This window comes from Schistocerca gregaria, chromosome 2, assembly GCF_023897955.1.
Source record: "Schistocerca gregaria isolate iqSchGreg1 chromosome 2, iqSchGreg1.2, whole genome shotgun sequence".
In the NCBI taxonomy this organism is placed as follows: Eukaryota; Metazoa; Arthropoda; class Insecta; order Orthoptera; family Acrididae; genus Schistocerca; species Schistocerca gregaria.
The window spans coordinates 865,772,670-865,844,758 of record NC_064921.1 but is presented as its reverse complement, the minus strand read 5'-3'; the positions used below and the strand labels follow the sequence as shown (position 1 = coordinate 865,844,758).

The following is a 72,089-nucleotide window of genomic DNA, read 5'->3' as shown; positions in this document are numbered from 1 at the left end:
CTCGGCTGGGACTGCACACCACGCGAGCCCGTGTCTACACTACGCTTAGTATCCGCGAGTCTACGCAGCATGTCCACGAGATCACGCTACGCCAGCCGTCTTCGACTCTGCCTTACACGTCCAGAAGTCTACGCTGTGCGTCCACGAGTCTGCGATTTGCCTCGGCCGAGTTAAGCTCTGGCTTGGCCCGTCACTGGTCCTCCTAGGACAGGCCGCGCCACGCGTCGGCCTGACGGGCCCTGTATCCTGCTGAGGCCTGCCGACCTTTTAAGGTTTTGCTGCCGGCCTTTTCAGGCCGTGCGCAGGTCACGTTGCAGGTTCAGAGCTTCGGGAAGTCGAGGCCGCAGACGAGTGGGTGTACGGCGTCGACGAGAGGGGGCGTACAGTGTTTACGAGCGGACATGCAGCGTCGAGTGGACGAAGAGCTTGGATGAGTGGCTGCCACGCATCTGCAACTCTACGCATCCGTGACTCTGCTTCGCATCTGCGACTCTATGCATCGGTGACCCCGTGCTACACATCGGCGACTCTACGCTATGCGTCGGCCATACTACGCAGAAGCGAACTCTACCAACTCTACGCGGCTGCTACGCACGTATGACCAAGAGGACGACGTCTCTACATGTCACCTGCTTATTACTGTACTCCGCTGCAGTGCTTCGAGCTACGGACCCTTGGCCCCTCAGTTCCGACCAGGGTTTTCGGGAGGTTTCCCTTGGTTGTAAGGCGAATGCCGGAACTGTTTACCCCCTCCCATCGATACAGATATTGTTCATGTAAAGAAGAAACTGAGAAATAAACGCAATAAGCTTACTTTTGTCTTTGTCTTTTCAATGAATTTGGATACGAAGAAATTGAGTAACACATCACGTTGGCAGTTTACTACGCCTGGGGCAGGAAGCTACATCTGACGCTGTACGCGGGGAGAGAGAAAAAGAGAGAGAGAGGGAGAGAGAGAGAGGGAGAGGGGGAGGGACGTCTCGCATACAGAAAAAGAAACACCTTTAGCTGATGTGCAAAATTCTAGCAGACATACAACGCTGCTTCATACCCCCCCCCCCCTCAGCTTTTTACGCTTCCGCCAAATCATTTACAAGTTGTTTAGCTATTCAGATTTCATTGAACAGTCAGTAGTCTGCGGCAGGAAGTCTATGTACCTGAAAAAACGTTTACAGCCTACAGAGCCCGCTGTGTTTCTTAACGTGCAGACTACAGCAAACGTTCTCTTAAATTCTACTGCTATTAAACGTATAGATTCTTACAGAAACCAGAAACCAAAAAGAACATCTGAGCCCGTTATGTTTCTTAATGTGTAGACTACAGCAAACATTCTCTTAAATTCTACTGCTATTGAACATACAGCTTCTTACAGAAACCAAAAAAAAAAATAATAATAATAATAATAATAATAATAATAATAATAATAATCTGAGCTACTGATGAGACTGACAGCGTTCTGCCTTCATAAACAAATTTTTCGGGGCTGTTAAAAGAAATTTGGACTCCCGTTAAAAGAAATTTGGACTCTGTTCGATTAGCTTCTTCAATGGAATATCAGCTTAACACCTCTTCATTCGTTACATTTGACCGAAGCATATTTTGCATGGTTATGTCAACGATTTCTGCTTAGACTGCGTCTTCACCTACATTCACTTACGATAGAGACATACCGCGGCATGTGAAATAGATTCAGCATTAACGTGGCCAAATTTGTTCGCTGTCCTGAACTAATACTGAAGTGTTCTCTGCTTTAAATTACAGAATTCATTTCTCGTATAGTGAATAGTGCAAGCGTCATATTAACGACCAGTGCTCCTGTATTCTAACATGCCGCACACCAGTTAAGAAAAATGTGGGGCTGACTTGCAATTACCTCCGCAGATAGCTAATACAGATGGTGTCACTCTAAATACAGAGATTATACTCAAACAGGACACGCTGTTCTCATCAACATACCAATATTCTTTTATTTTTGTTTCAAGTGAATTAATCACCCGCAAATTTCTAGAGTCCGCCTTGCTTATCGGTCGGATCCATTCAGTACGTTAATGAGTCCTGAGCCACTCAACCGCCGCTCGAGCTCACCTCTAATGTTTAATTGCAGTTTTGCTGTGGGCAAATAACCAAAAAACCTGGAGAACAAGATGATACATGCAGCTATCTACCTAATGGAGCGCTCTTAAAGACGAGAACAACTTAACCTTTCTCACGTCGCAAAACTTTAATGGAACACTTGCGGTTACAAATACACATGATTAAAAACAAATGAGTTAATGAAATTTTATGAGGTAACATATACAGTTACGCAACAACTGTACATCAAGCACCAATACGTGGGACACCTCCCTACTTGAGTGGTCAGCGCGACAGACTGCCAAGCGAGGGGTCTGAGTTCGATTCCGGTTCGGGTTGGCGAGTTTTTTCCGTTGTGGGTCTGGCTGCTCATCCTTACCGACGGATGAGTCGCTAAATTGTCGCCATCTCAAAAGAATCGCACCAGGCGACGGGTATACGCGACGGGGTGCTGTAGCGACAGGCACATTTCGTTTCATTACATTTCCTTCATCTCAAGCAGGAAGAAAGAATTAGACATATCATCGGATCTTCTTTCCATTAGCAGGAGTGTAGCCTCGAAGATTCGGTTTTTTTTTCTTTCGTATTATGTGCTAAGTTCGCGTCCAATAGGACAGGACAATAGGTTACACCAGCTTCAGTACACCGCTTGCGGTTTGTCGTACTTCGTTCGAAGTTCATTAATACGATCTTCATTTATACAGATGGCTCTAAGACCAATGACGGTGTCGGGTGTTCTTTTATTGTCGGGGCACACAGTTTGAAATACCGGCTCCATGGCCATTGTTAGGTCTTCACAGCTGAGCTATTTGCCGTCTATCAGGCTGTTCTTTACATCCACCGCCACCGACATTCTGCTTATGTCATCTGCTCTGATTCCCTGAGCGCCATCCAGAGCCTCAGTGATCTGTATTCGGTTCACCGTTTCATGCACCGGATCCAGCGTTCTCTTCAGGAGCTTGCGGACGACGGTTCTCCTGTTACCTTTGTGTGGGTTCCTGGCCATGCCGGTAGGTTACGGTACGCTTGTTCGCCCACTGCTTGAATATTGCTCAGCAGTGTGGGATCCGCACCAGGTAGGGTTGATAGAAGAGATAGAGAAGATCCAACGGAGAGCAGCGCGCTTCGTTACAGGATCATTTAGTAATCGCGAAAGCGTTACGGAGATGATAGATAAACTTCAGTGGAAGACTGTGCAGGAGAGACGCTCAGTACCTCGGTACGGGCTTTTGTTAAAGTTTCTAGAACATACCTTCACCGAAGAGTCAAGCAGTATATTGCTCCCTCCTACGTATATCTCGCGAAGAGACCATGAGGATAAAATCAGAGAGATTAGAGCCCACACAGAAGCATACCGACAATCCTTCTTTCCACGAACAATACGAGACTGGAATAGAAGGTAGAACCGATAGAGGTACTCAGGGTACCCTCCGCTACACACCGTCAGGTGGCTTGCGGAGAATGGATGTAGATGTAGATGTAGATCCCTGGGAACGAAGTTGCAGATGCCGCGGCCAAGACTGCGGTCCTCCAGCCTCGGACAGCTTCTTGTTGTGTGCCTTCATCTGATTTTAGCAGGGTCATTTGTCAGCGCATTTTATCGCTGTGGAATGCCGATTGGTCTACGCTTACTGAAAACAAGCTTCGGGCCTTGAAACCTCACCCCACGGCTTGGACGACCTCTTCACGCCCTTCTCGGCGGGAGGAGGTCGTTTTGTCCCAGTTACGGATTGGCCACTGCCGGTTCAGCCACCGCCATCTGCTGACGGCTGCGCCGGCGCCGTTCTGCCCGTGTGGGCAAGTGCTGACGGTACGCCACATTTTAACGTCCTGTCCAAATTTTAATCCACCACGCATTGATCTTGGCCTGCCATGTACTCTGGATGAAATTTTAGTGGATGATCCAGGACCAGCTGCTCGCGTTCTTAGTTTTATAGTGTTGTCCTTTTTAGTTGCTGTTTTAACCTTGTACCTCGCAGTGCATTCATAACTTAGTCTGGGCGCTAATGACCACTGTAGTTGTGCGCCCTAAAACTACAAAAAGAAGACACTAAGATAATCTTGACTTCCTAGTTAAAAACGCGAAATTCGTACTAATTTATCTGTTACGCTGTAATACGCAAATTATTTAATTTCGTTTCTAGAAATGCTATGAGCATAATTCGCTCGTATCCCACAACACAAACGCAGTTTTATTTATTCTATAAAACATATTCTACAGTGCGTGTTAGCGTCTTTCCTCTCCATCCCAGAGAGAGGGGGAAAATGTCTATATGGCCTTGCACGCATCCTAATCTCTGTCACTTAATCAGTATTACCACTCTGTGCGATATGTTGGAGGTAATAAAATAGCTGAACAATGTATTTCTAATATTGATTCGCAAAATTCACCTAACAAGTTTACGGAATATGATGGAGGCAATAGAATTGTTGAACAGTGTTTTTCGAATATTGGTTCGCAAAGTTCACCTAAAAAGTTTTCGGTATAGAAACGTACTTAACGCATCCAAAGACTCCCACTTAGTTCCCAGGGCAAATCTGTTGCGGCTCGTTTTGGCTGTTCTGGCATATCTGCTGACAAGTCTCCTTGATAAGGGCTCGAGACACAGCGGCAGTACTCCTGAATTGGTAGCATCAACCTTCCGTATGTGCTTCAGCTAAGGACGCAAAGCTCCTCCCAAATTCCTTCCAATAAAAGGAAGTCTTTTAGTTGCCCTTCTGCCATTGATTCCACGTACATCTAAACACTATGTGATGATACGTTCTTCTATAGGGTTTCCCAGCAGGAATGATCGTATTCAGGGATGTGACAGGCACGATCATTCGAAGCAAAAGAAGTCTAGCAAATATGGGCTCCAAAATGCATAACTTAAGACCTATGTACACTTTTTCATCTTCGATACTGTGAAATAATTCTTTTCGGCTCTGATACCTCTAGTACCTTTGATACCTCTGATAGTGGAATAAATGTACAGGTACTGTTGTTACGGAGACTGTAGGGTAGACAGCTTTCGAAAGTGGTAAAATAGACAAAAACAAGAAAAAATTCTCTACTAAACATATCCCTGAATATTGGCGGTTCCCCGAGGGACACCTTATATGCTACTCTACTGTCAGCGAACAATTTGAGCGTCCTGTGGATGCTATCTGATAAATCGATTTGTATATTCACAACACTGACGCTTCTACTGAGGGCCATTTATGATAGGCGAGAGCGTTAAGAGTTCGCTTCCGGAACATGGGGAGGCAAGTCAGCTCCATATCGAATCCATTGTAACGTCTCCTGGCAAAACACATATTACATGTGGAAAAAAAGATAAGAGAATAAATGATATAGATGACTGTAATTGCATGGACAACGACTGTGTGAACTTTATGTAATAAAGAGAAACCATTGTGTGTCATATTTATACTCGTATAGAATTATGTACCGATTATTCTCAAAGATAATATCTTTGTCAGTGAGTACTGAAACCGCCACAGACGATACTTATTAAATATCAAACAAAGCTGAGAATATGTCACACTGAGTATAAATAGTAGAGACCGAGCATTAATTCTCTGTCGTCTTTTTGGAGTTACGTGAGTAGGAAGAGCCTGTGACGCTACACTGTATGCTTGTGTAGCATTCTTTTGTCAATATTGAGAGAAGGACGCCATTAGGTATTGATTTGTAAAGGTGTGTAAGAATTTAATCTGTCTAATTGTTTTGAATAGAGTTACTAAGTAAAAACTTGCATTATGATTTGTAATAAGCTTGCCTGGTATTTTAACCCATCCTTTTAAGACATTTTCAGCTATTTAAATATTATTCGTGGCGCAGAGCTGCGCTACGAGCTAACAAGCCGCTACCGCGGCGTATTCAAACTGCATTAAATGAAACCAATCATACCACAAAGAAGCGGACAGGTAATAGTGAGCTAAAATTATTTCTTTCATATTTCGGGATTGCAGGGCAGTGCAGCAGATTTTATTATGTGTTTTACAGATGGATGCGGGCTGCGGATGATATATTATTAACAGTGCAAAAAGATAATTTACCTTCATAACATAAAAGAAATATTGCTGTGCGTATGTCTGGTCTGGCAAACAGTATAGTAAAAACATCTTTTTCTCTGATAATAGTCTCATGTTCTCGTGTTAGTCGTGGTACTTATTGGCGTTTTACTGATAACAAAAACCCACTGCAAAATTTTGATGTTGAACAAAAATTGCGTACTGTAACATGAGTATTGATAACGAAGTAATTTTCAGTAACTTGTTCAAGTAAGGAAGATATGTTGAACTTATAGCGAAATAATGTTCCTTTAATAGAAAGCCAGATCCAGAATAATAAGAACATAATAAATTTTGTTTTGATGAAAGTTAATGATCCAAAGAAAGTCACAGCGCAGCATCCCTAAAAAGTATTTCAGAGCTCTTTTCGTAGCAACACATTTTATCTCATATATTAGTTGTTACGCGAGCAATAACAAGCAGAGAGGGCGAAACCATCTAGTGTGACTTATAAGGCGGTTTCCTACATCCCGCTGGTACCAACGTCCTGCCTCACATATGCGCTGTGCAAACACTAGTGGCAGAGAGGTGGGATACACAGAGCCCCTAACACTGCAAACGTTATCCAACGACGCTACAAGGTGTCGAACATATAGGTGTGGGCGTCTGCCACTTGTCCACCACTTCGGCAACAAACGTGACTCTGTACGCTGACGGACTGTGTGCCAAACGTCTCGCAATGTTGTTTGTTACTCTGTGATCGCGACAGATAGCCACGATCGGCGTTGGAGAAGATGGAGCTAGCCGCTGCGTACAAAGGCCTTGTTGTTACATTTCTTTCGATGGGGTTACATTTTTTCCATGTCCATTTTACATTTCCTTTTGTCACAATTATAAAAATTTTCTGACAGCAAACAATTACATTTCGTTACACTTCATAAGGTTCTCTTAGTCGATCGTCTACGGTGTGATCTTGCTCTTTTCGACTCCTTTCATAGATCGCTACTTCCTCTACTGTTAGGACATCATTCTATAGTGTTTCCTGGGCCTTAATTTACAATGGCACTTCGCATGCAACATTTACTTTCTCTACACTAACAGGTTAAAATAACTGTTATAATCAGTGTTACGTGATGGAATAGTTTGTTGGATACCTAAAGTGTGTCATATTTCCCTTTTGTTCATCTAGCATTGCTTTTATGTCGTTTAAACTCTTTTCTGAGATGTTCAAATTATCTGGTTGCGTGACCACGTGACCTAACGGTAACACTCAAGTTTAGCAATGAAATGTTAGTAATCTACTGTTTTACTGAACAAAAATCAACTTCTAACTCTATTAAGTGAGGGATTGCATTCTTCTTAATTGTATTTGTATGTATTACTCGGTCTGTCGGTATGAAAACTCTTTTTTCTTACCCTTTGCATTTACTGTAGAAGCTTATTTTTCCGACTTCCTTTAGTACCATATCCTTTAGTGCTTGCTTCTCACATACTACTGTAAGACCTTCCCTTTTAGGAATTACGTATAGCCACTCATTATTATTTATAGGTACTTTGATTTAAAGACCCAGTTCTCTTCACTCAGTTACCTGGCATAGCACTGGTTCAAGAAACTTTGCTACACACTCTTACTTATCAAGCGTTGACAATAGATCAAATGGTTTTGTGAAAAGTCTATTGACTTTATTCAATTTTTTACAGTCGAATTGTTCTGTTGAGAGTTTTTCGTGCTGTCTCTTTGCATCACCAATAAGGAAAATCTCTTTTTCTGGTTTGATAAAAAAATACTACGTTTTGCCTTAGGGATGTCTTTTGGTTTCCATAAATGGTAAACGTTTATTATCTACTAAGGGAGCATTTATTCCGTATTCTAATATGCTTTCCGCTATAAATACATCTACATTATTGATTAACTTTAACAAGAGGTATCCTGATCACTTCACGTCTTAAAGTTCATCTCTTATTAAACTGAGGAGTTTCAATATTTGTATAGAATTTACTATGTGAGGCTGCAGAATGCCCTTCGGTTGGTTGGTTTTGGAGGAAGAGACCAAACAGCGAGGTCATCGGTCTCATCGGATTAGGGAAGGACGGGGAAGGAAGTCGGCCGTGCCCTTTCAGAGGAACCATCCCGGCATTTGCCTGGAGCGATTTAGGGAAATCACGGAAAACCTAAATCAGGATGGACGGACGCGGGATTGAACCGTCGTCCTCCCGAATGCGAGCATGCCCTTCTGTGCATTAACTGTAGAACTTATCTTTTGTTCATATTATGATTCTATACCCCATAAACTTCTCCTAATTGCAGCACTTGTTCACATATTTTTACAAACGTTGCAACTCTTTTAAATCCCAAATCTATCTCCTTAACATATTATTTAGTAAATCTAACCCTTCCATTCCATACTGTAACGTGTTTTCGTTTTCCTTTATCGCACTTATTGTTCTACACTCCTGGAAATTGAAAAAAGAACACATTGACACCGGTGTGTCAGACCCACATACTTGCTCCGGACACTGCGAGAGGGCTGTACAAGCAATGATCACACGCACGGCACAGCGGACACACCAGGAACCGCGGTGTTGGCCGTCGAATGGCGCTAGCTGCGCAGCATTTGTGCACCGCCGCCGTCAGTGTCAGCCAGTTTGACGTGGCATACGGAGCTCCATCGCAATCTTTAACACTGGTAGCATGCCGCGAAAGCGTGGACGTGAACCGTATGTGCAGTTGACGGACTTTGAGCGAGGGCGTATAGTGGGCATGCAGGAGGCCGGGTGGACGTACCGCCGAATTGCTCAACACATGGGGCGTGAGGTCTCCACAGTACATCGATGTTGTCGCCAGGGGTCGGCGGAAGGTGCACGTGCCCGTCGACCTGGGACCGGACCGCAGCGACGCACGGATGCACGCCAAGACCGGAGGATCCTACGCAGTGCCGTAGGGGACCGCACCGCCACTTCCCAGCAAATTAGGGACACTGTTGCTCCTGGGGTATCGGCGAGGACCTTTCGCAACCGTCTCCATGAAGCTGGGCTACGGTCCCGCACACCGTTAGGCCGTCTTCCGCTCACGCCCCAACATCATGCAGCCCGCCTCCAGTGGTGTCGCGACAGGCGTGAATGGAGGGACGAATGGAGACGTGTCGTCTTCAGCGATGAGAGTCGCTTCTGCCTTGGTGCCAATGATGGTCGTATGCGTGTTTGGCGCCGTGCAGGTGAGCGCCACAATCAGGACTGCATACGACCGAGGCACACAGGGCCAACACCTGGCATCATTGTGTGGAGAGCGATCTCCTTCACTGGCCGTACACCTCTGGTGATCGTCAAGGGGACACTGAATAGTGCACGGTACATCCAAACCGTCATCGAACCCATCGTTCTACCATTCCTAGACCGGCAAGGGAACTTGCTGTTCCAACAGGACAATGCACGTCCGCATGTATCCCGTGCCACCCAACGTGCGCTAGAAGGTGTAAGTCAACTACCCTGGCCAGCAAGATCTCCGGATCTGTCCCCCATTGAGCATGTTTGGGACTGGATGAAGCGTCGTCTCACGCGGTCTGCACGTCCAGCACGAACGCTGGTCCAACTGAGGCGCCAGGTGGAAATGGCATGGCAAGCCGTTCCACAGGACTACATCCAGCATCTCTACGATCGCCTCCATGGGAGAATAGCAGCCTGCATTGCTGCGAAAGGTGGATATACACTGTACTAGTGCCGACATTGTGCATGCTCTGTTGCCTGTGTCTATGTGCCTGTGGTTCTGTCAGTGTCATCATGTGATGTATCTGACCCCAGGAATGTGTCAATAAAGTTTCCCCTTCCTGGGACAATGAATTCACGGTGTTCTTATTTCAATTTCCAGGAGTGTATTTACCCCCCGATAACATGGCTCTTATCACTGCAATTTGTTCTGTAGTTAATGTCAAAAGGTCTTTTTCATTTTTCTTCAGCTCCTCCTATATGTGCTTTATAATATGTAACGTCATCTTCACCTAGTGTGCGTAATGATATCTTATTTACCTGGCCGATGAAGCTAAACAGGTCTCTCTTCTTTCTTGTCTCGTGCCTTGTTAGTTGGTGTACCACCTTCCGTAAGTCTCTCATTCTTCCTGTACGCCTTGTCACTCGTTGGTCTGACAAGCGACAGTCTATTAACCTGCTTTAAATTCTTTCAGAGTGACTCCTTTGACCGCCAGATGGGGCGCGTCCATCTTCTCTGTTATTTTCTGGATTTCGCTTTCGGATCTTGCTCCAGCAGCCTAACCTCACGCTACATGCCAAAGTACACTACTCGAGACTCTATAGCCGTACGTTTCTCGACCTTCGCACGAAACTTTGTGTACACTGATGGATCTCGAACCGTCGTTTCGGGTGTGCCTTTGTCATTGACACAAGTGATTTCCAGTGTCGGCTTCCTGAACACTGCGCTGTATCAGTCAACGCAGTACATACGGCGACACGGAATTTTCAATTGTGTCATTTTCTCCGACACTTCTCAGTGTCCTTCAGAGCGTCTGTGTGCTGTACACAGTCCATCCCTTAGTGCAACGGGTCCAGGAAAGCTTCCACCTGCTCACTCTTGATGGAGCCACTGCGATGTTTATGAGGGTAAAAAAAATGGTTCAAATGGCTCTGAGCACTATGGGACTTAACATCTATGGTCATCAGTCCCCTAGAACTTAGAACTACTTAAACCTAACTAACCTAAGGACAACACACAACACCCAACCATCACGAGGCAGAGAAAATCCCTAACCCCGCTGGAAATCTAACTCGGGAACCCGGGCGCGGGGAGCGAGAACGCTACCGCACGATTATTTGGGTCCCTGGTGACGTCGGTCTGAAGGGAACCGAGGCCGCTGACGCTGCTGCCAAGGCCCGCTAGTTCTTCCATTCCCTCCGATGATCTCTGTGTTGCCGTCTGTCAGCAGGTGGTGATCCTTTGGCATCACCACTGGTCTTCCCTTCATGGGAACAAGCTCCGGGGAATTAAACCTTTCTCAGTGAAATGATAATTAAATGGACACCCTAGCTGCAAACAGGCGTTGATGTACTTCATTGGAGACATGTTGAAACTATGTGCCCCGACCTGGACTCGAACCCGGGATCTTCTGCTTACATGGCAGACGCTCTATCTCAGTGGTTTGGCCGACCTCCTCTCGGCCCACTCGCCACGAGGAGATCATTTTAGCTAGATTGCGTGTTGGGCACTGTCTTCTCAACCATCACCATTTGTTAAGTGGTGATCTCCCACCAGTTTCTGCTCATTATCATCTACCTTTGACGCTTTGCCATTTACTGACCCAATGCCCTTTTTTGAACGACTTAAGTGCAAATTTATGTTTGCCGTCTGAGTTATTGCTCGTTTTAGCTAACGACACGTGGGCTGTCGACCGCGTTTTACTTTTTCTCCGTCGCAGCAATATCGCGAAGGACATTTAATCTTTACTTAAGGACCCGCGTTGTATCTAAGGCGTGGAAGTCCCTGTTTTTAGCTGTCTTTTCTGTCAGTGGGACTTAACGTGTAGTCGCTTTTAACTCCTTTTTCGTCTTTGAGTTTTTCGGTTGTGATATGGGGGCATAACATATGACATTAGTTGTTTTTGAGCCCTAAAACAAAACAAACAAAACGGAGTGTCTCTGTACTACTAATGTAACGCATCTTTTAGCCCTCTGAAAACGTTCAGCTACAGCATCTAAACTTACGGGTGTTACAATTCTCCATGTGGTTCTGTACGTTTCCAATTCTCCTAGATTGTTGTTGTTGTTTTCGTCTTCATTCCCGAGACTGGTTTGATGCAGTTCTCCATGCTACTATATCCTGTGCAATCTTCTTCATCTGCCAGTACCTATTGCAGCCTACATCCTTCTGAATCTGCTTAGTGTATTCATCTCCTGGTCTCCCTCTACGATTTTTACCCTCCACGCTGCCCTCCAATACTAAATTGGTGATCCCCCGATGTCTCAGAACATGTCCTACCAACCGATCCTTCCTTCTAGTCAAGTTGTGCCACAAGCTCCCCTTCTCCCCAATTCTATTCAATACCTCCTCATTAGTTATGTGATCTACCCATCTAATCTTCAGCGTTTTTCTGTAGCACCACATTTCGAAAGCTTCTATTCTCTTCTTGTCTGAACTATTATTATTCTTGTCTGAACTATTTCATTCGTCTACGTTTCATTTCCATATATGGCTACACTCCATACAAATACTTTCAGAAACTACTTCCTGACATTTAAATCTATACTCGATGTTAACAAATTTCTCTTCTTAAGAAACGCTTTCCTTGTCATTGGCAGTCTACATTTTATATCCTCTCTACTTCGACAATCATAAGTTATTATGCTCCACAAATAGCAAAACCCTTTACTACTTTAAGTGTCTCATTTCCTAATCTAATTCCCTCAGCATCACCCGACTTAATTCGGCTACATTCCATTATCCTCGTTTTGCTTTTGTCGATGTTCATCTTATACCCTCCTTTCAAGACACTGTCCATTCCGTTCAACTGCTCTTCCAAGTCCTTTGCTGTCTCTGACAGAATTACAATGTCATCGGCGAACCTCAAAATTTTTATTTCTTCTCCATTGATTTTAATACCTACTTCGAACTTTTCTTTTGTTTCCTTTATTGCTTGCTCAATATACAGATTGAATAACATCGGGAATAGGCTACAACCCTGTCTCACTCCTTTCCCAACCATTATCATAGTATAATCCTGAAGATATTTCTGTTTCTGATACTTCGAAATCCGTTGGCAGTTGCACTTTGTTGGTGCTTACCGTGGTCGCTAGCAGAAACAGTATCCTTCCCGCCTGTTCCATACCCGAAATTAATCTTTTTGCATATACCTTCCTTATCCTTTCCTTTTTATTATTACGTTCGGTGTGTCTATCCCTACTGCTTCATATGGCCCTCGTTCCCGTGAGCCTAGCTTCATAGCTCTGCCACGTCTTACTGTCTTATCACACAGCAACACTTTCTCACCCTATGTAACCGTAGGCTTCCGCGGCCGTTGTCAATGTCAATAAAATTCTTCTGGGTTAGAGACCGCATTGTCATTTATAAAATTCCAACGTTTCGGCGTCTGTTGCAAGACGCCTTCGTCAGGGTGTGTTGCTGACTGCTGAATGAGCGCAAGTGTGGGTACATATATACTATGGAAGAGTGTTGTGATTGGATGTGAGGATGAGGAGGAAGGGTACTAGGAGTTCATTTTATTGGCGTTTGCATTGCGTCTTGTTATTGGCGGAAATAGGCGTTTTCCATTGGAGTTTCCTTTACTGCCTGCCATTGGTGGAAATCGGCGAATAGGACACTTAGCGGCGACTGCAGCGTAGCGTTGTTTACTAACTGCCTAGTATCGACTAGGCCGCGTCAGCGCTCTGTGTACCATCCTCCGCTGTGGCCTACCGCATGCCTGTTGCTTTGCGCGAGCTGTCCTTCCGCAAAGCTGTCACAGCAGGCAGCCAAGACGCTGGAAGTCTGTACCCGTCTTCTCTGTTCATATTATCGGGTCGCTTGGCTATTTCTATAGCCTCTCTAAACTTCCTCCTCAAACTAACGGCTGTTTCGCCAGTACTCGGCCCTCTCGAAATTCGATGTTCATCCTGCACTGCTCATGATGTTCTGACACCGCTGATTTGCTATATTGTTTGAGGCGGATATATCTCTCATGTTCAGTTAGCCTCGTGCTTATTGGACGCCCAGTCTCACCTACATACACCAGTCCACATTCACACTGGATTTCATAAACTCCGGCGGCATGAAACTTGTCAATTGTATCTTTTGTCGAGCCCAGAATGTCTTTTATTTTGTTGTTGCTACGAAAAATCGGCTTAATACCTGCCCGACGGAGAATTTTGCCCAGACGTTCAGTAACCCCTTGTACATACGGTAGCACGGCGGTATTCTGTGCTTCGTTCTGTATTTCCCTGTTGCCCTCCTCCTTCGGCGCCATGGTTTTGCGTATCAGCCTCATGTCGTAGCCATTAGCTCCAAAAATGGTCCTGAGGTTCTGCAGTTCAGCTTGCTGGTTGTATTCATCGCTGATCCTGTAAGCTCTCTTAGTTAAAGTTCGCAGAGCCGAATTCTTTTGCATAGGATGGTGGTGGGAGGATGCATGCAGGTACCTGTCCGTGTTGGTGGGCTTCCTGTAAACTCTGTGTCCAAGCTTCCCGTCTGGCTTCGGATAAACTTCTACGTAGAGAAAAGGCAATACCCCGTTCTTTTCAATCTCCATGGTAAAATGAATTTTGCTGTGCTGCTGGTTAAGATGTTCATGGAAGTTCTGAAGCTCTTCTTGTCCGTGTGGCCAGATAACAAAGGTGTCATCCACGTATCGTAGCCAGCATTCCGGGCGTAATGGCGCGGATAGGAGTGCTGTTTCTTCGAATGCTTGCATAAAAATGTCTGCTGCAACTGGCGAAAGAGGGGAACCCATGGCAACACCGTCCGTCTGCTCGTAAAAATCCCCTTTCCACCTAAAATAGGTGGTCGTCAAACAGTGGCGCACTAGCTCGCTGATATCAGGTGCCATGCGTTCCTCTAAGATGTTCATGGTGTCCGTCACGGGTACATTCGTGAACAAAGATATCACGTCAAAACTGACCATCAAATCCGTATCAGAGACACGCTTCTCTTTCAAAAGTGCTATAAAATGAGTGGAGTCCTTGACGTATGCATCTGTATGTCTCACTAAACGTCTAAGCTTCGGAGCCAATTCTTTCGCTAATTTGTAGGTCGGCGAGTTGATACTACTCACTATCGGCCGTAAAGGGAAGGCTTCTTTGTGGATCTTTGGTACCCCATATATTCTTGGTGCCTGTGGCACCTGTGGAATGAGTCTACGGGTCGTGTCAAAATTCATCCTGGTTTGCTTCACCAGCGCTTGCGTCGATTTCACTATCTTGACCGTCGGATCCCCCTTAAGTTTATGGTAAATGGGTTCCTTCAAAAGATCCTCCATCCGCTTATCGTAATCTACTGTGTCCAACACTACGGTGGCATTTCCCTTGTCCGACTGTATTATCACAATCTGAGAGTTGTTCTTCAGCTCCTTGATGGCCTTACGTTCCTCTTTACCTCAGGACCATTTTTGGAGCTAATGGCTACGACATGAGGCTGATACGCAAAACCATGGCGCCGAAGGAGGAGGGCAACAGGGAAATACAGAACGAAGCACAGAATACCGCCGTGCTACCGTATGTACAAGGGGTTACTGAACGTCTGGGCAAAATTCTCCGTCGGGCAGGTATTAAGCCGATTTTTCGTAGCAACAACAAAATAAAAGACATTCTGGGCTCGACAAAAGATACAATTGACAAGTTTCATGCCGCCGGAGTTTATGAAATCCAGTGTGAATGTGGACTGGTGTATGTAGGTGAGACTGGGCGTCCAATAAGCACGAGGCTAACTGAACATGAGAGATATATCCGCCTCAAACAATATAGCAAATCAGCGGTGTCAGAACATCATGAGCAGTGCAGGATGAACATCGAATTTCGAGAGGGCCGAGTACTGGCGAAACAGCCGTTAGTTTGAGGAGGAAGTTTAGAGAGGCTATAGAAATAGCCAAGCGACCCGATAATATGAACAGAGAAGACGGGTACAGACTTCCAGCGTCTTGGCTGCCTGCTGTGACAGCTTTGCGGAAGGACAGCGCGCGCAAAGCAACAGGCATGCGGTAGGCCACAGCGGAGGATGGTACACAGAGCGCTGACGCGGCCTAGTCGATACTAGGCAGTTAGTAAACAACGCTACGCTGCAGTCGCCGCTAAGTGTCCTATTCGCCGATTTCCACCAATGGCAGGCAGTAAAGGAAACTCCAATGGAAAACGCCTATTTCCGCCAATAACAAGACGCAATGCAAACGCCAATAAAATGAACTCCTAGTACCCTTCCTCCTCATCCTCACATCCAATCACAACACTCTTCCATAGTATATATGTACCCACACGTGCGCTCATTCAGCAGTCAGCATCACACCCTGTGGAAGGCGTCTTGCAACAGACGCCGAAACGTTGGAATTTTATAAATGACAATGCGGTCTCTAACCCAGAAGAATTTTATTGACACTTTCTCACCCTCTCTCTATTATTAGTTAGTCCTTTTTTGTTGTATTACCGACTTTCTTGCTACTTTAACGGCTCCTTGCAGTCTACCTGTCAATCTGTTCCACGTGACTCGTAATCATAACTTACATTTACTGATTCCCGCTGCAATATTCGTGCTATGATTACCTTTCTTCCACACTTTTATTCAAAAGGTGACTATTTGGTGTAGCGTTGAATACAACCGTCATTTCCGATGGCATTTTGTGTTTGCCTTAATAAACTTATTCTTTTGGCGTCATGGACATTTCCATACATGTTCTTTTATATAGCGTATCAGTCCTTTCCACTGCTTGCAGTGCTTCACCCGCTTGAACTTTCTATGCATGCCCTCGTGCCCTTCCAATGGATTATCATGCATTCTCCTTACCATATTTTTCTTTTCATCTGGACTAATATCGTTTCCCTTACCCTCTGTCTCAGTATTTACTGCCATCTCACCGTCTCATCGCTACTCTCTATTGCAGCACTCACCTGTGCCTGAAGCACATTCACTTGTTTATCCCTTTCTTTTACATCCATCTGTTTCCTGTAAGTATGTATGTTCTCACGGAGCCGTATTCTACCAAGAGCATCTGCGCTGCTATTCAGTCTACCTGGCTTGTAGATACCTTGTAATCATACTCTCCACTTCAGGAGTGGCGATCTAGGATACTTTACACTGAATATCTACCTGAATGACTTGTGGTCTGTTCCCATCATAAATCTTCATCCATGTACACTTCTGGCCATTAAAATTGCTACAACAGGAAGATAACGTGCTACAGACGCTAAATTTATCCGACAGGAAGAAGATGCTCTGCTATGCAAATTATTACCTTTTCAGAGCACTCACACAAGCTTGGCGCCGGTGGCGACACCTACAACTTGCTGATATGAGAAAAGTTTCCGACCGATTTCTCATACACAAACAGCAATTGACCGGCGTAGCCTGGTAAAACGTTGTTGTGATGCCTCGTCTAAAGAGGAGAAATGCGTACCATCACGTTTCCGACTTTGATAAAGGTCGGATTGTAGCCTATCACGATTGCCGTTTATCGTATCCCGACATTGCTGCTCGCGTTGGTCGAGATCCAATGACTGTTAGCAGATTATGGAATTGGTGGGTTCAGGAGGGTAATACGGAACGCCGTGCTTGATCCCAACGGCGTCGTATCACTAGCAGTCGAGATGACAGACATCTTATCCGCGTGGGTCGTGCAGCCACGTCTCGATCCCTGAGGCAACAGATGGGGACGTTTGCAAGTCAACAACCGTCTGCACAAACATTCGACAACGTTTGCAGCAGCATGGACTATCAGCTCGGAGACCATTGCTGCGGCTACTCTTGACGCTGCATCACAGGCGCTCCAGTCTGTGCACGAATGGCAAAACGTCACTTTTTCGGATGAATCCAGGTTCTGTTTAGAGCTTCAGGGTGGTTGCATCCGTGTTTGGCGACATCGCGATGAACGCACATTGGAAGCGTGTATTCATCATCGCCATACTGGCGTATCAGCCCGCTTGATGGTATGGGGTGCCATGTGTTACACGTCTCGGTCACCTCTTGTTCGCATTGACGGTACTTTGAACAGTGGACGTTACATTTCAGATGTGTTAGGACCCGTGGTCCTACCCTTCATTAGATCCCTGCGAAAGCCTACATTTCAGCAGGATAATGCATGACCACATGTTGCAGGTCCTGTACGGGTCTTTCTGGACACAGAAAGTGTTCGACTGCTGCCCTGGCCAGCACATTCTTCAGATCTTTCACCAATTGAAAACGTCTGGTATATGGTGACCGAGCAACTGGCTCGTCACAATAAGCCAGTCTTTACTCTTGATGAACTGTGGTATCGTGTTGAAGCTGCATGGGCAGCTGTACCTGTACACGCCATCCAATCTCTGTTTGACTCAATGGCCAGGCGTATCAAGGCCGTTATTACGGCCAGATGTGGTTGTTCTGGGTACTGATTTCTCAGGATCTATGAACCCAAATTGCGTGAAAATGTAATCACATGTCAGTTCTAGTATAATATATTTGTCCAATGAATACCCGTTTATCATCTGCATTTCTTCTTGCTGTAGCAATTTTAATGGTCAGTAGTGTATGTATGATCAGAACTGCTTCACGGCATATAGTACAGCTAATAATTCTTTTTCTGTTGTGGTACTATGGTTTGATTCCGCCTTGTTTAATGAGATGGATGCATCCATCTCAAATAACAGTGAGAAGCTGGTATCAGAATCACCGACGACTGAAGAACTACAGAAGGTCATTTCAGAACTTAAAAATAACAAAGCGTCCGGAGAAAACCAAGTAGTCGCCGAACTATGGAAAAAGGCTGACAAATATGCAATTACATCCTTAAGTGTGTTTCTTATAAAATCTGAAAAGAAGAAGAGATCCCCACAAAATGGAAAACAGCTCTCATCCACCCTATACACAAGAAAGGTTTGAAGACAGACCCCAACAATTACAGAGGAATATCACTGCTGGATATAATATACAAGATTCTTTCTAAAGTCCTTTTGAACAGGGCAGAGCCGTAATTGGACCCGCACCTCGGGGAATACCAAGGAGGTTTTACCAAGCGTAGATTATGTTCGGAACAAATACTAAACCTCAAAACGAGAGTGCGACAGGAGGATGGGCTCTCACCGTTGCTGTTCAATTGTGCGCTTAAGAAAATAGTCAGAGAATGGAACACAAATATTAAGAGTGGTATAAGACTGGGTTGCAAAAAGAAGAACCTTAAAGTAAATTGCCTTGCTTTTGCAGATGATATGGCCCTGTTTGCTGAAACAATGGAAGAAGCACGGGAGCAACTCCTTGAACTAAAGAGACAAGCAGCTATAAGAGGTCTTCACATCTAATTTGAAAAAAACTAAGATACTGACAAACATCAAGCACTCAGGTAAATACCTCAAAGTTCAAGAACAAAAGATTGAAACAGTAAAAGAATTCAAATATCTCGGAGAATGGATTAGTTGGAATGCTGGGAAAGCAAAGCAGTGGAATCCAGAAAAAATAAACTTGAATGGGCCTTCCAACTAACAAAAAATACATACAATAAAAATCCCTTTCATGGGGTCCAAAATTACACATTACAAGACAGTGATTAAGCCAGAAGCACTGTATGCAGCAGGAACAATAAACAGAGTTTCAATGGCCAAATGGAGAAACTTGAGCTAAAGGAAAGAAAAATGTTAAGAAAAATCATAGGACCAAACTTTCAAGACAATAAGATTATATACATCAAAAATGAAACTCTCTACAAGAAAACTGAAAAACTTTCAGATACTATGTGAAAAAAGAGATAAATTTTTATGGTCATTTTCTCAGAATGAATTCCAACAGATTAACCAAACAAGTCTTTGACTTTTTCCGTAACCACAAAACGAAACCCAACTGGTTTAAAGAAACTGAGAAAAACCTAATAGAATTAAAGATTTCAGGAAATTCACTTATTGATCGAACAGCTAAATTAATCACTAAAGATAAAAACATAAAGTTTCAAGACAAGTCTACACTAAAGTCCAAACCCTTCATCTTGTAAGAAGAGAGGAAAAGAAGATCAGAAAGAATGAAGAAATACTGGGCCCTAAGAAAAGAACAACGCACAAAGAAATGATTGATGCAGCGTACCCCAGAGAGGGTGAAATGAAAGAATAAGAAAGAAGAGATGGATGCAAACTCAACTGGCAAGTCTTTGCCAACTTTCTTCACTTGTAACAGAATTTTTCCCAGTGCTGCATTGCTCGCTTCTGTCGTTACTGTCAACGGCTTGGGTACTGAAGTATTGGTGGAAGAACCAATTTCCCCTTTGCTTTGTCTTTCGACCCATACATATTCTACTCCTTTCTTTTGCAATTCTTGAAGTGGCTTCACGATTTTATTTAACTTGGAATAAATCGTCGAGTACCCAATTAGACCTAAGAACTCTTTCAATTCTTTCATTACTTTTGACTAGGGAAGAACTTCACCTTTTCCGCCCTCATCATATCCGGTGAGATTCCCTTGTCTGTAATACAATGACCCAACAAAATTATTTCTTTTCAAAAATGGAAGACACTTCTGCAGATTTCGTCCATAGCACATTATGTCGTCTAGGTACACGAAACATTTTATCCTCTGCAGATCTGTCAAAACTGTGTTTATCAGTCGTTGAAAACAACCTTGGGATCCTTTGAGTCTCAATGGAATTCGTTTATACTCATGAAGTTGATAGCTTGAGCTAACCGTCGTGTTACCTCTGTCTTTTCGTTTAATTTCCCTAGTTGGTCCAAGATATTGGAGATATTAGAAAACAGAAATGTATCATCTATCGTGATGTCATTTAACTGTCTGCAGTCCACAACGATTGTCCACTTCTGTTCCCCACTATCATCTCTTTTTCAGGAGCAACAATAAAGACGTATCCCATGCACTCTTGCTTTCGGCAATTACATAATCTTTCGGCATCTGTTCTATCTGCTCTCTTAAGACCTCTTTCTATGTTTTGGGTATTCTCTGTGTTCAAGCTTTCACCACATTCCCTGCAAAAAAGGTCCCGGTGTTATCAGTATTCTATGTGTCAGTGTGGATGTACATGACAATTTATCAGCTGGTAGAGGGAATACTTCTCTATACTCTGTGAAAACGTCTGCTAACGTATTCTTTTTTTCCATATTTAAATGATCTAATCTCAATTGTATTCGCAACACATTTCTGTATTTCCTGTGGCTTCCTTACTGACTCTTATTTCTCACTCCTTTGCTAGTCACCCTAAATCTTACGGTTTTTAACTGTACTTCGTGATCTGCGCGTGCTACGTGACTGCCGTTTCGCACTCTCACTAACGGCTTCGGTACATGCCCCCATGTTCTTGGCTAACCACTTCCCTTACTTCCGTTTCACTATCTCACATCACTTTACCGCCCACATTCAACCACATTATCGTTTCCTCATCAGACTTCTGATTGGCCTCCTCCATTGCTGAGTGTATTTCTTGCCATTGTAATCTTAACACTTTAGCCACTTAGTTTAATTTAATCTAATGCTCTGATGGAAAATTTCTGCCAATCAACCCATCATATGGAATATCTAGTTCCGACCCCTACAGATGAAACTTGTATCCTACTTGTGCGGCAACTTCCAAAAATAGGTGTATTTCCATTATATTTAATGTACTTACCACTTCACTGGCAACACCTGTCTGATTAAGCCTGTCTGCTTTATTCTGACTGAACTATTTACAGGATTACTCTCTATGCCACAAGTAGAACTGTGCCCCTGAATCTATTAAGAGCTTTAATTTCTTCCTTAACTCAGCGCAATAGTACTAACACACATTTTCAGTTGCATAGTCTGTTACCCGAACTATGGGATTTCTTAATGTGAAAATGTCTGCTTGTGCGGCTTTGTCACTTTTTAGTTTCCCTGACCTATTTTCCATGCCTTACTTGTGAACTGGCACTCTATCCTTCCTCCATGCATGCCAACGCCCTTCAGGACAATCCTTAGTATAGTGCCCGGTGTGTTTACATTTCAAACAAGTCTTGTCTGTTCGTCTCCTACACAGTACACCACAGTTACCCGGTCGATATTGCAGGCCTCTCCGTTCATGCGGTAAATGAGATCCATAACCTATCTGCAATTCCCTTTTATCTCACTGGGATGTACTTCCATCAATTTTCTTGTCCATACCATTCCAACTGCTCCTGTGTGACCTGGTTTGTCCCAACCGTAACAAAAATTTGTGAACTTTTTTGCCATCGAAGCACATAACCTTCCTTCTGCTCTTTTACTCTAACATTTGGTTGCTATTTGCCCTCACAAGCCACACGTAAAACCTCGTTTTTCTTAAAATTTCCTTAGGAGACCTTAGCGGTTCGTTTACACGCTCTGTCCTTGTCTCTGGGGCTATTACCCTTTCTCTCATTGATAATGGTGTTCTTTTTTCCTTGTAGTGCTACTTCACCGCTACATTTAACCGAATATCGTCAGCGCGACTTCTATCGTTTGAACTCTATCGTTACTAATCCTTAGTATGAAAGATGCTAATTATAAAGAGTCTACCAGCTCTGTAGCACCTTTCTGCTTGTCTCTACTTGTAATCCTACTTACGGCTTCCCGAAAGTCTCTCCACATTTCGTCAATCTTATTTTCACACAATGAGACTGATTCCCCATGGCCTTGTCTCGCCTGAAATATTCTGCAAGCGTAACGATCTTTTGTCCTCTTACTCGCATAGTCCTCTTCCAAAACATGCTTCACTTCTTCCCATATGCATCTTCTTCAGCGTACTTGCAGTGGCAATAAGATTTTAGCCGTAGTTTTTTATTTAATAAATTTAAACAAAATCCCATGTTCCTCTGGTTAAATAATTCTTTTTGAGTCATCCGTCCTCTGAATGGTGTGATGCGGCCAGCCACGAATTCCTCTTCTGTGCAAAGCTCTTCACCTCAGAGTAGCATTTGCAGTCTACGTCCTGAGTTCTTTGCTGGATGTATTTCAGTCTTTGTCTTCCTCTAAAATTTTTATCCTCTACACCTGTCTCTAGAAGCATGGAAGTAATTCCCTGATGTCTTAACATGGGTCATACCATCCTGTCCCTTCTTCTTATCAGTATTTTCCACAAATTCCTTCCCTCACCGATCTTGAGAAGAACCTCATTCCTTATCATTCCACCTAATTTACAACAGTCTTCTGTTGCACCACGTCTCAAATGCCTCGATTCTCTTTTGCTCTAGTTTCCCCACAGTCCATGTCTTACTACCATACAATGCTGTGCTGCAAACGTACATTATCAGAAATTTCTTCCTCAAATTAAGGCCTCTGTTTGATACTAGCAGATTTCTCTTGGTCAAGAATGCTCTTTGCTGCAGTGCTTGTCTGCTTTTTATTTCTTCTGTGCTCCGTCCAACATCTGCTGCTTAGCTATCACAATTCCTTAACTTCGACTACTTCGTAATCACCAATTCTGATGTTAAATTTCCCACTCTTCTCATTTCTGTTACTTCTCATTACTTTCGACTTTCTTCGATACACTCTGTCTATATTCTGTACTCATTAGATGGATCATACCAGTCAACGCATACTACAGTTCTTCACTTTCACTGAGGATAGCAATATCATCAGTGAATCTTATCATTGATATCCTTTCTCCCTGAATTTTAATCCTAGTCTTGAACCTTTATTTTATTTCACTCGTTGCTTTTTTGATATATAAGTTGAACAGTAGGGAAGAAAGTCTGGTCTCCTGCCATGTACCCTCTTTAATCCGAACGCTTCGTTCTTGTTCGTCCAGTGTTATTGTTCCTTCTTGGCTGTTATAGATATTGTGAATTACCCGTATTTCCTTACAGCTTGCCCCTACTTTTCTCAGAATTTCGAACATCTTGCACCATGTGGTATTGCCGAATGCTTTTTCCAGGACAACAAATCCTGTGAACGTGTCTTGGTTTTTGTTTATTCTTGCTTCCATTATCAACTGCACCACCAGAACTGCCTCTGGTGAAGTATGATGGTATGTCGCCAGTCTCATACATTCTACACACAAACGCGAATAAGCGTTTTGTTGCCACTTCCACAACGATTTAAAAAAATCCAATGGGCTTTTATCAATCCCTTCTGCCTTATTTGATCTTACGTTTTCCAAAGCTCTTCTAAATTCTGATTCTAATGCTGTATTCCCTATCTCTTCCCTGTCGACTTCTGTTTCTTCTTTTATCACGTCATCAGACAAGTGTTTCCCCTCGTAGAGGCCTCCAATGTACTCTTTCATTCTATCGGCTCTCTCCTCTTCATTTAACGGTGGAATTCCCATTCCACTCTTAATGTTGCATTCCTTGCTCTTAATTTCACCGGTGCTTATTTTGAATTTTCTGTATACTGAGTCCGTTCTTCCGAATTTCCCTGAACATTTTTGTTCTTTCTTCTTTCGTCGATCAACATCTAACAACTTAGACTTACACTTACAACTATTACAATTTACTTCGTCTATGTGCCGCCTTATTATTTTTCGAGACAAATCGTCTGCTCCGCTTTGGTCCCATCTTTCGCTCTGGCTGCTGCATCTGCTACTGAGACCAGACCCCTGGCCTCGAACTCGTGGTCCTCTGGCTGCCCAGACACACTCTTGTGCCTGCAGTCGACCATTGTCCTGTTTACCTGCGTCGACCCCGTCGCTCGCCCTTAATGCCGCCTCTGCTACTATTGCCCATTGCCCGCTACCCGCTGGGACGCCGTTTCAAACTTTGCTGGCCCATTGCCCGCTACCCGCTGGGACGCCGTTTCAAACTTTGCTGTCATGGAGCAGAATTTTACGAGGCTGAAAGTTGCGAGTCGCCACAACTTCTTGCAATTTACCACATTCGCTGTAGCAACCTGAGTCAGTAGATTACTTTTCAAATGCCTTTGTGAAAATACCTTGTTTACTTCACACCTGCCGCGCTCCAAACGTGAGTATTGCCTGAGACAGAGCTACTGAGATCATGAGAAGGATATATCTGGTTGGCCTGCGTGAGATCGAATCTTGACCTGGGTATAACCTTAAATGACTTATTACAAATATGCCTTATTGTAAGTATTCGGACGTGACTTCAAATAACCTCAACTAGAAGTGTTTTGCAACTTCTAAAGCTATTTAGAAAACAGTTTCAACCCTTGCACTACTGCTCCTGAAGGTAATATATCCATGAATAGTACGTAATCAGTATGTTGTCCTCGACGGCAATGGTATCGTCAGGACTGCTCCAGGGAAGTGTGATAGGACAGCTAGCTATTATTTTCTATATACGTAAATGATCTGAAGAACAGGGTGGGTATTAATCTGCAGTTGTTTGCTGATGATGCTGTGATGTACAGGAAGCTGTTGAAGCTGACAGTAGTATGATATACCATGACTTAGACTAGGGTTCTTGCAGATGCATAGGACAAACAAACATGTAATGTTCGGATACAACATTAGTAGTGTCCTGCTTGACACAATCACGTTGTTTAAATATCTGGGCGTAAATGTGCAAAGCGATATAAAATGTCAGGGTAGGCGAATGGTCGATTTCAGATTACTGAGAGAATTTTATGAAGTGTTGTTCTTCTGTGAAAGAGACCGCATATAGGAAGCTCGTGCTACCCATTCTTGAATACTGCTCCAGTGTTTTCGATCTGCGCCGTGATGGAGTAAAGGAAGATTTCTAGTAATTAAGAGATTGGTTCCTAGATTTGGTGCCGGCCGCGGTGGCCGTGCGGTTCTGGCGCTGCAGTCCGGAACCGTGGGGCTGCTACGGTCGCAGGTTCGAATCCTGCCTCGGGCATGGGTGTGTGTGATGTCCTTAGGTTAGTTAGTTTTAAGTAGTGCTAAGTTCTAAGGGACTTATGACCTAAGATGTTGAGTCCCATAGTGCTCAGAGCCATTTTTGAACCTAGATTTGGTACTGGTAGGTTCGAACAACACGTAAGTATAAAGAGATGATCCGGGAAGTAAAATGGAAATGCGTGGAGGAAAGGTGACGTTCTTATCGAGAAACATTACTGAGAAAATTTAGAGAACCGGCATTTGAAGCTGACTGCAGAACGATTCTACTGTCGCCAACATACATTTCGCGTAAGGAAAACGAAGATAAGATAAGAGAAATTTGGGCTCATACGGAGGCAGATAGGCAATAATTTCCCCTTGCCCTATCAGCAAGTGTAACAAGAAAAGAAACGATTTGTAATGTTACAGGGTGCCCTCCGCTACGCCCTGTAGGGCGGTTCCGGGTTATGTATGTAGACGTAGATCTAGATGAAGAGCCCAAGTCTTACTACATAGAAAGTGATTGGCTACCACAGTTCCGTCTGCTTTGAAATGAAACTGTCATTATTAGCTGAACCCACACTCACTATACAACACACATAGTTCCCCCCTCCCCCCCCCCCCCCTGTTCGCCTACGATTTCATTAGCTACGCTGATACTAATAAAGCTGTTTCTGCTCAGTCCTGCGTGGCTACTTTCTTACTTCTCTCTTCCCTCTGACATCACTTCTCTTTACTCTCTCTTCTTGTCTGACTTCATTCCTACTCCCTGTACTCTCTTGTTCCACTGCTCGGAGTGTCGTACCTCCGAGTTTTGGTGGGATTTCCCTTTGCTCCTATTTGTCCCTGACATGGCATGACGTTGAAAACCTCTCGCCGCAAAAAATGGTTCAAATGGCTCTGAGCACTATGGGACTGAACTTCTGAGGTCATTAGTCCCCTAGAACTTGGAAGTAGTTAAACCTAACTAACCTAAGGACATCACACACATCCATGCCTGAGGCAGGATTCGAACCTGCGACCGTAGCGGTCTCGCGGTTCAAGACTGCAGCGCCTAGAACCGAACGGCCACACCGGCCGGCCCTCTCGCCGCCTTATTGGCTCTAATCATGTACTGCTCTTCATACGTTTTCCAGAGGCTAGGTGGAGGGACAGAAGTGTCTCTCCCTATATGGTCACACACTGGGTCCTAAGCCTGCCACTCGTTATTCCTGACGTATCAGTGTTTCTACCACAGACCCTCTCTCTTTATCCCTCTCGTCCCACTCTTATCTATCAAATCAGGAACTGACAACCCTAACATTATTGTCGATATCGTAATGGGTACACTTGGAGCTATCCCTATCAGTGGTACTCTGTAATGTCCTTGGATCACTCTGCGTTCGTATCTTATTGATTGGTGTATGTGGCAGCCCGACTTTCTGGCATTTGATTGGCCTGCTGGCTGCCCCGTAACTTTTCCTCGCCACGTCCTAACACTTTTAAGCCTTAGCGATACTCTCCATTTGATACTATTCTTTTACGATATTTGGCTTTTTTCTGAGGCTACAACATCACAGGTCTTGCTAAGAGCTTATAAAAGCATATTCTCGTTCTATTCTGGATTAGGGAAGATTTCAATAAATTATTAATGATCTCCATTGTTTTTGTATACCATGTGGCCTTTTCAGCTAGGTCTGTTTCTTACATCACATACAGCCTATGTATGTGAATATCTTTACTTTTTCTATAATTTCATTTTTCAAACTTGTATTTACCACGGAAGCCTATACTTTTTTTTCGGTGTTGATATCCGTGTTGTATTTCTTACATGTAGTCTGTAAATTGTGCACAGAACGCTGCAGACCACCCTATGAAGACTCTACAATAGCTAAATCCTCTGCAAAAAGTAAAGCACACAGCTTCATGTTTCTGCTGATCTGAAGGATGTCGTGTGGTGTACGATTCTCTTATTAAAAAAAATTAAAAAAGTAAACAGCTTCTAAGAAAGGGTAATCAGTTAGGCTGCCCCATCTAGTGGCTGTGAAAATGTGGGTGTTAGTTTAATGGGATAGGTCATTAGCTGTCTTTAGAAGCTGGAAATGTAATTCAGTTCTGTGATATTGCGTGGGGGAGATCACTTCAAAGTCGGTATACTATATGGTCTGTTTCCTTTTTTATGGGCATTATCTTACGTTTGTAGAAACTTAAAGAGAACTGCCACTCAGCACATCAACTGCAAATATCGCCTGACCTTTCAGATGAAGTTGTGTCTGACAGTTTATCTCAATTTGTTGAAAAGTAGCAATTTCACATCATTCGTTTCAATCAGGTTATACTGTATGTAGTTTGATGCTGTTTTACCATCCAATATAGTTTTAATTAGAGAGGAAGTTAATCGTACGTCTAAAAGCTTTGTAATTAAATAATTGTCACACTCTTCTTATAATTTATGTGGCGTGTGTATACGGAATACGGCTCCAAGCTACTACAAATGATTCAATAACGACAACCGTTATAAAGGATAGTTTTTTGTAGTGAGTCTGGTCGCTACGGCCAGAAATTGTGGTCATGTGTGTACGAGTTGAGTTTACGTGAGTGAATGAGTGAGGGAGTGTGCGTGTGTGTGTTGTCTAATTCGGATGAAGGCCTTTTTGGCCGAAAGCTTACTTGTTTGACTGTCTTTCCGTTGTGCCTATCTGTGACTCATCACCTCCGCTATGCGGTCAGTGGCAATCTATCTTCCTCATAATCTGTTTTTGTAGTCTAAGCTCCGTTATAGCTTTGGCAATACACAAATTTTTGTAACGAGCGTATGAAGGATGTGGGTCCAAGATACTACGAGGCTAAGTCAATTATTGTCCACAATTTAGTTATATTTTTAATCAAAATATCCACGGGTGTACTGCCGGTCTATAGTGTCCAACGGGCACAATATTTCGGCGATCAAACATGTCGCCATCATCAGGTGAACTGACGGACTGAGCTCCTGTGAACGCGCCGGCACGGAGATCCGTTCGCTATGGCTGCTCAGGAGGAACTGGGTTCGGTCGCGGCGGCGGCCGATTTAAATACCCTCCACCCGCTTAGTTATATTTTTGTTTAATTTGGTAGTACTCTCGTTTTACGTTGATGATGCATGCTCTTTTCTTGTTACATCTCTGCACTTTTCAAGCTGCTAGGTAAGTTTTATTATGGCTGCCGTGCTGTTAACCATGGCGACTTCTCTGTCTATTTGCACCAAAGAAAAGCAACGTTCAGTGATACGTTTTTTTGTGATTGGAAGACGTATAACGGGCCGAAATTCATCGAAGACTTTCGGTACAGTATGGGAACAGTGTTTTTCCACAACAGATTGTCTACAAATGGAATGAAAAATTCTGAAATGGTCGCACAAGTATTACGCACGATGAAGAAGCCGGACGACCGTTTACCGCCACAAATGAAGAAACCATTCAGCGTTCGCGTGGAATTATTCTCTTAGACAAACGATTAACTATTGGCGAAGTGGCCCATCGTCTGCAAATTAGTCACGGTTCTGCCTACGAAATCATCCACAACAGACTTGGGTTTCATAAAGTTTGTGCAAAATGGGTCCCAAAACAACTCACACAGTTGCATAAACAAACGTAGTGGGACATCGGCGAAAAACATTTGGATCGATATGGTAACGAAGGGCACAACTTCATAGACAGGATCATTACTGGTGACGAAACATGGATCCATCATTACGAGTCGCAGAATAAACGGCAGAGTATGGAGTGGAAACATCCAAATTCGCCGTGCAAGAAAAAGTTCAAGGCCCAACCGTCCGCAGGAAAACTGATGCTTACGGTTTTTTGGGATACACAAGGTCCAGTACTGGAACTTTATGGGGAAAGGGACACAACAATAAAGAGCGTACGTTACAGTGAGATGCTTACTTCCAGGCTAAAGCCTGGATTCGAGGCAAACGCCGAGGATTGCTGTCAAAAGGTGTTGTGTTGTTGCATCACAATGCCCGTCCGCATACTGCCGCCGACACTGCTGAAACGCTCCAAAACTCAAACGTGAAGTACTGGATCATCCTCCATATAGTGCCGATCTTTCCCCTTCTGACTATCACTTATTTGGTCCACTCAGACAGGCATTAAGGGTCCGTAGATTTGTCTCGGACGAAGCAGTGAAAGAAGCGGTGCGTTCCTGGCTCGCAGCTCAAGCCCTTTTACGAGGGCATCAGGAAGCTTGTACAATGATGGATCAAGTGTGTTGAAACGTCGAAAAATGATGTTCTTGTAAGTTTTCTATTTGATTTCAATAAAATTTTATAGCTACTTTGCGCATGATTATTGACTTAGTCTCGTACAAATGTCTTTACAATGACAAGTTTTCAGGGGTAATTTTGTTGTTGTTTAGGATGCATTACAGAAACTTTATATATATATATATATATATATATATATATATATATATATATATATATATATATATACTACAGTATTCAGTGAATACCTTTGCTGTATCTGTATGAGTGTTTATCTTTCACTTCGGCGAAACCTGCTTTTGGTGTGAGTCTTGTATCACAAAAAGCATTTTTCGAAAAAATTTTAATGCGACATTCAATACAACTAGTAATTAAACATACTAGCTTTGCTTCAAAGACAGAATGGAAGTCACTTTGACGTTCCTACTTTCAGCAATATGGCCCGCTGACTCACTGTTCACAGACAACGGACGTAAAATGTTTTCCGTCTAAGCGTGCGTCTCAGTTTCAATTTGTTGTCAGACGTTTTGATAACAAACTGAAGCTGAAATGCTGACCTAGAAAGCCAACGTTTTTCGGCACTGTTCTGTGCGAAATGAGTCAGCTGGCCATATTGTTTGAAATATGAACCAAGGCAGCAACGGCAGAATGAATAGCGAATAACGATCAAGTCTACAAGCCATTGCGACAGTATAGTCCCGCATCTAATCACTGTAAAGGACTGATTGGGAACAACCTCTTAGCCAATAAAGTACGTCAGTCCGATGGCAATTCCAGCGCCATTCGAAAAGGGACTGACGACGGAGTAAGTGGAGAGCGCCCTCGTCCTATACCACGGGTAGATGCCGGTCTTGTTGAAGACGATGTTGAGCGTGTACGAGAAGCCGTTGTTGCTGTTGACGTACGCGCCGACTTGGGGCGCACTATCTAGCGTGGTGTTCCTCATCGGGATCTCCAGCTCCTGGCCGTAGTTGGCGGTGCCGTTGAACGAGCCAGACGCCAGCAAGTACGTCTGAGCCGGCGACGTCGAGAGTTTCGTCTCGTACAGGAAAAGGTCAACCGTCTCCTCGTACGTTCCATTCGCTGGACCTGTGAAGATAAACAAGTAAGGAAGCTGTAAGCCGGAGAAGTTTTGTATCAGGAACAGATTTAAACAGTTTTGTTTATTTAAGCATCCTGACAACGTGGTGATAAGCTTACCACATGGAATCAAAAAGCAGGGAGTGGCAGAAAGGCGAATTTCCAACATCCATCCTGATAAAAAGCTGTAGTGCCCGGCGTTACCCGGTATGTTTGATATATGCCACACAACGTGACTGGCTCATACACGTCTACAACTACATCGATACTCCACAAATCACCCTTAAGTGTCTGGCAGAGGGTTCATCGAACCACCTTCACAATTCTCTATTATTCCAATCTCGTATAGCGCGCGTAAAGAACGATCGCCTACATCTTTCCGTACGAGCTCTGATTATCATTATTTTATCGTGGTGATCGTTTCTCCTTATGTAGGTCGGCGTCAACAAAATATTTTCGCATTCAGAGGAAAAAGTTGGTCATTGGAATTTCGTCAGAAGATGCCTCCGCAACGAGAAACGCCTTTGTTTTAGGAAAAGCGACATTTTGTCAATGGAGTGCGTGATTGATTCTTTCGTAAAAAAAATTTTTGTTTATTTATGGACACAATCACATATTTATGACACAGTCATAACCGGTTTCGGCCATACAATGACCATCCTCAGATGCTAAAACAATATAAAAGAATATTTATTTTATAACACAAAAATAAGTGCAATATTTAAGCACGCTTATTAGTGATCTAACTGAATTTATGCGAAATACATATAGTTCATACCTAAAGACGGCATACACTGAACACAGCTTCATGCGTTGTCAAACTAGCTATAAAAAGTAAAACACCGGTCTTGTATAGATATAAAAAATTTGTTAGATTTTATTCACCCTCTTTGCGCTAGAAGCGCGCGTCCTCTATACGATAGCCTTAATTTTTCAAAACCCTAAAAGATATAAATTTACTATTAACATTTAGGTGAAATATACATAAAATTTAACATTACAGAACAGATTGTTAAATCAGTAAAATATCATTTAAGAACAAGAAGAGAACATTGCTGTAGATGAAAATAGCAATAGCACTTTTAGAGTGTTTTAATGATGTCCATCCCAAATCCTGTATCATTTCAGTGACACTCTCTCCCTATTTCGCGATAATACGAAACGTGCTGCCCTTCTATGAACTTTTTCGATGTACTCCATCAATCCTATCTGGTAACGATCCCACACCCACGGAGGACGAAAAAGCGTATTGTAGGCAGTCTCCTTAGTAGATCTGTCACATTTCCTAAGTGTCCTGCCAATAAAATGCAGTCTTTGGTTAGCCTTCGCCACAACATTTCCTCTGTGTTCCTTGCAATTTAAGTTGTTCGTAATTGTAATTCCTAGCTATTTACCTAAATCTACGGCCTTTAAAATACAGATATCTTTTCTAAATCGTTTTGCAATTTGTTTTGGTCTTCTGATGACTTTACTAGTCGATAAACGACAGCGTCGTCGGCAAAAAATCTAAGACGGCTGCTCACATAGTCTCCCAAATCGTTTATATACATAAGGAACAGTAAAGGGCCTGTAACACTTCCTTGGGGCACGCCAGAAATCACTTCAGTTTCACTCAATGCATTTCTGTCAGTTACTACGAACTGTGGCCTCTCTGTCAGGAAATCACGAATCCAGTCACATAACTGAGACGGTATTCCATAGGCACGCAATTTCACAACAATCCGCTTGTGTGGTACAGTTTCAAAAGCCTCCGGAAATCCATAAATTCGGAATCAATTTGAAAACCCTTGTCAATAGCTGTCAACACTTCGTGCGAGTAGAGTGCTAGCTTTCTTTCACAAGAACGCTGTTTTCTAAATCCGCGTTGACTCTGTGCTAATAGACCGTTTTCTTCGAGGAAATTCACAATGTTCGAACACAATATATGTTCCAAAGTCCTGCTGCATATCGACGTTAATGATATGGGAATGCAATTTAGTGGATTACTCCTACTAACGTTCTTGAATATTGGTGTGAACTGTGCAACTTTCCAGTCTTTGAGTACGTATCTTTCGTCCAGCGAAAGGTTGTATATCATTCTTACGTATGGAGCTATTGCATCAGCATACTCTGAAAGGAACCTAACTGGTATACAGTCTGGACCAGAAGACTCGCTTTTACTAAGTGATTTAAGTTGCTGCACTCATCCGTGGATATCTACTTCTACGTTACTTATGTTGCCAGCTTTTCCTGTTTCGAATTCTGGAATATTTATTTCGTCTTCTTTTGTGAAGGCATTTCGGAAGGGTATTTAGTAACTCTACTTTGGCAACAATGTCTTCGATAGTATCTCCTTTGCTATGGCGCAGAGAAGGCATTGATTGTTTCTTGCCGCTAGCATAATTCACATACGACCAGAATCTGTTTGGATTTTCTGCCAGGTTTCGAGACAAAGTTTCGTTGTGGAAACTATTATAAGCACCTCGCATTGAAGTCAACATTAAATTTCGAGATTCTTTAAAAGATCGCCAATCTTTGAGATTTTGCGTCTGTTTATGTTTGGCATGTTTGTTCCATTGTTTCTGCAACAGTGTTCTGACCCGTTTTGTGTACCAAGGAGAATCAGCTCTGTCGTTTTTTTGATTTATATGGTATAAATCTCTCAATTGCTGTCGATGCTGTTTCTTTAAAGTCAAGCCACATCTGGTCCACACTTATATCGTTAATTTGAAAGTAGTGGAGATTGTCTCTCAGGAAAGAGTCAAGTGAATTTTTACCTTCTTTTTTGAAAAGGTATATTTTTCATTTATTTTTGGAGGATTTGGGGGTTACAGTACTCAGTCTCGCTACGACGATCCTCTGTTCACTAATCCATGTATCCGATTTGATGCTCGTTAGTAACTCAGGATTATTTGTTGCTAAGAGGTCAAGTGTGTTTTCAACCATTTACTATTCGCGTGGGTTCATGAACTAACTGCTCGAAATAATTTTCAGAGAATGCGTTTAGCACAATTTCAGATGATGTTTCATGCGGACCTCCGGAATTAAATACGTAGTTTCGCCAACATACGGAAGGTAAATTAAAGTCACCATCAACTATAATTGTTTGAGTCGAGTACGTGTTTGAAATCAAACTCAAGTTTCCTTTGAACCTTTCAGCAATTGTATCTTCTGAATTGGGAGGTCGGTAAAACTGTCCAATAATTATTTTATTCCGATTGCCAACAATGACCTCTGCCCATACTAACTCATAGGAACTATCTACTTCAATTTCTCGACAAAATAAACTACCTCTAACAACAACAACCCGCCACCGCCAACTGACTTTAGCCTATCCTTTCGAAACACCGTTAGGTTCTTCGCAAATATTTCGGCTGAACTTATCTCTGGCTTTAGCCAGCTATCAGCTCCTATAATGATATGTGCATCAGTGCTTTCTATTAGCACCGGGAGCTCTGGTACTTTCCAAACACAGCTATGGCAATTTTACAATTGTTATACCGATGGTTCCTGTATCTACGTTCTTCCTGTGTTCGGGCTGCGCCCTTTGTGACTGAAGCCCTTCTTGCGTCGGTCCTGTCGACTATGCTGAAAATGGTCAGCTCTGCTTTCATCTCCCAAGCAAGACTGGTGGCCCTGACCACTTCTGTTGGTCATTCGAAACCAGAGAGGATCTCTTCCGATCCAAAGTGATACACATCACTGGTACCGACATGAGCCACCACCTGCAGTTGGCTGCACCCTGTTCTCTTCATGGCATCTGGAATAACTTCACTCAGTATGCGCACAGAGTGTACATTGGTTTTCTTTCCTTTCTTGGCAGTCATGTCTCTAAGGGGCCCCATAAAGCACCTAATGTTGAAGCTCCCAACTACCAATAATCCCACCCTCTGTGACTACCCGGATCTTGCAGGCAGAGAGGTTTCGTCTGAAACGGTACAGGGGACAGCATCTCCCTAAGTGAAAGTACCAGCCTCAGACAGCACCTGGAATCTCTTTGTCAGAAAAACCAGGGAGGCCTTACGTGCGCCCCCCCCCCCCCCCCCCCTTGGAAGTCATTCGCAGCCTGCTACGCCCTGGGCGACCTCCCACTCAACCACAGGTGAGGTGTCAAACTCAATGCGAGCATAAACTGGGCTGGCCACCAGCGAGGACCGATCGGAAGACTCGGGCATGCTGGACGTCCGTTGGATCCCTACAGCCAGCCCACAACGGTAGTGCCCACCCACTGCAGCCTCAAGCTGTGTAACCGAAGCCATCACAGCCTGGAGCTGGGAGCGAAGTGTCACCAATTCGGCTCGCATCTGCACACAGCAATCAAGTCCATATCCGTACTAAAGACCGTGGAAAACTAAACTACCCAAATAATGAACTATCGGCATGTGCTGCGGAACTCTACTGTAGACGCTGACGAAAACGCAGGAACTGTGTCTAATAAATCAGATTAATGAGTAGAGAGTCAAAAATCTAACTACCGATGCACTCAGGTGAAATTAAATAAGTCACCCCTGATTAGGAACTTGTAAAATGGCACAAAATCGGTTTACTTTCCGACACAAAACGAAAACGCAAGAACTGTGGCTATTAGATATTAAATCAATACGCAGAAACTAAATAAACTAAAGTATCAAAGCACACAGATGAAATTCGACAATTCGCTCCTGGTTAGGAACGCGTAAGTCACAAAATCGGTTACTTCCCTGTTGTTACGTCTGTATCGACCAGTCGCTGCTGCCTGACTGCTTTGTTGATACCCATAGCGAATGAAAGCCGCATGCGAAACTGTAATCACTTTAAATCGAAGGCCATATTTGCATCAGTGGATATCAACGGAAAGTGAGGCATACCCTGTAGTGATAGTGAGCTCTATTATGTTCTGCAACAGGTTCTCCATGGCCAGCTTTGTCCCATTGCATATATAACAACGACAACTACTCAATAAATAAAAGATGGCGATCAGATATCTGCAGAATTCTCGAACCTTCGCTCGTCCCACGATCTAGTGACGTGAGATGGTACTACGAGTATCCCCAAGACGGGTACTGCTGCTGTAATTTATTATCGGGACAGGAACTGCAATCAGTTTACCATGATATATTTCATTTGTTAGGCATTTAACTTTCTATTAATTTATCTCTGCGTACAAATTTGAAGTACATCGGTCAAGTACTTTTCGAGATATATAGCCATTGTCCACCAAATGTTCATTACGGGATTGTGTAGAAATTTAAAGTAAATCGGCCAAGAACTTTTATAGATCTGTAGATCTGTATGAATTAACTGCTGCGACGACTCTCATTGACATACACTACCAATTTTCTTCAGAATTCCTGGCTATATCAACACAAGTATGTGATTTCCATCTGTCAAATACTTTGTCATGAAGGAAGTCTGCGTAGCAAAGTAAAATGGAGGATAGAAGATCAAAGTCTGAAGTCCTGTCGGCGTCATATTAACATTTTTGTAATCTTCTCCGAAAAATGTTAATATAATGCACTAAACTACGACTCTAAAAACATCAAATAAGACGCTTAATTATTTCTCATTTCTCTAAAAAATGGAGAGTGTTTATTGATGAAGCTGAAACGACTGAGAAAGTAATATGAAACAATTTAGAATTAGCAGTAAATAACGAAGCTGAAACGACCGAGAAAGTAATATGAAACAATTTAGAATTAGCAGTACTGTTCTAAACGTAATTTTATTTTGCGAAGAGGAGTGAAAATTTTCGATGTGCTTTTGCTCGGTATATTCTTTAGAGGAACAGAAAATAATAACGGAGTGTATCATAAATACGACGAATACAGTACATGTAAACGTAAGATTAACTGGAGATAGCTGCGCCCCAACATAGCGAGATATCGAGTTAAAAGGAAGTCCTACTCTCTTTTTTATCATGTGTCCGTTACTATGGCACAAAACCAAACGTGTGGTTTATCACATAGCATGATATCAAAACCTGTACTCTCTGGATCTGAAGATGCCAGCTAAATCTTGTCGAAACTTGTTGTCCAGTATAGATATACGTCGTGGTCAAGACAAAAAAAAATTCATATCAGAAGCTTTGTTTAAATTGAATTAGGTATTTATAGAAAAAAGGCAGAGATTGTGTAAGCTTTAGTTCACTCTAGCATCTGAAATTGTAGCCTTTTGAAAATAACACATGTAAGCAAGTGTTGCTTCTGGGTCCACTAAATGAGAGATTAAAGGCATAATTTCGAAACTTTTTTGAACATCACAATGATTTCCCAGGCAAATGGAATGCCCTTGCTTTCCTCCGACCTTTGACCTGACTTACTCAGTTGATCTGACGGGGAATAACAGTTTAACGAACTCTGTATACTTCAACATTTTCCACACTAAGAAACATTGCCAGAAAAATTTTAAGGCTTTCTTGGCCGCTTGTTAGCAAATTACTTGTTGGATTTTGTCTCAGGTCCCTCGGCTGACGTTTATTTGATAATTTTTCCGACGTTTCGTCAACGAGTGGTTGACATTGTCAAAACTTCACTCTCCATTACTGGTGATGGAATAGGCAACTAGCACTGGAAGGCGAAGCGAAGCTTTGACAATGCGGGCCGTACATGCTGCGAAACGTCAGAAAAATTATTAAACAAACGTTGGCCCAGAACCCAAGACAGAAACCGCCAGGCAATTTGTCTTTGCTAGAAAAATTTTAACTCCACAAAACTGAAAAATTATTGTTTATTACATCAATGAGTCAACAGTTACAATGTCAATTCATACAAATATCTAGGTGCAACAGTTTGTAAGGCTATTATCGTAGGCAAAGTAGATGGCAGACTTCCGTTCATTGCTAGAATACTACGCAAATTGTCGCATGCTGCAAAGACTATGCATATGCAAAACGAATTTTCACTCTGCAGTGGAGTGTGTGCTGATATGAAACTTGGCGGCAGAAGAAAACTGTGTGTCGGGCCGGGGCTCGAACACAGGACCTTTGCTTTTTGCGGGGAAGTGCTCCACCATCTGAGCCACCCGAACACGACTCAAGGCACGTCTTCAAAGATTTACTTTCGCCAGTACTTCATCTCCACATGTCACAGTTCTGCTGCGGAACTTGCGAGACTAGCATGGCCTAGCCACAGTTTTAATCTGCCTAGAAGTATCATATCAGCGCCCGCTCCACTGCAGAGTGAAAATTCATTCTGGGAACAATCCCCCGGGCTGTGCATAACCCACGTATCCGCAGTTATCCTTACTCCCATAAGCACTAGTCCCGCAAATTTCTGTGAAGTTTGGAAGGTAGGAGACGAGGTACTGGCGGAAGTAAAGTCGTGAGTCGTGCTCTGGTAGCTCAGCTGGTAGAGTAATTGCCCACGAGAGAATGTCATGAGTTCGAGTCCCGATTGGCACACAGTTTTAATCTGCTGGAAATTTCAGTATGCATGCTTTTGCAACATGATTATCACTATCCGGTAAGTAAAAGCCTTTAAAGCTGAAGTAAAGAGGCACATAGTAACAGACAGAAACTACGGCCGGCAGGCAGACATTTGAGGTGCTTGCTGGACCTCTCGTTTAGCATGGGCAAGCGTCCGTGGTAAACATCCTGCCCGGAACTTCCACGTGTTGCTACAACATTTCGTAAGAACGGATCTGAATCACATCGCCGGTTACAGAACACGAGGCTATGAGCCGACAATTCGTCAGGCGTTTGGTAACGTCAATAGAAAGTACACTTCATGTGGCCATAGGCCATCACATCGGTATTAAGGAGGTCCCAAATTTCATTCATTGAGTTCTTGGCGGGAATTCGAATTGACTTCACCGTACAGCGGAACCCTAACCTGCAGTCTCGAGTAATATTGTGTACCTCTCTTGCCAAATACTATTGTAACTCATGTGAAACTTATGGCACTCTATCTGGTAATACTTGTAGCACATTTATATGTTGAGACTGCCTGGTCAATTTTAAACTTTGGAAGCTTACTTTCGTCTCAACTGATTTACGGTCATAGGATGATTGTTCTCTCTCCGAGTTAACACTTAAATTTTCTCAGATACACTTTATTTAGTAAGACTTTTATTCCTGGTAGAGCACTTGCCCGCGAAAGGCAAAGGTCCCGAGTTCGAGTCTCGGTCCGGCACACAGTTTTAATCTGCCAGGAAGTTTCATATCAGCGCACACTCCGCTGTAGAGTGAAAATTTCATTCTAGAAACAACCCCCAGTCTGTGGCTAAGCCATGTCTCCGTAATATCCTTTCTTCCAGGAGTGCTAGTTCTGCAAGGTTCGCAGGAGAGCTTCTGTGAAGTCTGGAAGGTAGAAGACAAGGTACTGCAGGAATTGAAGCTGTGGGGAAGGGGCGTCAGTTGTGCTTGGGTAGCTCAGTTGGTATAGCACTTGTCCGCGAAAGCAAAGGTCCCGAGTTCGAGTCTCGGTCCAGCACACAGTTTTAATCTGCCAGGAAGTTCTTTTAGTCCTGGTTTGACTAAATAGAATAAGGACTCTACAGTAACTCCTTTCGGTTGTCGTATTAAATTATCACCTAGTCTGCACCTCTTGAATTATTTCCTGCCCCGATCGAGTTCTAGTTCAGATCAAAAGATTCCAAATTTTAGCTATAAAGCAACTTTTTAGCTGTCAGCTGGACGAGCCCAACTCTGTCGAGGAAATTCTGAAGCCGCTTGCAGAACTGCAAAGGGATGTCGTTTGGTTCCGTACAAACTTACAACAGTGACGCTACAAAATGCAATCGATGTACAAAGCTGACAGAACAATTTTGTGACCCATCCTACAATATTACTCAAGTGTGTGGACTACGTACTGAATATGACCACCAGGGGAACAAGAGCAGCATGAATGGATACAGTGATGACCCGTAGGAGAGAGTCAGAGATGTTTAACTAAACTGCCAAACGCTTGAAGGTAGACACTATCTGTCCGTGGGAGACTTTTTGCAACACACACAAAGAATTCCAAGCAATTATTCTTCCCGCACTGCATACGTCAGCAACGCAAAAATTTTAGGAGTGACCGGGAATGAAACTCCAAATATTCAGGTCTACATTCTGGCATGTAATCACTGCGTCATCGAGTCCACAGCGACCGATATTTTCCAGAGATGAGAAGCTTTCAATAAGTAATGCAACACATTTTTCTCAGCCGATGTCGGTTGAAAAAAGGCGGAATTTTCTGTGGGACATCGTCGAATATTCTCGTTTCACCTCCGATAGTTTCAGGTGGCGCTGCTATACGTAGCCTTCAAAATGGTGTTTGTAAGGGAAGGGCATTCCACGCAGAGAGCTGTCATTGAGCTTCGTTTGGCTGAAAATTAGAGCATCACAGATATTCATAGGAGAGCTGGCTGAGAACAAAGGCACGGTGAGTCGTTGGGTGGGGTGTCTATAGTCTTCTCAACAAGGTCGAGAAAACCTGTCCCATCGCCGCGTACCGGCTAGTCGCACACAGCAGTGACTCCTGCAGTGTTGAAACGTGTGGACACTCTCATTTAAGGAGACTGACGGATGTCAGTCAAGCACTTCGCTGCACAGCTAGCCTCACTCAAGTCTGCGCACTCAAGAGGAGCTCACAAAACTTCGTTTGACTGTTCTTCCTCATCCACCCTTCAGCCCATATCTCGCACCTATCAACTTCCATCTTTTTCTCTCAGTGAAGGCGCACTTCACGGAGAGCAGTACGTGTCTGATGGGGTGGTTATTGATGCAGAAAGACGTTAGATCCGACATCGACCAGTAGAGTGGTGGATGTGGTCATACCGACCCTCCCAGTAAGACGGCGTCAGGCCGTAGCCACAAGTAATAATACTTGTAATGCATTGGAACTCTGAATAAAGCAACCCACTTTCAGAAAAAAATTATTCAGTCAATAGCCCTCGTACTTTGAAGTCAGTAGCTATTTTAATAGAGCATACCTGAGCCGCAGAAGCTGACCTGCGACGGGATAATGAAGGACGTGACGGTGGCGGCAGCGCTGAAGTACCACGTCTCGTTGTGAGGTCCCAGAGTCGAGCCATAGAACAGGTCGGGGACCCTGGGGTTGCGCACCACCTCCAAGTAGCGCGGGTACTGCGCCACTGCTACATCAAGAGCACACTTGTCAAATCTGTCGAAAAAGTCAAAGCTGAACTCTAGAAAAAGACTATAGAAAGTCAAGAATTTATGTAATCTGCGCATTGCTTCTGTTCAAAATAATTTCATTACTCTGTCACCGGTCAATCCATGGGACTCCTCACAATCTCACTCATCTATCAGCATCCACGCAGAGCGCCTCGATGTGGAATTACGAGTACTAACTATATTTTCAAAATATTTGGCCAACAACAACCGGTTTCGTACACTCCTGGAAATTGAAATAAGAACACCGTGAATTCATTGTCCCAGGAAGGGGAAACTTTATTGACACATTCCTGGGGTCAGATACATCAACATGATCACACTGACAGAACCACAGGCACATAGACACAGGCAACAGAGCATGCACAATGTCGGCACTAGTACAGTGTATATCCACCTTTCGCAGCAATGCAGGCTGCTATTCTCCCATGGAGACGATAGTAGAGATGCTGGATGTAGTCCTGTGAAACGGCTTGCCATGCCATTTCCACCTGGCGCCTCAGTTGGACCAGCGTTCGTGCTGGACGTGCAGACCGCGTGAGACGACGCTTCATCCAGTCCCAAACATGCTCAATGGGGGACAGATCCGGAGATCTTGCTGGCCAGGGTAGTTGACTTACACCTTCTAGAACACGTTGGGTGGCACGGGAAACAGCGGACGTGCATTGTTCTGTTGGAACAGCAAGTTCCCTTGCCGGTCTAGGAATGGTAGAACGATGGGTTCGATGACGGTTTGGATGTACCGTGCACTATTCAGTGTCCCCTCACCGATCACTAGAGGTGTACGGCCAGTGTAGGAGATCGCTCCCCACACCATGATGCCGGGTGTTGGCCCTGTGTGCCTCGGTCGTATGCAGTCCTGTTTGTGGCGCTCACCTGCACGGCGCCAAACACGCATACGACCATCATTGGCACCAAGGCAGAAGCGACTCTCATCGCTGAAGACGACACGTCTCCATTCGTCCCTCCATTCACGCCTGTCGCGACACCACTGGAGGCGGGCTGCACCATGTTGGGGCGTGAGCGGAAGACGGCCTAACGGTGTGCGGGACCGTAGCCCAGCTTCATGGAGACGGTTGCGAATGGTCCTCGCCGATACCCCAGGAGCAACAGTGTCCCTAATTTGCTGGGAAGTGGCGGTGCGGTCCCCTACGGCACTGCGTAGGATCCTACGGTCTTGGCGTGCATCCGTGCGTCGCTGCGGTCCGGTCCCAGGTCGACGGGCACGTGCACCTTCCGCCGACCACTGGCGACAACATCGATGTACTGTGGAGACCTCACGCCCCACGTGTTGAGCAATTCGGCGGTACGTCCACCCGGCCTCCCGCATGCCCACTATACGCCCTCGCTCAAAGTCCGTCAACTGCACATACGGTTCACGTCCACGCTGTCGCGGCATGCTACCAGTGTTAAAGACTGCGATGGAGCTCCGTATGCCACGGCAAACTGGCTGACACTGACGGCGGCGGTGCACAAATGCTGCGCAGCTAGCGCCATTCGACGGCCAACACCGCGGTTCCTGGTGTGTCCGCTGTGCCGTGCGTGTGATCATTGCTTGTACACCTCTCGCAGTGTCCGGAGCAAGTATGGTGGGTCTGACACACCGGTGTCAATGTGTTCTTTTTTCCATTTCCAGGAGTGTATTTTAGTTACCTCCTGATAGCCAAACGACCTACAGCAGCAGTGTTAATTTGTGGATACTCCTGTGAAACGGTTTCTCTAGATTTATTACTGTGTTTAAGAGGGTATCTGAGGGTCCATTAGGAACCGAAACAAGGTGAATGTGTGTTATTACGACTATGAATTAAGTTGCTCCACCAATCGCTGTTTCTCTGAAAATACGGAGTGAGTAAAAACTCAGTATAAATTTGAAAACTTAATAAACTACGGAATAATGTAGATAGACAGGTAAAAATTGACACACATGGTTGGAATGTCATGGGGTTTTATTAGAACAAAAAAAAAACAAAGTTCACAAAATGTCCGAGAGATGGCGCTGGACAGCAAAACGTCAGTAACTGCGCATGACAATCGTGTATAAAAGGAGCTGTAATGAGAGAAAGAATCAGATGCGCCAGCAGTCGCAGCATGTTAACGTTACCTGAAAAGGCGCTTTTAGTGAAGCTGTATTATCAGAATGGGGAATGTGCTAGTTCAGCGTTACGATCCTATCACCATAGGAAGAGGAGTCGAACGGGTAAAGGTCCGTTGACAAATGCAGCTGTGGCGAGAATGATTTCGAAGTTCGAAGCCACGGTTTGTTTAGACGATAGACCCCGTAGTGGCCGACCGAGCACAAGGCGTAATGCCGATGAGGCAGTTCAGGAAGAAATGGAGACTGTAGCGTGTTCGTCTATGCACGGGGAAGTCAGCGCTCGTGCAGTCGCACGTCGCACCGGCATTCCATACACAACTGTTTGGTTGGCACTTAGGCGTACCCTCCGATGCTATCCGTACAAAATCCATCGGCATCATGAACTGTTACCTGGAGATTTAATGAAGCGGAGCGCATTTGCGGTGTGGGCGTTTCAAAAGATGGCGGAAGATGACGATTGGTTGAGTAACGTGTTGTGGACCGACGAAGCTCATTTCACGCTCCGAGGGTCTGTCAATACCTACAACTACAGAATTTGAGCTACCGAAAATCCTAGAACTGTCGTGGCAACTCCATTGCACGACGAGAAAGTCACGGTATGGGTTGGATTTACCACATCTACCGTTATCGGGCCTTTTTTTCTTCGAGGAAATGAGTGAGTCTGGTTTTGTAACTGCTACCGTGACGGGTGAGAGGTACGCCGATATGTTACAGAATCGCATCATCCCCATCCTCGCTGATAAACACCTGCTGGAACGTACTATGTTTATGCAGGATGGCGCTCCACCCCATATTGCTAGACGCGAGAAAGATCACTTGCGCGCGTCGTTTGGTGATGATCGAGTGCTCAGCCGCCACTTTCGTCATGCTTGGCCTCCCAAGTCCCCAGATCTCAGTCAGTGCGATTATTGGCTTTGGGGTTACCTAAAGTCGCAAATGTATTGTGATCGACCGACATCTCTAGGGATGCTGAAAGACAACATCTGACGCCAATGCCCCACCGTAACTCTGGACATGCTTTACAGTGCTGCTCAGAACATTATTCCTCGACTACAGCTATTGTTGAGGAATGATGTTGGACATATTGAGCATTTCCTGTAAAGAACATCATCATCTTTGCTTTGTCTTACTTTGTTATGCTAATTATTGCTATTCAGATCAGATGAAGCGCCATCTGTCGGACATTCTTGAACTTTTGTATTTTTTTGATTATAATAAAACCCCATGTCATTCCAAGCATGTGTGTCAATTTGTAGCTTTCTATCTACATTATTCCGTGATTTATTCAGTTTTCAAATTTATACTGACCTTTTGGTCACCCTGTATACGGTACATAAAAATACAAATGGACGGTCAAGAACGAACTGCTCGTGCTAGAAAGTGGTGGAAAACGGAGATTTAGCCTCTCTCCCTCCATACGTGGAAGAAGCAATGACGGAACTAAAAGGAAGTTTGAAGAGTGGGAATGAAATTGAGAATGAATGGATCCAATATTAAGACCCGATGTTGACATTCCTATCTTCGGTGAAAGTGAAACAGAATTACAGGACGTACTGAATGGAAGAAACAGTCCAATGAGTACAGATGTGGACTGAGAGTAAACTTAAGAAAGATAAAAGAAATGAGAACTATCAGAAACGTATTAGCGATTGACCTGACATCAAATTAGGAACTACAAAGTAGACAAAGTTCAGGAATTCTGCTACCTCAGAAGCAAAAACAACACTTGATGCATGAAGCGTTGAGGACATGAAAAGCGGAATAGCACAGCGAAGAAGATTTTCCTGACAAAGAGATATCTGCTGGTATCAAAAATTGACCATAATCTGGGAAAATATTTTTTGAGAATGTACGTTTGGAGCGCTGTATTGTACGAAGGTGAATCAGGGACTGTGGGCAAACTGGAAAGGAGGTGAATCGAAGCGTGTGAGCTGTGTGCTAAAGAAATATATTTAAAACTGGTGCACTCATATGATAAGGAATGAAGAGGTTCTCCATAGAATCGGTGAAAAAAGGAACATAAGGAAAACACTGACAAGAAGAGGGGGCAGAATGATAGGACATAGGTTAACGTATAAAGGATTAATTCCAATGCCTCTAGATGAAGCTATGGAGAGTAAAAACTGTTGAGGAAGTCAGAAGGTGGAATACATGCAATCAACAATTCAGGACGTAGAGTGACAGTGTTAATTATAAAATTATGTCATAAAAATTTTTTCAAGGATGCCAAAGTGGTATCCGTCAAAATTAGCATCCCTTAGTATCCCTTTATCATATAAAAAGAGAAAAAAAACTTAATACCAAATGTTACTTTTCCGGCCGAAACTGATCGACTAAAACGGTGACTTCAGAGAAAGAGGTAGAAGACCGAACACGCATACACTGTATTCAAAAAGTATATAAACTGCCACAGAACTCGAAAATGAGAATAAATTCTTGAAATGCATGATACAAACGTGACTGATACAGTGCACTAACTACGCATGAGGTATGATAGTTATATATACACTCCATAAGAATAGAGCTCTATTTACAGACAAGTTTTGTTCTCACACTGTTAGTAGACGTTTTCGGTCATAAGACCTAGGTGATCCGATAGTTTCCAGAAGGAGCGGTTAAGAGGCTTTTTTTCTTCCTAATTCTTGATTCTTAGTTTCTTGTCTTAAAAGTATTCGGAACTTATTAAACCTGTCTGATGCACAACACAGAATCCCAGTACGAACCCTGGGCATCGAATGATCCCAGTTTTCCGTTTTTTTCTAAACCACTGCGAGTGAAAAGTGGGATACTGCCGTTGAACAGATCTCATTAAAGGTTATGCTGATGATGCGAATAAAATTCAGGCTCCTTGACACGATCATAAATTTCATTCTTGGTATTGATATTTAGGTCCATTTATCTACTGTGTTCTCATATCGCGTTAGGCACGTGCCACGCTGCGTTGGATACACCAGTTCTCGTCCGCTCACAGAAATGAAGCAACATCACGCTCGGTTAGTATTTGGATGGATGACCGTTGTGTATCCCTGTTGCTGTTGGCAAAGAAACACGCATGTCACAGAAGTGGTGTTCAACTGAAACACTTGCACCTCGCTGTTGAGTCACACGGAATTACTGTTATTATTTGCGTAGCATCGACGAATCGTTTGTGATAGTCTGTGTTGTCAGTGGTTAGTAGTACTGATGCACCCCATGTGCGATAGTTGCTGCTAGTGGAGGGTAGACTGTCCACCCTGTACCAGCACCATTATCTACCATGGAAGATGTAAGAAGAAGGGTTAATGAAGGAGGTAGTAATCAAGAACGTATGTTATTTATTCGACGTTCAGTATAATGGAAGGTGTTTGGTCCACTTTCTGTTCACTTGAACTCTTATTTCCATATTTATTAAAGCGTTGTGAAAAAATTCTTCTGAATCAAGGTTGAATTTTACAGCTCACTTGATTTGTCTTTAGTTGGGCACGTAAGTATCTGATGTTACCAGCCTAGTTTCGTTCCAGTATAAGTTTTCAACACACCGGAACATCGGATGTTCTTGTGGACTAAAAATGAGCCACTAATCTCTGTTTCAAGTTACTTCTATAGTGGATTATTTTTAATTTATGACTCCCCGAACAGGGTTATAATTTATCCTTTTGTTATTTTAGTCTTTATAGACAAGAAAGTAAAAGTGGAACATAAATATTGTATGAGATAGCCGTCTCTCTCATAAATTATGTTAAATATTTCAGTTATAATAATAAAGCCTCTTCCATGTAAAAGTTTCACATGCACAAAGGATTATCACAACTTACAATCATCTTAAATTAGACGAAATATTTTTGTTGATTATTAGGAACTTTCGTGTTCCACACGCCAACAGAAGGAAGGAAAAACGGCTATCTGTAGGCCTCCAGACATGCCCTAATTTCTATTATCTTGAGTTCGTGGTTCTTACTCGAGATGTACACTGGCGATAGTAGAATCGTTCTGCAGTCAGCTGAAAATGTCAGCCGTTTTTTAAATTTTCTCAACACTGTTTGGCGAAAAGGACGTCGTGTTCCCTCCAGGTATTCCCATCCAGCCTGATCTTTTCCACGTTCAGCACTAGAACTCTAGGATATTACAACCAGTCGGTTATCACGTATTCGCTAGTCGCACCACTGCAGGTATTAGAAGTGTTCTACACAGGACGATGGAGAAGGTCGGTTAGTATCGGACAGCGGATTGTGTCGGACAAGGTCTGTTTCTGAACGATAGCACTAGTGGCAGCGCTTGTAGCGACACTGACTTGTAATGTATTTACGAATAAGACCACACTCACGAACCTGAATCAATAGAACAATTTTTTCGGATTGACAAGTTATCTGTTCCTAGCGAGTTTTTCGGTGCTCGAGCTTAACTTTGGAGTGATTTGTTTTAAAGTAAGTAATAATAAACTTTTATTTTATCCATTGATATAACATACTGTAGGCTGTGATAACGTCTAGACAAAGTAATAAAATGTTAACGTTAAACTAACACAATTGCACGTTCCGGTTGTATGGAAAAAAGCAATTTCAGGTAGTACCGGACAACACAAATAAAATAGTTTTTAACCGTCAATAATTGGGAAGTCAGGTCATAAATGGGATTAATGTAAGATGAAGTAAGGCGTAGAAAAAGTCCAACTCCTTGAAATGGCATTCTGCAAAGCGAAAGAAAAATTTCAGTTCCTAGAAATACTTTAAGTAATAAACAAAGAGCTGACCATCATAGCTGTTCTAGGAAAGAACATTATCTCCTAAAACAGACTGTGATGAAACAATGTCATAGGATCATGGTAAAAATTTAGATAGCCACCTTATGCTGAGTTTTTGAATCCGGTGAACAAATGTGCAGAGCAACTGAAAAAAGCATTGTTGCAATAAGACAAAAATGGAAGAGGGTGAAGGATTTAAGTATGACATTATGAACAGACATGTAGACTTCCGGCTGAGCACACTTTATCCACCACTTTGCAGCGAGCAGTAACAGGTTTCAGCTAAGAAGAAGCTGACAGGTTCTTTTACAAACTAGGTGAGCTGGTGAGCAAGTTCGAGTTTACAACCATTTATGCCCCAATTACAAAAACTTGCTGCAAAAATGAATCTTCTACACACTAGAATTTCATGTCCATTACAACCATCGAAAAATTTAAACGACCAAAATGCAAAAGAGGTAAAATTTATCTGAGATATCAACGAACATATATTCGTAAGACATCGAGTTTTCTAATTATTTTAAATAATGTGACATAGTATCGTTTAATGGAAAGCACGTTCCAGCACAAAATTCAGAAATTATAATAATTTCGAGAAGGCTGCCCTAACATAAAAGATCTCCTTAGCTCCATTCCTAGGCTCCTGATTCTCTTACCGGATCCTACAGCAGCCAACACCAGAGCGAGCACCAAACTCTTCATGACTGTGGTTCGAGACGAATGAATGACAGTTGCCGTTCTGTGATGTCCTTTATACGGTTCTCCCTGCTGCGGTGGGACAGAACTTTCTCGAAGTCTTTACCAGCACACTAGGTCGTAAATGTTGGATACTACAACAACATTACCGTTCCTAAAACAAAGTGGAAACTGCAGCCGAGTACTTGAACTACACTGGGAGATAAGTCACGTATACACGTTTTGGAATGGCTGCGCAAGCTCGGCAATAAGCACATACCTCTTGCTTTCCAAGAAAACATTCGTTGCGAGAACTTGCGCTAACACACCCTACCTCGCTGGCACATCTCTCGTTATCCCAAGGAGCGTAAATGGCAAGAACTAGCCATACTTTATTCGGGACAGATAAATACATGGTTTCCCAAGAGGAATGGTCAGCGTTCAGGGATATGACAGGGACGATCATTTGAAAGAAAAAAATTCATGTGGGCGTATGTCCTATTCCGTATGGTTTCCGAGATAGAACACATTGAATATACATGGAATCCATAATTAAAGTTCTAGTTGCAAAACGCTGTAGAAAATGAACCACTGCTTAGACTGACGTCAAACGTGAACAGCATGTTATTCACACAGGAGGAAACGTCGTGGAACAAAAAAAATTAATTAATTAATTAACCAAAATATTACCAGCAGGTGGCGGGGTAAGCGTCTTAACATAAATGGGGTCGACTTCAAGTGACAGATGAATCACTATATGAAGGCTATGGTTTGAGTTTCACATTACGCCAGCCGTACTGTTCAATGTGTATGACTGCACAAGTTTGGCAGTCAACATTTCTGCCCCGCTATTGACTAGGTAAGCCCATACAGCACGGCAAGGTCGTACCGCGTAGTATGTGAAAAATCGATTTGTAAGTGTACTGAGGTCGAAGACCGCAGAAAAAGCAAAATGACATCCGTTTCTAATTGTCGTGAGACTGGCGTAAGACGTGTTCAACATGCTGCCGACCGTTTTCTGCCACAAGTGGAAATCGAGAAACTGCATGTTCCGCAACAGATCGGAATGTCTCGGGGGTCACGTTCAGAATGCGCTCGGTAATGTGTGCCTTTAATTTAGCTACGTTCTTCATTGGAGCACGGAACGCAATATCTTTCAGATAACCCCATTCGGATTTAGATCAGGTGATCTGGACGGTCAAGCTGTATGAAAATTACGGCTGATAATTCTAGCTTTTCCGAAATGCCTCTGCAGCAGCCGTTTCACTAGCTGTGGAGTGTGTGGAGGAACGCCATCTTGCACAAAAATGATCCTTCCTACATATCCACTCTGTTCAAGGGTTGGAATGCCGTTGATGCGCAAAAGACTCTCATAGCGTTAACAGTGGCGGTACAGATAACCGGACCCGTACGACTCATCTCCTCGAAGATACATGGCCTTACGATAAACGATGCCGTCAACCCGCACCACACAGTCACCTTTGCAGAATGAAGTGCTACCGGTTGATGTGCGTGTAGATTTTCCTTTGCCTGCATTTTTGCGTATTGACATATCCTTGTAGATGGAAATGGACTTCGTCTGTCCGCAAAATGTCCCATGGCTATTCATTACCCACTTCCACGCGAGCAAGAAATTTCAGAGGGAAGCAGCAACCAGCCACTATTAATACTGCTATTTATGTAGGTAAATAGCGCCGTTACCGGTTTCTAATTGGCAAGTTCATCATCAGACGGCTGTTCACATGATTTTCAAGATGCACTTTACATTATCGTTTGTTTTCAATTATTATTTTTTTGGTGTGTTGTTGCCGTCGAAAATCCCGCGCGATTTTGTTTCGAAGTTGCAGGATTGTATTTTTCGCATATTCCTAAATATATCCAGCTCTTACGTAACTTGTGCGTCAACATATTGTGCAAAGCACCACACACACACCAAAAAGAATTTGCCACATGTGAAGTTATCACAGAGATTGCAGATTTACAAACACAACGAACTGTATTATTATTATTATTATGACAATAACACTCTGTTGGAGTGTTACTCTATTATTTTATCTATTAATGTAAACAATGGGTTGTTTGGCATGTTTTCTTTTCTGTGTTGGTTTTCTGTATGTGATAATTTTCTAGCAGGTTTAGGTGGTGTTTTTTTTAATTGTTGATTCTAATTATTTTCAGGTCTTCTTCTCTAGTGTTTGGTTTGTGATTGTGTTCTCTTACTGACACGCCCACTAAACCCACAGGGCAGAACAGGTGATTAGGATTGTGGAAAGGGCCAAATAAGGTGTCAGTCAGGTTCACTCAAAATTATAATTTATTGTAATTTAATAACACCTTTAAACCAAAACGGCACATAGCCGAACCTTTAGAGCTACGAGTTTGAAAAAGGCAGTTATTTCTCGGCTGAAGGCCTCCAAACAAGAAATAAAAAATAAAATAGCAAATAAAATAATTAAAATACATAAGGCATCACAACTGGAAAGCCTCAAGGCAAAGTAGATAGAACAAACATATGCAAGGTGCAATACAAGCGGCTCAGGGCCATAATTAAATTTGAAAATTTTAAAATATATTACCATGATCTTTTAAGTCAGAAGGCCGCAATGTTTTTGCGTAAAGAGTAATTTCAAGAATAAGGTTTTAAGCGGCTTAAGGCCCACAATTGATTTTCCACAATTCAAAAATAAACACAAGAATTTTTAAATCATTAGATATAATTTGATAGATTATAAACAGACACTTAAACAAATGTGAGGAGGACAATAAAGAAAACGGCACTCAGAAGCCTCCAGGGAGGTCGGTCTGCCCTCGTTCACTTAGATGAGACTGATGGTGAGCCCAACTACACTTGAATCGTCGGAACCCAACCAGGGGGCAGCCACGGACCGACCGACACAACGACTTGCTTGCCACCAATCAGTACATGAGAGCTCAAACACAAAACGTTACGAACGTGATCATCCACAACGAAATATGTATTGTCTGTTAAAACTACACACCATGTTGGACAGCGACAACAGGTCAGGAAAGGACGCTGCCTGAAATTACGTTAGTGGCCAGGGCAGGTAACCACAACACTAACGGCCACAAGTCAGAAAATTCCTCTGGTGCACTCAAATTTTAGTCAACCAATATAGTTAATTGCGACGCATGGCGGCTAAATTTCATCAATAGAAACACTCGGTGTTGCTCACAGGAAAACCTTCCCAACAGCGAACCACTGAACGAACCACACAACATAATGGTCGTGGCTTGGCTAGTTGAAACCACTACTCAATTTTGACGTCCTTGGTCAGTGAACCACGAAGCTCGTAGCGATCGGACAGCTCCACACACACACACTCTCACACTGCGCAGGGACCGCCAGCGTACCCAGCCGACTGCACCGCACGGAGATAACTTCCTGGTCCGCAGCAACTGACCGATCCCCCCCCCCCCCCCCCCCCCTTCTCAGAATGCCGACAACATCTAAAACAGTCGTCAGTGGACATAACGCCAACTACACACACAACCTGACAAACACTGCACGAAGACCTGAACGACACCCAACAGTAACTAAGCACACACGAAGACAAATCGGGAGTCGATGCGCACACACACAGCCGACTCATGAACGATCGGCGAGCCAAAACGCGGCGTCCGGTAGGACGACCGACCGATGATCCACCAAGACAGTGGCCCGGCTCAAGTGATGGTCGGGCGAGCCATGTTGACGCAGACCTCACTACTGCTCCAACCCTTCTGCACTAGTGCCGCATTGCAACTCCCCGACTGGCAGGTCAGGACTGCGTGCAAGACACGTTCCAACTGACTGGCAGCCTGAACTCGCGACGAACTGCCGTATGACAGACAAGACCGGGAAGTAATAGCAGTCAAGCAAAGATATTACGAGAGGGAATATATAGATACACGCTGCTAACGCCGCTCACGGTCAGGCAAAGTAACAACTCAGTGGCAGTAGTAATTTAAACTAACGTAGTGAGGTGGAAGTACGTTAAAAACAGGGTGTAGAATACATGATGGCGGGAACACGAGCCACGCACTGCTCACTTACGTGTTCTGCAAATGTGGAGTGGTTTGTCCCACACTTCCAGACTCACATGTGTTCCTTGTGTCTGGCATCAAATGTTCTGCCTGTTTGTCCTACGTGTCTGCCATCACAAGAGTTACATTATGATTGTTATATACCTACGTTCTGGTATATATCTCTGTTTTTTGTCAGTTTTGGGCGTATTTTTGGGTGCAATTGTGTATGTGTATGCTATATTTATGCTGTGTGTTTTGAAAATGTTGTTAATTCTGGAAACATCCCCCGGGCTGTGGCTAAGCTATGTCTTCACAATACCCTTTCTTCGAGGAGAGCTAGTACAGCAAGTTTCGCATGAGAACTTCTGTGAAATCTGGAAGTTAAGAGACGAGGTACTGGCTGAAGTAAAGCTCCAAGGGCAGGTCGTGAGTCGTGCTTGGGTAGCTCAGCTGGTGCAGTACTTCCCGCGAAAGGCAAAAGTTAGTTCGAGTCTCGGCCTGGCACACAGTTTTAATCTACAAGGAAGTTTCATATCAGCGCACATTCCGCTGCAAATTGAAAATTTCATTCTAGACACTGTCTTCATGCACAGCAGCCAGCGGATGCAGCGGTCTAGCCGCGCTGTCTGGGTGCCTTGTCACGGTTCTCGCGCCCCCCCCCCCCTCCCCCCTCATCGGAGGTTCGCGTCCTCTTTCGGGCATAAGTGTGTGTGTTCTTAGTGTAAAGTAGATTAAGTTAGGTTAGGTAGTGAGTAAGCCTAGAGACCGATGACCTCAGTAGTTTGGTGCCATAGGAGCTTAGCAATTCATTTTAAGAGAAGCCTAAAGGATATATATACTCCTGGAAATTGAAATAAGAACACCGTGAATTCATTGTCCCAGGAAGGGGAAACTTTATTGACACATTCCTGGTATCAGATACATCACATGATCACACTGACAGAACCACAGGCACATAGAGACAGGCAACAGAGCATTCACAATGTCGGCACTAGTACAGTGAATATCCACCTTTCGCAGCAATGCAGGCTGCTATTCTCCCATGGAGGCGATCGTAGAGATGCTGGATGTAGTCCTGTGGAACGGCTTGCCATGCCATTTCCACCTGGCGCTTCAGTTGGACCAGCGTTCGTGCTGGACGTGCAGACCGCGTGAGACGACGCTTCATCCAGTCCCAAACATGCTCAATGGCGGACAGATCCGGAGATCTTGCTGGCCAGGGTAGTTGACTTACACCGTCTAGAGCACCTTGGGTGGGACGGGATACATGCGGACGTGCATTGTCCTGTTGGAACAGCAAGTTCCCTTGCCGGTCTAGGAATGGTAGAACGATGGGTTCGATGACGGTTTGGATGTACCGTCCACTATTCAGTGTCCCCTCGACGATCACCAGAGGTGTACGGCCAGTGTAGGAGATCGCTCCCCACACCATGATGCCGGGTGTTGGCCCTGTGTGCCTCGGTCGTATGCAGTCCTGATTGTGGCGCTCACCTGCACGGCGCCAAACACGCATACGACCATCATTGGCACCAAGGCAGAAGCGACTCTCATCGCTGAAGACGACACGTCTCCATTCGTCCCTCCATTAACGCCTGTCGCGACACCACTGGAGGCGGGCTGCACGATGTTGGGGCGTGAGCGGAAGACGGCCTAACGGTGTGCGGGACCGTAGCCCAGCTTCATGGAGACGGTTGCGAATGGTCCTCGCCGATACCCCAGGAGCAACAGTGTCCCTAATTTGCTGGGAAGTGGCGGTGCGGTCCCCTACGGCACTGCGTAGGATCCTACGGTCTTGGCGTGCATCCGTGCGTCGCTGCGGTCCGGTCCCAGGTCGACGGGCACGTGCACCTTCCGCCGACCCCTGGCGACAACATCGATGTACTGTGGAGACATCACGCCCCACGTATTGAGCAATTCGGCGGTACGTCCACCCGCCCTCCCGCATGCCCACTATACGCCCTCGCTCAAAGTCCGTCAACTGCACATACGGTTCACGTCCACGCTGTCACGGCATGCTACCAGTGTTAAAGACTGCGATGGAGCTCCGTATGCCACGGCAAACTGGCTGACACTGACGGCGGCGGTGCACAAATGCTGCGCAGCTAGCGCCATTCGACGGCCAACACCGCGGTTCCTGGTGTGTCCGCTGTGCCGTGCGTGTGATCATTGCTTGTACAGCCCTCTCGCAGTGTCCGGAGCAAGTATGGTGGGTCTGACACTCCGGTGTCAATGTGTTCTTTTTTCCATTATGTGTGTGTGTGTGTGTGTGTGTGTGTGTGTGTAATTAAATCCAACTTCTGCACAATTTCAGTGCAGTAACGTGTACTACACGTTTATTACCTTATAAATAAATAAATAAACTTTTATTTTAAATTCAATGCATTAGTATTTGTAAGATGATTCTTTCATATAGTGTTCATTAAAAAATGACGATCATTCCACTTGGGACCTGTGGAATGGTACAGTAGCCTATTTGCTTGAGTTGTAAATATTTGTCATGTATTGTTATTTTTCTGAAATGTTCTACATCCTGGGGGACCTCCTCACTAAGGGTCAATTGGTATGAAAGTAAATCTAATCTAATCTAACCACAAATTTCCAATTTCCAGCGGGTGGCAGCAGGGTGCTAGCAAACTGAGGACACCCATGCATGCTTGTCATCTCTGCCACTGCAGTGGTGTAGGCGCGTATTCAGCAATCGAAGTCATCACAGTTCGGCCAGTATTATCTGTGCTGCATCTGGTATTAGAAAAAGAGGGCAGTTGCCTACCAGTGCGCTCGCGTCGATATCGCACACTGCACCCCAGAAAGCACCAACTGGTAGCGTAGAACTGGGTCTCACTGTGGCCTCCGACTGGTAAGGATCACAGAAATGGAGTATGTCCATCGGTACAGAAGGTGACCGCAGCCGCGACTATCACTTCTGCAGTGATTGTTGACCGCTTCCTGGCGTACCAGGTAGGCATCCAGAAGGTCGCTAACAGCTTCCCATCAGTCTTGACTGGAACGGCGGCACTGCTGCTACCAGTGGCAAAGTCCTCCTGACACGACTCGTTGTTCCAACAGAGGTCGAAGACGATGTCCATAAATAGATTATAGATTGACACGGCATATCTCCAGGATGGCTGACTGCTATCTGAGTGAGCCGCGTGGCGAAGTCGATACCTCGTACCCGGCGAACTAGAGCACTATCTTTTGGTAACCAGTGAGCCAGCGCTCTGGTGGAGGAGCGGGCAAGATGACAGTCGGGCAAAGGGTTTTGGTGCAGTGTTGGCGACGACAGCATACGGGTCAGAGTACCATTTTCATACAGCCTAACAGGAACGTAAATTAATGAGAGGACACAATCCACAGGTCCCAGTGGAAGGACTGAGTAAGAGGTTGAACATCATTTGTTTCTTTAAAAAAATAACTCGACAAAGATTATTATCACACACAGTTAACCAATATATTACAAATATTCACAAGTTACTTTCTTTTGACCAAAAAGATTTACTACCGACAAGAAATAATATTCTTCCCTTTAAAAAAGTGCCACATTAGGAAAAGTTCATTCACACTGAGAAATTTTGCATTACGCTCTAAAAGGAGGACAAAACCAGTTTACTAGCTTCAGGCATTAAATATCATCTTATTAAAACAATGCAACGCATGTGTATATTGAAATTCTAAAGAAACTGATACAGGCATGCGTATTCAAATACAGAGATACGTAAACAGGCAGAATACGCCGCTACGGTCGGCAACGCCTATATAAGACAATGTCGCAGTTGTTAGATCGGTCACTGCTGCTACAATGGCAGGTTATCACGATTTAAGTGAGTTTGAACATGGTCTTATAGTCGGCGCACGAGCGATGGGACACAGAATCTCCGAGGTAGCGATGAAGTAGGGATTTTCCCGTACGACGATTCACGACTGTACCATGAATAAGAGTAATCCGGTAAAACATCAAATCTCCGACATTACTGCGGCCGGAAAAAGATCCTGCAAGAACGGGACCAACGACGACCAAGGAGAATCGTGTAACCCTTCCCCAGGTTGCTGCAGATTACAGTGCTGAGCCATCAACAAGTGCAGCGTGCGAACCGTTCAACGAAACAACGTCGTTATGGGCTTTTGGAGCCGAAGGTCCATTCGTGTACCCTTAATGACTGCACGACACAAAGCGTTACGCCTCGTCTGGGCCAGTCAACGCAACATTGGACTGCTGATGACTGGAAAGATGTTGCCTGGTCGAACGAGTCTCGTTTCAGATTATATCGAGCAGATGGACGAGTACAGGTATGGAGACAATCTCATAGGTACATGGACCCTGCTTGTCAGCAGGTATGGAGGCTCTGTAATGATGTGGGGGTTTGCAATTGGAGTGATATGAGACCCCTGATACGTCTAGATACGACTCTGACAGGTGACACGTACGTAAGCATCCTGCCTGATCACCTGCATTCATTCATGTCCATCGTGCATTCCGACAGACTTGGGCAACTCCAGCAGGACAATGCAATACTCCACACGTCCAGCATTACTACAGAGTGGCTCCAGGAACACTCTTCTGAGTTTAAACACTTCTGCTGGCCACCAGACTCCACAGACATGAACATTATTGAGCATATCTGGGATGCTTTGGAACGTGCTGTTCAGAAGAGATCTCCACCCCGTTGTACTCTAATGGATTTATGGACAGCCCTGCAGGATTCAGGGTGTCAGTTCCCTCCACACTGCCGGCCGGGGTGAACGAGCGGTTCTAGGCGCTACAGTCTGGAGCCACGCGACCGCTACGGTCGCAGGTTCGAATGCTGCCTCGGGCATGGATGTGTGTGCTGTCCTTAGGTTAGTTAGGTTTAAGTAGTTCTAAGGGACTGATGACCTCGGAAATTAAGTCCCATAGTGCTCAGAGCCATTTGAACCATATTTTCCCTCCACATCACTTCAGACATTAGTCGAGTCCATGTCATGGCGTGTTGCGGCACTTCTGCTTACTCGTGGTGGCCCTATACGATACTAGGCACGTGTGCCAGTTTCTTTGGCTCTTCCGTGTATAATTTCAGGCAAAACAATTTATGGACTTGCAACTCTTCCACAAAAACACATAAACATGTAGTTAATGCTCTATATTTAAGAACACAATGAGTTCAACACTAATGGTCATTGTTGACCTTCAAAATAAGCTACAAACTTTGTAACCAGTTCCTAACTGGAAAGTAAGTTCACAACTAAACGCAATTTCTTGACTTATAAGTCTTGGTTGAAGAAAGAACACAAGGAAAGCCTCTGCAGTCAGATTTCATTCCCCAATAGTTTGACTACAAAACGTTTAAGTCCTTGCTCTCCTTGGTAAGAGCACTTTAGAACAGACTAATTCACAAGTTTACAAGTTCACAGTTTCTACAAAAAAAGTGACTCTGAGCACTATGGGACTTAACACCTGAGGTCATCAGTCCCCTAGAACTTAGAACTACTTAAACCTAACTAACCTAAGGACATCGCACACATCTATGCCCGAGGCAGGATTCGAACCTGCGAACGTAGCGGTCGCCCGGTTCCAGACTGAAGCACCTAGAACAGTCTCTACAGTCTTGCTAAATGACTCAGACAGAATACCAACAGGCACGATGAGAACGTTGCCGAAGCCCCCTTGCGGAGAAAGCGGCGTGCACCCAAGGCGGCGCTGGATCCGGAGCAGACTTATTTTCTTGTCTGGCTACGTCGTAACTGCCGTGATCGGCGCAGGCGCACTTCGAGATCCCCGCACGGCGGAGGTACGCTTCCTCCTGGTTGGCTGCACGTGACAGTGGCGGATGCAGCTAAAGATTCGTGGCAGGAGCGACCTCTCTTGCTGATTTACACGCCCTCCTATACTTTGGTCCGGGGTACGCGAAAACTCTCTGCAGGTCGCGCTGCAAATGGCAGATCCATTCATGTAGTCACAGGGGCTGAGTTGGCAACCAACTCGACGGCGGTCTGTTGCAGCGTGGCGTCGGCGAGTGACGACGTTTGCGACACGCCACTCAGAGAGGTTCCTTGGAACACAATCAATAAATTACGAGAAACCGATGCAGTGTGAGATCAGGGTGCACGCCCGCAGATGGCACTTTACTCTCTGAGGTAGACATCGACCACCCGATCAGCGGCGACAAGGCATGAAGTTAAGACTGGCTCAACCACAATATGCATGAAACCTCTCTTAAATAAAGCGAAGATAAAACAATAGTTAACTGACCCAGGCCGGCCAGGGTGGTCGAGCGGTTTTAGGCGCTACAGCCTGGAACGGCGCGACCGCTACGGTAGCAGGTTCGAATCTGCCTCGGGTATGGATGTGTGTGATGTCCTTAGGATAGTTAGGTTTATGTAGTTTTAAGGTCTAGGGGACTGATTACCTCAGAAGTTAAGTCCCATAGTGCTCAGAGCCATTTGAACCATTTAACTGACCGATCTCAAAAGCCACTGAGCGGAAGCGTCCACGATAAATTTAACAGCATCAGAACGCAGCCATTAATTTAAAAAAAAATCATATTAAAGTTAATCAAGCGAACCAAACCAATGCAGAGTATCTTTGCAGGGTGCAACACACTGGCTACTGGTTGCCTCAACCGAGAATAAATGCTCGGATAGAAAATCTAGGATTACTACGCCAACGTGTTACAAGCACTTGAGTTTGTCCGAAGGATTAATCAGGCAACTAGCAACTGCAACTTGACAAGACTTACAAATTACTAATGGTTTCGCACAACACTTGTTACTACTAGCAAGGGGAGCTCCCTTCTTGATAAACAAAGCAAAGTATAAAACAACACATACACTTCGCAAGACCCTTTTAAACACCAATAACGCTAAAAAGGCTTCACCTAAAATGATCTCCCTGCGTTATTTGCCTTTTTTAGTTTGAGTGAAATTAGACTTAATAGATCTTGTAGTTTGCCTAAGAGGGAGAGGGTTGAGCACACGTGAAGAATGTTCAGAAATAGACATTAACAAAACAGGACTGCAAAAAGTACGGTGGAGAGTTGAGCACCAAGGAGTCGATAATCTAAACCGCTGCGGCACAATCAAGAGCCACCGGCTAGAATGAGTGTTACAGAAATATCAAAGAACGCTCACCAAAGAAACCGGTAGCGGCAAATCCCAAACTCTATCTTTGATCAAGCACGGTAAGTAAGCCGGACAAATATCCGGTCTAGCCACTCATCAAACGGTCCTGTCGGATTACACTAGTGACGGCAGGCACGCCGCAATAACTGCCGCAGAACTTAACATCAGCATCAACACACGGGGCCCGCAGCTGGAACATGCACACACCCGGAAACCTGGCCACGCTAACCCAAAAACAAGTACACTCTGTCTCGTGCCCCGTGCTCTCCAAGACTCGAACCAAAGCCTCGACCTAGATTAGATTAGATAGATTAGATTAGATTAGTATTTGTTCCATAGATCATGAATACGACACTTCGTAATGGTGTGGAACGTGTCACGTTAATAAAAGGTGTCTATACAAGATATTACATTAGACAACATATTACATGACACTCAATTTTTTTAAATTTTTTTTTAGAAGTTGGGAAATTACCCACTTACTATATCCAAAAATTCATCTAATGAATAGAAGGAGTTGCCATTAAGAAATTCTTTTAATTTCCTTTTAAATGCTGTATGGCTATCTGTCAGACTTTGGATGCTATTAGGTAAGTGACCAAAACCTTTTGTGGCAGCATAATTTACCCCCTTCTGAGCCAAAGTTAGATTTAACCTTGAGTAGTGAAGATCATCCTTTCTCCTAGTGTTGTAGCCATGTACAGTGCTATTACTTTTGAATTCGTTCGGAATGCTAATAACAAATTTCATAAGTGAATATATATATATATATATATATATATATATATATATATATATATATATATATATATATATATATATATATATTGTGTGGCTACAGTGAAGATTTCTAGCTCTTTAATTAAGTGTCTGTAGGATGATCTTGGATGAGCTCCAGCAATTATTCTGATTACACGCTTTTGTGCAATGAACACTCTTTTACTCAATGATGAGTTACCCCAGAATATGATGCCATATGAAAGCAGAGAATCAAAATAGGCGTGGTAAGTTAATTTACTCAGATGCATATCGCCAAAGTTTTGCAATGACCCTAATAGCATAAGTAGCTGAACTCAAACGTTTCAGCAGATCCTCAGTGTGTTTTTTTCCAGTTCAACCCCTCATCAATGCATACACCTAGAAATTTTGAATATTCTACCTTAGCTACCGATTTCTGATCGAAGTCTATATTTTTTAATGGGGTCATTCCATTTACTGTGTGGAACTGTATATACTGTGTTTTGTCAAAGTTTAATGAGAGCCCATTTGCAGAGATCCACTTAATGATTTTCTGAAAAACGTCGTTTACAATTTCATCAGTTAATTCTTGTCTGTCGGGTGTGATAGCTATAGTTGTATCATGGGCAAAAAGTGCCAGCTTTGCATCTTCGTGAATATAGAATGGCAAGTCATTAATATATATTAAAAACAGCAGAGGACCCAAGACCGAACCTTGCGGCACCCCTTCTTGATTGTTCCCTAGTTTGAGAAATCGCCAGATTTTTTGCCTATTATGTGAACTGTTTTTTTCAACTTCCTGCACTCTCCCAGTTAGGTATGATTTAAACCATTTGAGCACTGTCCCATTCATACCACAGTACTTGAGCTTATCTGGAAGTATTCCATGATTTACACAATCAAAAGCCTTTGATAGATCACAAAAAATCCCAACGGGTGACTTCCGGTTACTCAGTGACACCTACCCGTTCCTCCGCCAGACAGCGCTAGCGCCCCAGATATCCAAAGCTGGTGCACAAGTTCGGTGGGTACGAGATATCGACCTCGCCACAGTACCTCGCTGAGTACAGGCAGACAAGTCCACTTGAAAAGAGTAATATCTGTGCAGGGACTCTCGTGTGCATTGCTATTGTGAGGTGACGATGACTGCACTTCGTAACATAGCAAGTTATTCCGTATTACCAAAGGTGCAGTAAAGTATGGAGCCGGGAGCGACTCCGGTCCAGTAGTTGCAGGAGGTTCGTACTTATATATTTTTTTTCTCTTTAATTAGAACCCAGCTGACGCACCTATATCAGATGCCGCCTGTGGCAGTGACTCAGCCTACCAGTGGAACGCTACGAATATTTGCACTCCTTATGTATCTAAATAAACTGCATTAGTTACTCTTCGATTCTGATCAAACTTTGCACATTGCTTATGGTTATTGCTAAAATGATAGTTTCCGGATTTCATTTCTTGATGTATCATAATTTTGAGGACAGAAAAAATTACCTAAAAATCACAAAAGACCATTCTGGCATTTCAAAATTTGTTTATGAATGGCAATAGATTACCGTTCAGCATCATATGGAGCTATTATGAAAAGTTCAGCTCCTAAAAATCAATTAACTAGAATCTTTCATTTTATAACATTTGTAATTTTTATTTGGCGTAATATTGGAATCTTTTAAAATTAATATTCAATTTTATTTTGTTATGTGAGTGCGTGGGAGTGACTGACAGAGTAAATGAGTGACATATGAAAATTCTAAACGTTTTATTTTGTGAAGATCTATGTGAAATCAAATTGTGGGGCAAATTCCTGGGCAGAACCACGAGTCATGTAATATATGTCTGAGTTAGTATGCTTTTGGGAATCACAGCGAGAAAAAGGTTAAGAATGGAATAAGTTTGTTATTTAATTTTGGAATTATTTCATACTTTATGTGGTTTAAAATTAAATTTGGTGTAATAAATGGAAGTTTTGCTTACGCAAAACTACTTTCTAAATTTTGATTTGATAAGAAAGGATTTTGTTGTGAGAATCATCTAGAGAGAATGTTCTGAAGGGTCATTCAGATCAACAGCCAATGAAAACTGAGAGTTTTCCGAGCGGAGAGAGGGGTGATATCTGTATCTTCCGAACCACTGTACAGAACACATCGCTCTTCACATATAATACGTAAAATCAAGAATTAGAGACGTCAATTCTCTTCGGTTATCGCTAACAGAAAGTGAATTGAGAGGGAAGCATTTTAGTGAACGTTTGGCAGTTTCACATGCTTCCGGGTGAAAGATAACGGCGTGTCAGTTATTCAGGTCGTACTTAGACGGAATAGTATGGTGAGCACTTCTGTGAAGAAAGACATCTGAATCGACCGAATATTTAACACGTGTAAAGTTCTGAGCCAGTGACTGTTTAGGTCGTGAATAATATACGGGACGAACTTGCAAAAATTTCTGGCTGCTCACGTGTGACCATGTGTTGCACATCTTCATAACTGTAAACTTTGCAGAGAGAATACGAGTGCAGATGTAAATACGGACTTGATAGCCATTTCATGAGTCATAGTGGAAATAAGTTGTCAATAGAACTTTAATCATCTTGCTACAAGAAGGTAGAACCCGAACGCCCGATATTTATAATGAATTTTCAGGAACTGATTTTTAACCAGACTTTTTGCGGCCTCTATCTGGTAGGTATCAGGTGGTGATTACCTTCACGCTGCCATGCACCACCTAGATGGTACCTGCTACGACACAGCGAAGGGACAACGAACCGTCAAGAAGCCTATCGAGGTAGGTGGATTAACTGTGTGAATGTGATAACAGTACTGAAGCCACTTTGTCCGCTTTTCTTGACAGATCAGCTTTCTAGTTGCTTCTGATGTTCTTGAAAGGTGTCTTAACGTCGCCATTTAGAAACAGTGGTGGACATATTCTACTGTCTCCATAATCGTCGTTTTGTCCGACTTATGGTTTGTTACTCCTTTCTGCTGATCAACACAACGACGTCACCCTCCTCTCCCTATGATGTCACTCTGCTGTATTGGCGTTTCAGATACGCAGCTCTTGCGGTATGTAGCAATTACCTCAGTCGGGTGTGGCCGCATTACATGTCACATCCTTGATGTTCTTCGGAAAGTGTCTCAGACTGTATAGATTTGCAGACATGGTTGCTACATCACCTTGCATACTTACGCTCCGTACTATCGTCTGGCACAGTCTTCACGGCATAGCTGCTATGGTCATAAAAGTATTCTATGGATGCGTGTAGGGACCTAGGTATTCCTACACTCACTTGACTCAAGCTATTTTACATTCTGGGCATCCGCAGCGCTTGAAAGGCATGACGTTAGGAAGAATTCCACCTAGTACCTGGTAAAATTTTTGTTTGTTCAAACACGACCGGTTTCGCGGTCTAAAGCCGAATTATCAGGGGCAACCTACATGGTAACAAGCAGAGTACAGTTTCAGCACGTTTTGTGGATATTAAAATTAATAGAGGAATGATATAAAATGTAATAGTCACCCAACCGGTTGCACACATTTAAAAAAAAAACCTTAACCAGATATCGATAATTCTAAAACTATCTTCATCAGAATTTTTAAATGTTATATGAAATCAGTTAACAACTTTAAAATTTTCAACAACAGTGCTCTCGTCAAATGACATGTTTGTGTTTCATGGGTCTCATGGAATTCATGGAACATAAACATGTCATTTGACGAGAGCACTGTTATTGAAAATTTTAAAGTTGTTATGTGATTTCATGTAACATTTACCATTCTGATGAAGATAGTCTTAGAACTATCCAAATCTGGTTAAAGTGTTTCTTTTTTTTTTAATTGTGTGCAACCGGTTGGCTGACTATTACATTTTATATAATTGCATACGCGGTTGCTGAGCTCACAATGTTTAAAATGTCAATAAATGAATGTGTAAAATATATTGACAACGTTAAAAGATCACAGGCATACCGACCACTCCTAATCAAAATTTACTACTCAGTGAATATCGTTAATACTGTGACGAAGTTAACGAAGCCACATTCCATTCATTTAGGAGAAACTGCTGATAGATGAAACTTGGAGTTACAGAGCCATGTTTTAAAATTTGGCTGCATCTAAAAAGAAAATATTCTAGTGAGACAACGCAAAAAGTTCCAACTTATTTTACTTTTCAGAATCTAGATAGAAAACTCAGGCACACGGTAAAAGCTATGGTAAATAAATACAATGACTTTATTACATGCAATGATTGTCCCAATAAATACAAAGGGCAAACCGGAAGATCATTTCGAATAAGATTTCAGGAACATATTAACTTAAACAATCCCCTTCCTGTATTAACACCGCACTTACGCGGGTAGAGGCACAGCATTACAAATCATTCAAAATATTAAAAAGTATTTCATAAAAATATTAAAAAGTAGTTTGAATAGATTAGAAGAAGGCGAAATTTTTAGACATAAAGAGGAATATACACAGCTCACTTTGAGTAACCAATTAGAATTAAAGCTCCATAGTATTGTGGCTAATTTTGGTTGTTTATACGATTAGTTGAGTACCTAAGAAAGTTCTATATTGTTCTCGCTTGTAAAGGTAGTGGCACAGCTCTCTTCTTCATTAGTATATGACGTCACACGGTCCACGTGGACAGCCTCCGTTCCGCTAGCCAACTAGTCTCTCTTTGTCGTTCGTGCCGACTGCTTTTACTGTGCCCATCATCGCGCTGCCGTGCCGTGACACCGGTATGACACTGCCGCCTGATATATGCCACTATGATCTGCACAGTGCCGCGACTAATCATGTTAGCGGTGACAATATTTTATCGCCAATCCGGTCCCTCAAAAAACTTTTAGCCTCCTCTCACTAAAAAATATTTTTTTCTTTTTAGATGCAGCCAAAATTTGTCCTACATGAAATGAACACGATTTCGTCACATATCGCTCGCCATAGTATTGACAATAATCACTGAATAGTAAATTTTGACTGGGAGTGGTGGGTATGAATATGATATTTTAACGTTGTGGGAATATTTTAGACATTCCTTTATTAATTTTAATGTCCCCAAAATGTAGTTACACTGTACTTTGCTTTTACCATGTATGTTGTACCTGATGATGCTGCTTTAGATCACGAAACCGGTTGTGTTTTTATGAGTAGTAATTTTATCACCTGTTAGCGGAGTTCTTCTTAAATTACGTGACAATAGATATACTCCCTGATGCTATTTTTGGTTAGTGGCAAGTGTGAATTTAGACTCAACTGTAGATATTGGGCAGGAGGGGTGTGAGGGACCAGAGCTGATTACGAGCAATGTATATTACAAATGCAACGCATTTTTTCCCCAAAGATGATGGCTTCACGGAGACCTAGGTTATAGCAGAAGTCGGCATTTTTAGTGTTCATTAAACGTTCCGCCTCGAAAATAGCCTTATCTTCATTCTTCTAATGCATGCCATTCAATGGTTTCTTCATCACGGAAAGAAAAAGAAATCACTGAGTTGCATTCAGAAGAATGACTGGGGGGAAAGGGGTGGGGTTGGCGAGGAGATGAGACAAAATTTGATAACTCAAAGGTGCAGCATGTGTGACTGTGTCATGTGTAGAACGAGCTGTGGTGTTGTCGGAGCAGGAGAGACAGTGACAAGTAAACTGGGTTGGCAGTCATTGAAATAAATGTGTTTTTCTATGTTGCAAGAGGTTTTTTACGTAATTACAATCAGCAATTTTCTCCTCCGAATACGGAAACATTCTGTTGATTCCCGTCAACAGTGAAAGAAATGACCATCGAGATAAAATACGAGAGGTCGGAGCTCGCACGGGAAGATTTAGGTGCAGATCTCTTCCGCGTGCTCTTCGAGAGCGCAACTGTAGATAAATTGCATAGAATATGGTTCTATGAACACTCATCCAAACATTTAAGCGTGAACTGCGGAATATTCAATTATCTGTAGACGATGTGTAGTACTCTTCTGGCCACCCATAATGCAACACACTGAAGGAAGCATCCAAAGCAGGTGAAATTTGCAGCATGCGTTTGCGGCGACGAGAGATCCACATGATTAGTGTTTTCAGCACACACGCACATGACGAGCGCCAGTACTGTAACCTGCACTAGCTATTTAAAGGGAAACAGACGACCGTGTGGGCGTACTGGAATCCTTCTTTCGTGCGATTGTGTTGCGTAAGCAGCTTCAATGTGCCTCGCGCAAGACAGCGAGCGTCTTTCGAGCACGTTCTGGAGTTCGACCGAGGAAGAATAGATGCCTAAAGGGATTGAAGATTATTCTTCAGAGAAAACGGTGATTGTGTCGGACGGAACCAAGCAAATGTGATGCAGATCTGTAATTGGTGGGTATTTGGTGGATGTAGGAGGGAACGACGGACCGATGGCAGCCACCTAGCTACACCACAACACATGACTGGCATACTGTGTGCACGGTAGTGATGGATCGCTCTGCCACATCACGAACCGTATCACAACAATTTCGGTCTGTCCATCTACATTTATTCTCCGCAAGCCACCCAACGGTGTGTGGCGGAGGGCACTTAACGTGCCACTGTCATTACCTCCCTTTCCTGTTCCAGTCGCATATGGTTCGCGGGAAGATCGACTGCCGGAAAGACTCCGTGCGCGCTCGAATCTCTCTAATTTTACATTCTTGATCTCCTCGGGAGTTATAATTAGGGGGAAGCAATATATTCGACACCTTATCCAGAAACGCACCCTCTCGAAATCTGGACAGCAAGCTACACCGCAATGCACAGCGCCTCTCTTGCAGAGTCTGCCACTTGAGTTTGCTAAACATCTACGTAACGCTACAACGGTTACCAAATAACCCTGTGACGAAACGCGCCGCTCTTCTTTGGATCTTCTCTATCTCCTCTGTCGACCCGACCTGGTACGGATCCCACACTGATGAGCAATACTCAAGTATACGTCGAACGAGTGTTTTATAAGCCACCTCCTTTGTTGATGGACTACATTTTCTAAGGACTCTCCCAATGAATCTCAACCTGGTACCCGCCTTACCAACAATTAATTTTATATGATCATTCCACTTCAAATCGTTCCGCACGCATACTCCCAGATATTTTACAGAAGTAACTGCTACCAGTGTTTGTTCCGCTATCATATAATCATACAATAAAGGATCCTTCTTTCTATGTATTCGCAATACATTACATTTGTCTATGTTAAGGGTCAGTTGCTAATCCCTGCACCAAGTGCCTATCCGCTGCAGATCTTCCTGCATTTCGCTACAACTTCTCTGTATACTACAGCATCATCCGCCAAAAGCCGAATGGAACTTCCGACACTATATACTAGGTCATATATTGTGAAAAGCAATGGTCTCATAACACTCCCCTGTGGCACGCCAGAGGTTACTTTAACGTCTGTAGACGTCTCTTCATTGAGAACGACATGCTGTGTTCTGTTTGCTAAAAACTCTTCAATCCAGCCACACAGCTGGTCTGATATTCCGTAGGCTCTTACTTTGTTTATCACTCGACAGTGCAGAACTGTATCGAACGCCTTCCGGAAGTCAAGGAAAATGGCATCTACCATGTTACACAACATGCGGTGCCCGCACATATCATTCGACGTCGTTTCCAGCAGAGTGGACTGTTCGCAAGGCATCCGTTGGTGCATTCACCACTGAGTCAACGCCACAGGCGTTTGCGCCGGTAGTGGTGTGATGAACGACGGACACGGACAACCGAATAGAACAACATTGTTTTTCCGACGAATTCCGATTCTGCCTGCACCAACAGATGGTCGGATTAGAGTATGAAGACACTGTGCTGAGAAATTGTTGACTGTTGCCTTATGCATCGGCGAACTGGTGCTGCACCTGGGAGTATGGTTTGGGGATGCTACTAGACTACTCTATTCACCCCTAGTACGCATGTCTGAAATGTTGGATCGTGTTGTCCCTCCTTACCTTCGGAGCTTGCCGGTGGCCACTTGACAACAGAATAATGCGCGATCATACGTGTCACGCAGTGTTCAAGGCTTGTTCGTCGCCCATCGGATTCCATTGGTGTCTTGGCCTCCCTCTTCTCCCCATCTCCCAATCGAAAACGTCTCGTCGATGAATGCGGAACAACTGGCCCGCGGCACACCACCCGCTGCTACACCAGATCAGCCTCGACAATGTGTGGAATCAGCATGAACTGCTACATCCCAACAACACATTCAGAGCCTCTTTGATTCAACAAAAAGGCCTGCCGCAGGCGTACAGTCAGCAATGGCGGAAACACTCAATACTAATTTCATCATCTTCCTCACTTCACATGGGGCTGTATTTTCAATCATGTGATCTTTGTACAATGCGTCCCAAATCAATTTGGCTGTGGTATCTCCAATACTTCTTGGAGTTGCATTCTGGTTGGCCAGCAGTATAAAAACACCCTCTTGGACGCCTTTCCGCGACGTTCCGTCTTCGCAGCCTCCAGTAAACTCGACAGGAGATTTGAGAAGTATGCTCCTACGACGGTTAATTCCTTACGAGTATAATTTGACAGTTCCATAAAACACTCAACATCGCCTCGTTCGATGATGGTTAGCTCTCGGCCTCTTTCCGTGCTGACTCAAATGGCTCTAAGCACTATGGGACTTAACAACTGAGGTCATTAGTAGCCTAGACTTAGAACTATTTAAACCGAACTAACCTAAGGACATCACACACATCCGTGTCCGAGGCAGAATTCTAACCTGCGACCGTAGCAGCAGCGATTCCGTGGTGAGTAATCCACATGTTTCCAGTGCATACTTTTCTCCTTTGCATAGCGACACGTAGAGCACTCATCCATAATGATCAGACTGCTGAAGTCACCTGGGACTGGCCTCAGAGACAATCCAGTCAAATGGTAGTTGGAAAGGAAAAGTTATAGCGTAATTGTTTTTAGTGGTGTATGTTATGAACTTTGTGTGCTGAACACGAATCTGGAGTCGTTCAACAAAATACTTCCCCAAAAATATGACAAATCATCAAAAAACCATCAAAAACAATGTCCGTTGTGATTTTCAGCTTACGTAAAACCTGATCCTGTAGTAAAATAAAGAGGAGAAAATTACCTACAGTTAAGTACTTAAAAATTTTTCTGCGTCATATTGTTTCCACGCAAAAAAGTGTTGAAATATCGGGGAAATAATTTATTTTTATAAAACAGTAAAAAATCTTTAATATATATTTCTTTATTTCATGCAGGTGACCATTATTCTAAACGCTAATAAAGGAGACGAATTTCTGTACAATTTCACGTATTTAAGTAGTCAGTTTTTCTACGTCTAAATCAAATAATCAGTTACTTAATTCCAAATACTTGGAAATTTATTGAACATATAAGGTAGTAGTACTTACTGTAAGTAGGCTGTTTAGGTTTTTTTATTGGTAACGCCGCCGCCACGTAGCGCTCTGTATGAAAATCACTGGCTGTGCCGTGTGCAGTCTGTGGCTGGTTTGCATTGTCTGCCACAGCGGCAGCTGGATGCTAACAGCGCGTAGCGTTGCGCAGTTGGAGGTGAGCCGCCAGCAGTGGTGGATGTGGGGAGAGAGATGGCAGAGTTTTGAAATTTGTAAGACTGGATGTCATGAACTGCTATATATATTATGACTTTTGATGATATTAAGGTAAATACACTGTTTGTTCTCTATTAAAATCTTTCATTTGCTAACTATCCCTATCAGTAGTTAGTGCCTTCCGTAGTTTGAATCTTTTATTTAGCTGGCAGTAGTGGCGCTCGCTGTATTGCAGTAGTTTGAGTAACGAAGATTTTTGTGAGGTAAGTGTTTTGTGAAACGTATAGGTTAATTTAGTCAGGGCCATTCTCTTGTAGGGATTATTGAAAGTCAGATTGCGTTGCGCCAAAAATATTGTGTGTCAGTTCAAGCACAGTCGTGTATAATTTTTCTAAGGGGACGTTTCATTACTAAGAAACATATTTTGAACACAAAAATAAATAGTGAGTTGAGAAATAAAGGTGAGATAGAATTTTTTATGCATGGTTACCTTCAAGTAATCCTGGGAACTCCGGGCCATTCTCTGCTTCATCTTCAATTTCTGCAACGGGGATGTTTTATGGCAGCTGTTCTTGCAGTTCAGGCAACTGCTGATTCCTGGCTTTTGCAACCACAGTTGGTCTGACAGGACTTCATGCGTTTACAAGAAATAAGTTTTAAAAATGCATCTGGTGCTGGCTGCTGACCACCTTTCGTTTTCTTCCAACCCCATTGCTGAGGATCTTTTTTCGTTTCCAAGCCATTGTTGTAATTGAAAGTATCATCTCGAAGTATGTTGCCATACTGCAACATCGGTAGGAGACAAGGGCGCCAATATTGCTGGTGATCTATGTGCAGATCTTAGGTAGCATGTATGCCTCAATTTTTTTAAGGACGTGCCTTCCTTATCAGTCAGTTTGTACAATACTGTGAAAAAGGTAAGTGACAGCGTCAGTATGCATCGTAGAATCTTTCAAAGTTTCAGTGCTCTTGTTTTAACGAGGCTGAAATTGTGTCACATCCTCCCACGGCATCCATAAACAGTATGTTGGCAGTGGGGAGTCTGATTGGCAGTCAGGAGAAAAAATGAGTTGTGAAACTGTCTCTTTGCCCGGCTTCAGGAGGTATACATTTGAATGTACGCCTCGACAACGACCAATCATGATCACCTGCAAATCTACATCTTTATCTTTTGTATCCTGCCTGGGAGGCGGCACGTGGGTAGGAACGGGAAAAGGTAATACAAGTCGGTACTGCAAGAGCGTGGTTTACCGGTGCAAAAACAAGGTGATAAACGATTACATAACTTTGTACGTAGGTGCGATGCTGAAGCGAAGTGTGCTGGCTAGCTGCACGTGGTCAAATGGGCTGAAGCAGTCGCGTAGCTCGTAGACCTCGGGAGCACCGGCTAGAGGGCGCTGTCTGTGTCTCTCGTAGTGACAACTTGAGGAACTATTCAGTGGCATCGTTGCTACCTATACCACATTATTCATAATAACTTCGGAGTTATGCTCTTGTGCGAGAGCCATTGCTGTGGTTACAATAAGTGCGTCCGCATCCTCTTACACCTTCTTTGTGTGAATGTCAGATGCTGTAAAGTTGCCTTTCAACCCTGAAAGGAGACCGTTTTGCTTTTTCATACTACCTACGAATTTTTCGCTTGGCATAGGATCATTGTTTCATCTAGCATCCCATCTACTGACACCTGTTTACCTGATATTCTTGCTCGGTCAGCATTTTTGGTACGTCCTTGAGACGACTACAGCACTATCCTTGTTCTTGGCCTCAATATATAAAACATAAATTTCACGAACTGATGAAAAAGATTGACCCGTGGCGCACACGACACTATGCAGCAAGTATCCTCCATGTGTAAAGTACATACGCCTTTAGAGATTTTCCCGTTCAGCTAGGTTGAATGTTTTGTATAATGCAGAATTGATTCCTTTTCTCACACCGTAGGTGTCAAGAGACAACGTATAAGTACACAGTACGTATTTCAAGAAATCTTCAAGTTTTTGATCAGATTGTTTAGCAGTTGTGATTCTTTGAAAATAGTCGTAGGACCGATAAAAATGGATTCATTTCTTATTTTGAGTGCATTGTTCAAGGTAGTAAACGGCAAAACCCTGCCTTTCCTGTAGAACTTAACAGTTTCAAAACGACCATCCAGAGTTCTATCGACTGCGAGAAGTCCAGTCACTGAGACCATGTTACAGCTGATGGTGCTTCTCCTACAGCACCACCGCTAAGAGTCGACCAGATTGGTCGAAGTTGTTCACAGTTGGGTCTTGATTAATCGATTTGCTCTTCTCTATGCTGTAAAGCTGTATGTAGTGCTTCGCGATCCGATGATGGAGCGTTTATAAATGGAAGACAAGTAAGGTGGGTTGTGTCAAAGGGGAGACAACTTGTGATTTGCTC

At 43.6% G+C, this 72,089-nt stretch overlaps 1 protein-coding gene across 1 annotated transcript; it reads right to left on the bottom strand.

Moving 5' to 3' along the window:
- Positions 1-29,932: 29,932 nt before the first annotated feature.
- LOC126336588 (uncharacterized) lies at positions 29,933-48,410 on the bottom strand. The gene is made up of 3 exons (XM_050000446.1): positions 48,294-48,410; positions 40,621-40,785; positions 29,933-30,756 (listed from the first exon to the last, which is right to left on the bottom strand). Exons 1-3 carry the CDS (start codon positions 48,337-48,339, stop codon positions 30,407-30,409), a joined length of 561 nt encoding a protein of 186 aa, XP_049856403.1. The 5' UTR covers positions 48,340-48,410; the 3' UTR covers positions 29,933-30,406.
- Positions 48,411-72,089: the final 23,679 nt, after the last annotated feature.

Coding starts and splice junctions, on each gene's coding strand:
- LOC126336588 (XM_050000446.1), bottom strand. CDS start 48,339: ATGAAGAGTTTGGTGCTCGCTCTGGTGTTGGCTGCTGTAGGATCCG. Junction 40,786..48,293: donor GTTGGCTGCTGTAGGATCCG/GTAAGAGAATCA, acceptor CTCTTGATGTAG/CAGTGGCGCAGTACCCGCGC. Junction 30,757..40,620: donor GGTCAGCTTCTGCGGCTCAG/GTATGCTCTATT, acceptor TTATCTTCACAG/GTCCAGCGAATGGAACGTAC.